Consider the following 70,521-nt stretch of genomic DNA (forward strand, 5'->3'; position numbering starts at 1 on the left):
GGGAAGGAGGGATGAAGGGTAGGAGGGATGAAGGGAAGGAGGGATGAAGGGAAGAAGGGCTGAAGGGAAGGAGGTGTTAAGGGATGAAGGGCTGAAGGGAAGGAGGGTTAAGGGAAGGAGGGATGAAGGGAAGGAGGGATGAAGGGAAGAAGGGATGAAGGGAAGAAGGGATGAAGGGAAGGAGGGATGAAGGGTAGGAGGGATGAAGGGAAGAAGGGCTGAAGGGAAGGAGGTGTTAAGGGATGAAGGGCTGAAGGGAAGGAGGTGTTAAGGGAAGGAGGGATGAAGGGTAGGAGGGATGAAGGGAAGAAGGGCTGAAGGGAAGGAGGTGTTAAGGGAAGGAGGGATGAAGGGCAGGAGGGATGAAGGGAAGGAGGTGTTGAGGGAAGGAGGGCTGAAGGGCAGGAGGGATGAAGGGAAGGAGGTGTTGAGGGAAGGAGGGATGAAGGGCAGGAGGGATGAGGGGAAGGAGGTGTTGAGGGAAGGAGAGATGAAGGGCAGGAGGTGTTGAGGGAAGGAGGGATGAAGGGCAGGAGGGATAAAAGGAAGGAGTTAGTGAGGACCTAACTTCCTTTGTTTTGGTAAACATTTGGAAAACGGTCCCAAAGCTTTTTTTTTGTCGTTGGAGAAACGAAGATCGATCCCTATGGAGCCATGAGCAACGAACCACAAACACACCCTTCTGATGATACTCTCAGGCTGGGGCCACACGGAGACGATAACGAACCGAATTCGATATAAAAAAAGCCTTCAGTCAGTGGTCAGCACGGTCAGTAGCAGTAGCTACTGGACACGGAGCCGTTTGGCCCCCCAGAGCGTTGCGTCCACAGATCTATCCACCTTGGGACCCGTTATCGTTATTTGCGTTTCCCTGTCGGCCTCGTGTGGCCGAACCGTATAAGATAGAGAACTGTAGCGGATACGACCCGTTTCGACTCCGTGTGGCTGCAGCCTCAGATGTTTGTGACCAGCGTGTGTGTGTGTGTGTGTTCAGGTGATGCTGGCGGAGCTGAAAGGCAGCGATGAGGTCTACGCGGTGAAGGTCTTGAAGAAAGACGTGATCCTGCAGGACGACGACGTGGACTGCACTCTGACGGAGAAACGCATCCTGGCCCTCGCTCGGAAACACCCGTGCCTTACCCAGCTGTTCTGCTGCTTCCAGACCAAGGTACACACACACACACACACACACACACACACACACACACACACACACACACACACACACACACACACACACACACCATGTATACATCACTTCAGGGGACATTACATTAACTTACATGCATTTCCTGGAGACTTATCCTAACCTTAACCAGAACCAACACATGCCTAACCCTAAACCTTACCCTAACCCAAACCAAGTCTTCACCCTAAAATTAATGATTCCCCTTATGGGGACCTCCAATTTGTCCCCATAAGGGAGGCGAGTCCCCACACGTGACTGTGTAAACAGATGTAGGTCCCCACAAGGATAGTAATGCTAGGCCACGCACACACACACACACACACACACACACACACACACACACACACACACACACACACACACATGCTTTAAACCACCAGAGGGCACCATCGGACTTTTAAAGCCTCCATTGATGATGTATTTATAATTTAAAAGGGTGTGTTCGGTCCCATGATAAATATAAAGGGTCACCAGAGAATAAAAGTGATAACAGGGAGTTCAAAACATCTTTACCCTCTGAAACACCAGAACATTAAACATCCTCAGGCCTCAACAATCTTTAGTATATAAGAAGAAGAAGAAAAACATGTCACACCTGATTCCACACTAAGATGTAGGACCGGTAGACTATACATCTAATTAAATCAAAAAGGAAAATAAGTGTTTTTTAAGTTCTTGAGTAAATGTACTTTAAAGCTACTTTCCACCACTGCCCTTCAAATGTCAAATATGCCACAGTTACTGGTCCATTTGATTCTTGTTTTTCGTCATAATAAATTATTACCTGTCAATTAAATAGCTTTAGCTTTTGCATTTATAAAGGCAAAAGGAGTGAATCAGTAGAAACACTTTAGACAAAGTTTACAAGTTGTGAACCATTTCTCCCAGTGACGTCCAAATCCCACTCTGAATGTTGGATTGCAAATTTTACCTATCTTAAAAATACGCAACACGACGTGCAGTGAAACAGTTACAGCAGATCTTCTGATTTTCTCCGTCATAACTTAAAACATCTTTCTATTTTATAATTGTATTATATTTCTATTTTTGGTCCTTGTCTTACAATAACATTTATTTATGTATGAATCACACACATCTTGTTCTCAAGTGAGGGAACAATGGAGCGTGAGATGGGCCGGAGAATCGGAGTAGCGGGAGCGGTACTGCAGTCGCTTTACCGCACCGTTGTGACGAAAAGGGAGCTGAGCCAGAAGGCAAAGCTCTTTGTCTACCGGGCCATTTCCGTTCCTACCCTCACCTATGGTCATGAAGGATGGGTCATGACCCAAAGAACGAGATCGCGGATACAAGCGGCCGAGATGGGTTTTCTCCGCAGGGTGGCTGGTGTCTCCCTTAGGGATAAGGTGGGAAGTTCAGTCATCAGGGAGGGACTCGGAGTTGAGCCGCTCCTCCTTCGCGTCGAAAGGAGCCAGTTGAGGTGGTTCGGGCACCTAGTTAGGATGCCACCTGGGCGCCTCCCTAGGGAGGTGTTCCAGGCACGTCCAGCTGGGAAGAGACCAAGGGTTAGACGTAGGACCAGGTGGAGGGATTATAGCTCTTCGCTGGCCTGGGAGCGCCTTGGGATCCCCCAGTCAGAGCTGGTTGATGAGGGGAAAAGAACATTTGGGGCTCTCTGCTGGAACTGATACCCCAGAGACCCGACCACGGATAAGCGGGAGAAGATGGATGGATGCATCACACACACCAAAGAAAATTCCTCGTATTTCTGAACCTACTTTGCCTGTTTCTGATTACGATTAGAACTACTATATGAGATGCAATTACCAAATGATATTACTAGCTATAGCTGATAAATGTTCAACCATAAACAGATAAATAAGATATTAGGATTATGTTAGATATGTTTGTATGTTGAGTTTTATAGCTGTTCTTTGTTTGATACGGATTACTTCTAGCTGTGCAAGATACGATTTAAGAGCTAAAGACTTTATTACGTTATTGTTACCTCCGTTACTCCTCTCAAAGGTAACCCTCAAAGTATTGTTGTGTTCACACCTGTGCAGCGCTCAGCACATCGTGTACCCGCTGCTTCAGAAACTCATCAAACTGGAAACGGTACACACAGACACACACACACACAGACACACACAGACACACACACACACACACGCCTCAGGAACACTTATGTAACGTACGATAGACAAAACAAGAAGCGCCCGATTAGCTGCCGGGCGTTTAAAGCTCCTCTTTGTGTGGCGGTCTGTCATCGTCCTCTTAATGTACGAAGGGACAAATTAGCCGAGGAGGGGAGATTAGTGTGAATGAAGAGAAGGGAAATAAAGCTCAAGGCCTTCAGAGTTAGAGAACGCTCTCTGGAAACTGCTCCCAGTCTCAAAACAACACAAATTACATCAATTCATCAACAGGTATATCGTCCATTTCAAGAGAACCGACAGTATTCTGCTTCTGGGGGTGTTCCCTCTCCTGGAGTGTGTTCTCTAGGTGCTAGTGCATGTGAATGGTCTGCAAAGGCTAACATCCCAAAGTTCCAGACCAGGCTAAGGGGCGGGACATCTCTAAGCAGGTTGACTAATCACAATAGAGTCGGCCAGCTAACCAATCAGAGCAGACTGGGCTCTGGTTTCAGACAGAGGGTGAAAAGAGGTGCTGCAGCACAGGCAGTATGAGAACAAGAAAGAGCTTACACTGTAGTCCTCTTACTCTAACACGTGTTTAGTGGCATATTTGACATCTAAAGTGCAATTTAGTACAAGGTTAAGTTACTGCTTTCTTCATCTACTTATCAACAACTGCACAATTGTCTTATGCATTACATATTTGGACGTAACAACGTAACAGGCAGTATGAGAAAAAGAGCTTTCCGAAAATTAATATCCTGTTTAGCATAATGAGACGTTTTGATTCGCTCTGAGAAGTGACTATAAATGAGTTCTCTCTTATTCTAATAACAGTTGAATGGAGTTGCATCCATAGGTGACAGTAAAGCAAACTGAAGAGACTTAACACTCAGTAGAAGTTATTGTGCTCATTCGGAGTTGATGAAGGGCTGAGAAATGGGTGCATCCCATAATGACCGCTATGAAAGTTACACAGAAGCCTTCAGACGGATGTTTTTCAGTGAGAGTCAAACAGTGAGGGCAGGACGCTTTGTTTATTTTCTCAGACCGCTCGAGTCTAATGATGGCGTCTCCTGTTCAATTTATTTATTCCTGTTATTTTCCTCCGAACAACACACACACAAATATGTGCAGAGGGGGGGGGGGGGGTGAGAGTGAGAGAGAGACAATGTTTTCAGATCACATTTTTACACACACACACACACATACCATGTATACATCACTTCAGGGGACATTACATTGACTTACATGCATTTCCTGGAGACTTATCCTAACCTTAACCATAACCAACACATGCCTAACCCTAACCCTAACCCTAACCAAGTCTTCACCCTAAAATTAATGATCCCCCTCATGGGGACCTCCAATTTGTCCCCATAAGGGAAGCCAGTCCCCACACGTGACTGTGTAAACAGATGTAGGTCCCCACAAGGATGGTAATGCTAGTTCACACAGACACGCACACACACACACTCACACACTGATTGGGAGTGTGTTCTTGGACCAAACAAAGGCATTGTGCCTCTTATATAACGGCTTCGATGGTTATCAGGGATGTGATGTGTATTCCATATGCCGTGTAACCCCCCCCCCCACCTTTTCACTTCCACACACACACACATAAGACTCAATATGATTACGGTAAACAAACCCCCATTTACATTTTGTTTACGGAATATGATCTCTGTCTCTCTCTCTCACACACACACACGCACACTTCTCTTATGGCGCGTTTCCACTGCAGCACGTACCACGTTTTTTTTTCTAGGGGTAGTTCCGGCTCAGGGCTACTCTTTCACCTTTTTTCTGGCCCTCCAAAATCGAGGTTCTTACCGGGCCAACAACCGGGCTGAATACGCTAAACTAGTGACGTAAACACTCTCGACTGCTGAATGGTCTGAGAGAATCGCTGGCAAGGGAGCTACAACAACTACAACAAGATGAACATATTTGACCGTGATTTAATTGCAAAACACGTTTCTAAATGATGCCGAAGTAACAACATACTGATACCGGTTAGTAAAAACCATGAATTAATTGACAAGTCTGCAGACAGACGGCAGGCGAAAAACCTTTTTAAAATGCGTGTTTTCTAAATGGAGATCGGCTAAGCTAACGTTATATATGCTCCGTCCACACTCACAACAACGGCCTATACAGACATAAATAAAGCAGCGACTGTATTCGCCATGACACAGGCAGTCTGTGGTTTGTACTTGTTTAACTTCTGTCTAGTTTCTGAACAGATATGAGGAGCTGTGAGCTCTGAGTGCTAAGAGCTAACGGCTGATGTTATGGTTTTGTGGTTCGCATTGAAGATGACGTATTAGCGTGATCATGAATTTCTGCGTTTACCACTGTTATACAACATAAAACTGGCCGATACACGGCTTAGTGGAATGCTCCATTCTGATTGGTCAATGAGTACATCACAGAGGTTGTTAATTTTCGCTAACCGGACCATAACAATGTATAGGGCTGAGCAGAAAACACAGAAATAGAGATTGTCTCGAAGGCATTTGCAGTGTTTTTTTGTCTTTTTATCTCATGGATTAGTATAATACTCAATGCTGATTTGTCAATTTCTAATATTACGCAGTCTGCTAATGCTCGCTAGCAGACCGTTGCTAAGGAGAGCAGACCGTTACTAAGGAGAGCAAACTGTTGCTAAGGAGAGCAGACTGTTGCTAATGATAGCAGACTGTTGCTAAGGAGGATCGAGGGACTGTGTGCAGTCATATTAATCATATCAAAAGAAAGAAGTTCCGGTTACTTTAAAGTCAGCTGTGGACAACACACATCAGTTTATATCCATCAAAAAAACACAGAGGAATACTTTTTGAATATGTATTTCTTATTCTTCAGGAACTTGTCAATATTCCAATTACTTGTGTATAGACTATTCCACACTATTTATATTATATTTTATTTTATTTACTTGCACTATTATCTGTTTTATTGTGTTGCACTTTTCGAGGAGCCTGCGACCTCAGATTTTCATTGTCATAAGTACACTGTAGCTACAGTATGCACACATGACAATAAAAGCCTTGAATCTTGAATCGTGATGTAAACACTTAATCAGTTCTCCTTATTAAATCAAAATTGTGAGTCAAGTAATTGGTTTTATAGTCTCAAGCCATGTAGTACGCAGGAAAAGTGCAGCGAGGCGGTCATTATTGAAAAAGAACACCAACAGTGTGAGCAACATGGTTGTTATACTTGTTCTTTTTTTTTACAACTACCTGTATCCTATAAGAACACTCTAAAGTCTTTGTACTTTGGGTGACCTATGTCCTACCCCCGCCCTCCCTGCTGTTCTTCTTAATCGACTGTGGGATCGCAGTCGTTCCCCTATCGGCCTAATTACCGCCAAGAAATGTAAATAACATTATACAACAGTAGCGCCGGCCTCATTCTGCTCGGCACACAGAGGCAGGAAGGAGAACGAGCAAATGGAGAGAGGAGAAAGAAGCAGATGTATGTAACCTTTTTTTTGTCATATAAGATTCTCTTTTATTGGCAGCAGGTAAAGATAAGACATGATTGAGGATAATATGTTATATCTAGCAAGAGAAACACTGAAGCCGTTCTTTTTTTGGTTTGTAAAAATGTAATTAGCGATGTCGGCAGGTTTCTCAAATCAAAGTTGAAGATATAACTTTTTGACTGGGAAAATACTGACAGACCTTTACGGTAAAGGATTAGGGCCATATGTGATTTCATTTTTTAGACCTGGTCAAAAGTGCATTTCTTTTTTGAGTTCTGAGATAAAAGTCATAATTCTGACATTTGTTTAAACAATTCTGACTAATTCTCAGTGCCTTTTTCTGTATAATAAATAAAGGTTTTAAAGGGGACCTATCATGCAAAATGCACTTTCTGATGTCTTTTGTACATCAACATGTGTCCCCGGTGTGTCAGGGAACTCACGCAGCGTCAGGAAATAAAACCCTCTCTCTTTTCCTCCATACCCAAATCTCTAATCCAGATTTGCGTCCGATATGACGTAATATCTGAAATGTGGACCCACGGCCCAATCAGAAACGTTGCTATCAGAAACAACGCCCAACTGTTTTGGACGTCATATGGTCGGTGTTTACATTATTATCGCTAACACTCAGAGCTAACCTGTACTGGAGAGCATGTGTGTGAAGAAGCAGGAAGTAGACAAGGAACTCACCTTGTGGTATAACCGGCAAGAGAGAAAGCCTTTGAGCTCCAAACTGTTTCAGAGAGAATCCTTGATAATCCATGATATGGCGTTTCATCACGGCAGCATTTAGTTTAGACGGTAGCTGCCGGGTCCCGCATGAGCTCAGACCCCTCCTCTTTAAAGCTTTATACCCCAATCAGCACTTTTGAAACAGGAAGTGAAATAGAGGGATATGAGGCATGGCTAGAATGATCTGTTTGGTATTTTGAGCAAAACACTTCAAAGACATGTTTTTTATATATTTTATATATCTGAGACCTATGCTATAAAAATAGCACGATAGGTCCACTTTAAGTCGAAGTCCAACATGGAAAAAATAAGCTAATTATTATTCAAACTACATGAGCTCAAGGAATCACATAAATAGATAACAAGTTAATAATAAACACTTGCATTTGGGTATACACAGGGCAGGGGTTTAATGGCTTTCTACTAATTTGAGGGTCAGTGGTTTGATCCCTAGACCCTGCAGTTTGCATTCAATTAATAGTATTTGTGTGTTCTAGTGGATGTGCATTATGACTAATTCTCACTGCCTTTTTCTGTCAAATAAATAAAGGTTTTAAATTACTAATATACTGTATGTGTTGCCCCACACTTCAACACAGTTAGGCATTACGCTGCTATCTCCTGGTTTACTGGATTATCACTAACACTATACATGTAAAGTTAACCCACAAACTTTAACATAACACAAATTAGGAATTATTCTTATTTAGATGCAATCAATCAAGGAAAAACAGGGTCGGCTTGTCAGGGATGATGATGATGACAATGATAAAAGGTGAGGAAGAAGAGGAGAGGTTTTGACAGGACAGATGAGAGAGGAGGTATTTTTAATGGATCTGTAATTGGTGAACATCAAAGGAAGCAGACACAAGACTGGTGCATTAATGCTGCTTTGTTCTTTAGTGCTGAGACAGGAAGACAGATGTGTGGACAGAGGAAGACAGACGGCTAGAGAAACAGAAATCAAATGACAGCTGACAGAAAGCAGAGGTGCTACTCCCCCTTTCAGAGCACCATGGATCCTGTGTAGCATTAACACACATGGGACATTTAATATGTGTTTTCAGTGGTGCAGAAAAAGCCTTTAAGCTCTTCAGGTTTGTTTGTCTATTTGTGTTGATGGCTCTTCTTTGACAAACTTTCAAAGAAGCACACCGTACGGTCTGACTGCAGACTAAAGCACATTTTTAATTGACAGGTTTTAATAACTCTCACTGCCAGAAGGGGAGACAAAGGTCCACAGTGTTGACATTTAGAAACACAAGTTAACATAAAAAACAAATTATTCAGTGAATAACAAGCTAACTAGCGAACGTGAGGTCTATCAATCTCACTGGCTAACGTTAGCTATCTACTTAACAACCTAACTAACAAACGTGAGCTATCTATCTATCTATCTATCAATCTTACTAGCCAACGTTAGCTATCTACTCAACAAGCTAACTACCAAACGTTTGCTATCTATCAATCTTACTAGCTAGCTAACGTTAGCTATCTACTTAACAAGCTAACTAGTGAACCTGGCTAATGTTAAGTATACTTAACACAGGGCTGCCAACCCTTGAGTTCAATTTGGAGTGAGATTTTGTTTTGGGTGAACCGAAAAAAGAAACGTTCATGTGTACAGTGTTACAAATGTACAAACTAGGGTTTCCCATTAATGTACCGGGCGCTCCAGTGGAATACGCACATACACAGTGTACCCGCGACTACAATGAAGGCTTGACAATCAGCTCACAGCATATAAAAAGGCATATAGGTGTAAGCACAGGTAACGGGATATTTTATGGGGGGGGGGGGGGGTTCAATTCAAGTTAAATTCATCAATCTGGTGCATTTGAGAGCAAAATTAAGAGATCTATGGATTCACCTCTCAACACCATATGAAACAGAACTGTACACAGATTTTCTTTTTCTTTATGGATATTTTACAAAACACTCCCCGTTTAAACTGTATTCTTGTTTTACTGTCATAATCACACACACACACACACACACACTTCACTTGATCATGGCTTCCCTGACCTTCCTGGCAATGTGTTTCTCATTAAACTGATCAGGACAAACGACTCACTTACTCTGGTTTTCTTTCTTTATTTCTTTGACGGAGGAAATTTGAGTGTTTTGCTCATTGGTTTTTATGGGAACGAAGAGTAAGAAGATATTCTGTGGGAGGACAAGCCGCTCACTGAACACTCTTAACAAGCGTCAGAAATCATGAAGAACGACAGAGAGGGCACATTTAACACACACACACACACACACACAGTGTAGGCACATGCGCATTGTGAAGCCCAAGTATGTGGCAGTGAAGTGAGTTTCTCTTTACAAAACTACCCTGATTGGTGGTTTCTTGGGATGTTATTCAGGCATATACACACATGCACACACAAACACACGTACACACACATATACTGAACATTGAACACCCACACTCATTTGTTTGCTTACTAAAACCTTTTTTCTGCAGTAACCACATGCATTAGCTGCATTAGCTGCACTTCTACACTACCTTGTGCTTGATGTACCGCTGCTGTCTTTTCTGAAGAAGTCCAGAGTTTCCCTTTCACACATGTAGCTTAAAAACAGGAGATTGTGTGTGAGAAGGGTTTTCACTTTCTGGATATACTCAGGCCGTTTCTCAATGTCGAGTACACATGCTGCAGAGCCACTATTTCAAGTATACTACGTCATCGAGTGGCACCAAAGGACTGTTTAAATGCATGTTAAATGCCCAGCATTCTGCGACACTCGATGATGTAGTATACTTGAAATAGTGGCTTTGCAGCAGGTATACTCGATACCCGTTGCTAAGGAGAACAGACCGTTGCTAAGGAGAACAGACCGTTGCTAAGGAGAACACAACGTTGCTAAGGAGAACACAACGTTGCTAAGGAGAACAAACCATTGCTAAGGAGGATCAGGGAAGTCATATCAATCCGCAGCAAGAAGTCCGATCAATTTAACGTCAGCTGTGGACATCAGACATTAGTTTTCTCCATCAGAAAACACTGTGGAATACTTTTTAATATACATTTTTATATTTGTGGAGAGCAGCAAACTTTGGACTTACACACGATCCATTTTAAATTACTTAAATCATTTTCTAAATACATGAGTCAAGTCTTTGGTTTCTTTAGTATGTAGCCTTGTAACGAGTGGCGGTCATTCATTCTCTCATAAGCAAAATAAAGGAAGTTTTTCCTTTTGCACATTCTGTAAAACATACAGCTTCATATACAGAGCGATTGCTGCTCAGTGTGAGACACCAGCTTCATTTACCTGCACTGTTTTTTTGTTTTTTATAAGGACAAGCATTCTTGATCTGGTTCCAGGGCCACACACACACACACACACACACACACACACACACACACACACACACACACACACACACACACACACACACACACACACACACACACACACACACACCACACACTCACAATACACTCTGTTCCCCAATTACAATCATTTCCTGCTGCCATCATCAGAGAGAAAAGAGATAGAGCTGCCCTCCTCTTAAAGCTACAGTCCACCAAATACATGTGTAACTCTCAAACACTGATTCACATATCAGGACAGTTATTACAGCAGTATGTACAAGAGGAGCAATACCGTTTGATTAGACTCAGCACAAACCAAAGTTGAATGAAATCTCAGATCTTCACTGTGTGGTAATGACTCGCAGCCAAACGCTAATGGCTCCTAATCTTCTGAGAAAAATAAGGCACTAATTCACCTTTTTTTTTGCTTTTGTACTAGTACAAAAGTTCAAACCCCACTTGTTGTTTTGTGTTCCCGGCTTCGACTGATTTTGATGAATGTGTTTACTGCAGAATCATGACGGCATGTCAGCGAGATTTCAGATTTCTTCTTACAGATTGCATGTGAATCACTTTTAAGTAGATTTATATAACCTGTGTCTCACTTTCAGGGAGACATGATAACAAGATACCACTGTACACTAACATACAGTATGACACACATGTGTACTTTGTATATGTAGTACATTGTGTTCATTTAGCTACCAATACAGCGTGGTTCATGTCAGCAATGTAATAGATGTGTATATGACTTTACCTCCGTCCTTTTCTTTGTGTTGTTGTTGTTGTTGTTGTTTTCTCTTGTGTTCAGCAAATGTAAATGATCCTCTTCCATAGAAAACATGCTCTTTCACTTTAGATACTGCAGCCAGTTATTCAACTGGTGCTCCCTTCACTTGTAAGTTATAAAGGGAATTCAGCAGACACATTTAGATATATATTTCTTACCTTTGTTTTCATCCTTGCTTGTGTTGGACAACAAAGAAAGGGAAAGCACGAGTTAATGGCTTTTTGGGTTACATAAGATGCAAGTTGAGACATGCACTTAAAATAATACAGCAGGGTGGCATAGAGATCACACACACACACACACACACACACACACTCCTGCACACACACAATGGTGAGATAACCATCAGGACGTTTTTGTTGATCTCCGGGATCATATGGGTGTGTACCTATAGAACATTGGAGTGTGTGTGTGTGTGTGTGTGTGTGTGTGTGTGTGTGTGTGTGTGTGTGTGTGTGTGTGTGTGTGTGTGTGTGTGTGTGTGTGTGTGTGTGTGTGTGTGTGTGTGGTGTGTGTGTGTGTGTGTGTGTGTGTGTGTGTGTGTGTGTGTGTGTGTGTGTGTGTTGGTGTGCCAGTATCTGTACATTTGTAATTACACTCAGGAAATGTTTATTCATGTTTGATTGGGTGGGATCAGCCGGGACTCTGGGTACATTTAAACAAACTATTTCGACATCCTGTTTAAAGTATTTGAGAGAGAGAGAGAGAGAGAGAGAGAGAGAGAGAGAGAGAGAGAGAGAGAGAGAGAGAGAGAGAGAGAGAGAGAGAGAGAGAGAGAGAGAGAGAGAGAGAGAGAGAGAGAGAGAGAGAGAGAGAGAGAGAGGTGGATTTGTGGCCACTTATTTAAGCCGGCCCTTTCAAACGAGGGAAAGAGAGGAAATAAAGAGCCTCAGGTCAGCTTTAGAAACACAGAGGCTGCATTCCAATAGTCCATTTAGCTCAGGAACCTTCCTCACCGAGTGAAATGACCCGGAAGTCCCTCAGTGGCAGCCATGATAAGTGCCGTTCCAATTCTCTAAATGAAAGGAAAGGAGGTTTCAAAGCTTCCTTTATAACCTCCTTTAGCTTAGGAACCACTGGACCTCCCTCACCGAGAGGAGAGGAGAAAATGCTGCCCCACAATGCATTGCAGCCGCAGCATTTGCCATCACTCAACAGTCGGCCGTTCACGGAAACAACCGATTATGACGGAGAAATGATATCATGAAAGTTACGGTGCTTATTAAGCTAAACGTATGTGGTAAGTTGCCAAAGTGCTTTGTTCTGAACGTTCATCAGTATTATAATCAAAAGAGAGAAATATGAACGTTAGTTTTTACTGAAATGATCAAATAAAGTCAACATCTCACAGTCTTTACTGAGCTGTGGGGTTTGTTCAACTTTTAAAAGATGTTTGAATGGTGATATACACAGTGATAGATGTTAAGGACTAACGTTTATAATAAATACATCTGTATTGATTTAAGATCTTCATCAATCATACGTATTGGGATCATTTGTATTAATGTGGACCGGAGGGAGAGGGGGACGAGCAGAAGTTTCACTTTCCTTTTTTGTTTCAATTCCAGCTTTGGTCCTGAAGAATCTGTTTCTCTGTTGTCCACGTTCATAAAGCATAAAGCAGCAGCGTCAGAGCACAGAGTCTCTAGATGAGTTCACAGGAGTCCCTCGTTCTTATTGAACATCCATGTTGTAGTCCGCTGTATAGAGAACTGTAGTCTCCATAGTTTACCCCACAGCAGCAGACGCACATTCAGGACGTCCGCTGGCGCATCAGAAACACGTCGGATAGCGAAAGTGCAGTTGATTCTCTAAAGTACCGCGGTCTCTTCTCCTAAGTCCTTTTGAATTCTCCTATCCACTATCCCTTAACCCTGTGACCTTTCACTCAGAGGTCAAGGGATAGACGATAGGAATATAATATAGGGATAGACGATAGGAGCTGACTTTTGGACTATTCGACTGCAGCCAGTCTGCATTTAGCCTCTCTGGCCTCCAGCTGATCAATTCAGGTGAAACAATCAATAAGGAGCAACGTGTCGATACATGTAGAGCAGATTAAAAGCTAGACACTGCTGTGGTCTCACGTCACCTTACAGACAGAGGATCCTCACTTTAATGCAGTGGTGCAGTGATTATGTATTTGTGTTTAAGTAATGCTTTTAATGTGTATTGTAATTGTTGTAAAGCACTTTGGGTTAAACTAGCCTTACCTTGGTTGATTTCCTCAGAGAAAAAGCATGAATTATGATCAGGATTACAGAAATATTACCCTCTTAAAGATACTGGATGATTGTATTATATATTATATACATTTGACAGCTTGAGTGTAAATGTGACTGGGAAGAAAACAGACTGAGGTAGTAGATGTTGAGAGTGAATGCTTGTGAGAAAGGTGCATACAATGGCTCCAAGGGCATGCTCCTGGCTTCTTAAATAGGGAGCTGTTTATAACACACACACAGACACACACACACACACACACACACATACACACACACACACCACACACACACACACACACACACACCACACACACACACACTCGCTCTGTCTTATTTCCTATATGAAGAAAGAGAGCTGGAATTCAGGAAGGGGGCTATTTTCCCCCGGAGCCAATTTTTAATACCAAGAGAATAGAGTCCGGAGGGCGCGGTATAAAGTGTGTGTGTGTGTGTGTGTGTGTGTGTGTGTGTGTGTGTGTGTGTGTGTGTGTGTGTGTGTGTGTGTGGGTGTGTGTGTGTGTGTGTGTGTGTGTGTGTGGTGTGTGTGTGTGTGTGTGTGTGTGTGTGTGTGTGTATGTGTTTCACAGGAAGTTGGGACAATCATAGTGTGCCGCAGAGCTGTGTATTCTGTGTGTTTTCTACCCAGAGGGCAGTCTGTGGGACATAACATCCTGAGGGTTTTATGTTTTAAAATACACACTTAAAATGTGGAATCTCTATATTGACACCATTATCTTACATCATTCATAACGTAGTACAAAACTCAAGATACACTTCAATGAGTGTCAATTAAGTTTTTCCAAAAATCTGACAGATTTCACAGGAATAGTTTTGATATGATTCAGCTTCGGGATTTATCAATAAGGTTTGACATTTTTTGATTTTGTTTTATAGAAAATCACAATTTACTATAAACATGTTTTACAATTTCAAGTAAAGACTTCCTAATATTTCCATCGATTTTTTTGTTATAGAATATTTCCAAACTGAAACTTGTAATGTAAATATTTATTTAACAATTTGTCTCTTTGATATATTGAGAGGTTAATGATTTATTATCTCCTGTTGTGGTTTAGACTAGAGCTAAACTCTGTCATTAAAGAGGCCTTATCATGCTGTTTGGGGTGTTCCCTTTCTCCTGCAGTGTGCTATGTAGTTCCCGAACATAGTGACATCACTATGGAACACTGACGCTCCTATTGGCTCGCGCTCCAACACATTGTACGTGTTAAGAGGTGGTACATCTCTAATCGGTTGACCAATCACAACAGAGCCGGCCAGCTTACTAATCAGAGCAGACTGGGCTCTGGTTTCAGACAGAGGGTGAAAAGAGGTGCTTAAGCACAGGCAGTATGAGAAGAATAAAGAGCTTTTTGAACATTAAAGCATGGAGACATGTAGAGACACTACATACTGATATACACCTGAACATCAGCAGGAGAGGACTCTTTAAAGTAGAGACACTACATACTGATATACACCTGAACATCAGCAGGAGAGGACTCTTTAAAGTAGAGACACTACATACTGATATACACCTGAACATCAGCAGGAGAGGACTCTTTAAAGTAGAGACACTCCATACTGATATACACCTGAACATCAGCAGGAGAGGACTCTTTAAAGTAGAGACACTACATACTGATATACACCTGAACATCAGCAGGAGAGGACTCTTTAAAGTAGAGATACTACATACTGATATACACCTGAACATCAGCAGGAGAGGACTCTTTAAAGTAGAGACACTACATACTGATATACACCTGAACATCAGCAGGAGAGGACTCTTTAAAGTAGAGACACTCCATACTGATATACACCTGAACATCAGCAGGAGAGGACTCTTTAAAGTAGAAACACTACATACTGATATACACCTGAACATCAGCAGGAGAGGACTCTTTAAAGTAGAGACACTACATACTGATATACACCTGAACATCAGCAGGAGAGGACTCTTTAAAGTAGAGACACTACATACTGATATACACCTGAACATCAGCAGGAGAGGACTCTTTAAAGTAGAGATACTACATACTGATATACACCTGAACATCAGCAAGAGAGGACTCTTTAAAGTAGAGACACTACATACTGATATACACCTGAACATCAGCAGGAGAGGACTCTTTAAAGTAGAGACACTGCATACTGATATACACCTGAACATCAGCAGGAGAGGACTCTTTAAAGTAGAGACACTACATACTGATATACACCTGAACATCAGCAGGAGAGGACTCTTTAAAGTAGAGACACTACATACTGATATACACCTGAACATCAGCAGGAGAGGACTCTTTAAAGTAGAGACACTACATACTGATATACACCTGAACATCAGCAGGAGAGGACTCTTTAAAGTAGAGACTCTACATACTGATATACACCTGAACATCAGCAGGAGAGGACTCTTTAAAGTAGAGACACTACATACTGATATACACCTGAACATCAGCAGGAGAGGACTCTTTAAAGTAGAGACACTACATACTGATATACACCTGAACATCAGCAGGAGAGGACTCTTTAAAGTAGAGACACTACATACTGATATACACCACACCTGAACATCAGAGGAGAGGACTCTTTAAAGTAGAGACACTACATACCAATATGAATCTGGAAAAGAGCAGAATGTGTTCATTTCTCACATGTGTCTCCCCCTCCTCTCTGCAGGACCGCCTGTTCTTCGTGATGGAATACGTGAACGGAGGCGACCTGATGTTTCAGATCCAGAGATCGAGGAAGTTCGACGAGGCCAGATCTCGTTTCTACGCCGCCGAGGTCACGTCCGCTCTGATGTTCCTGCACCGGCACGGAGTCATATACAGGTAACCGTGCTAACCGGTAACCATGCCCACAGGTAACCGTGCCCACAGGTATAACCGTGCTAACCGGTAAACGTGCTAACAGGTAACCATGCCAACAGTGCTAGCATCCAGGTCGCTCAGTAAGAAATACGATGGGTTTCATCATTTTGCACCGTTTTTCTCATTACCATTGAAAAATATATTCAAATTCAAATTTTTAAGAGAATGTGTTCCAAACAAACGTGTTTTCTTAGGTATATTTATATAATATGGAATATCGGATGTAACTTGTGGGCCGGGATATCACTGCAGCTCTACTAAACTTTATAAAATGTGTATTTCAACACATTTTAACACTTAAACACATACTAACAGTACACTACAATAGTCCATATTGTGATTTCGGTAACATTTTGACATCACCCCTTATACAGACATTCATTCAGGCCTCTATTTATTACTTTTCCACGTGTCTTAATGTGATTTTGATGCTTTTGAGCTGCCACATTATACTTGGTGCGACAATACTTTGCTTCACTTTTCAATTCTTTGCATATTTGAGCAGAAGCAGGAGTCCAACCTCAGACTCAGATCCGTTAATCCTTCGTTCACTGTGCCGCGTGGACCTTCTGCTTATTTGATTTAGTGCCTCCAACTGAGATATGCATCTCCATGACCAGACCTATACATTCCTGGGAAACAGACAAAATAAACATTAAGTGAAACTCCCAGCTTTAATAAAGAGGAATATTCTACAGTAACGTATCACTAAAGTGCACTTTACAGGACTTGAACTCAATCTTAATCTTTGCATGAATGTGCTGTTTATTCAGCTAAGAAACATATCTGTGCAACGTTAAATTATCTCTACATTTTACGAAAGAAGCTCTCATTGGTCTTGCTCTTATTCTCTTCAGTCCTGAGACTTAATATGGTTTTCAAATGTCATGATGTCTTAAACTGGGTTAATACTGTGGACAGGTACTAGGTCTAGCACCAGGCTGCAAAAAACGAAATGATTCTGCAAACAAACCAGAGTGCAGACTTTTGCAATCCCAGGCTTTATCTTGCAATGATAACAACACTGCAAAATAATGAGTGTGTCTGCCCTGTAAATTGGATGTCTTCCGTAATACTATTCATACTTTAATTTTGTATAGGTCATTATTTTGCCAAGTTTCGTGAAAGTCGGCCCGGTGGTATTTCTGTAATCGTGCTGTCAGACAAACCAACGATACCAAAAACATGACCTTCCTCGTAACAATGACATGTTTTATTGGCTATTGTATGATATGTTTGGGGTAATCTAATGGGGCAGGGAAAAAGTATTATTGTTACGCAGCGTCCACACGGCAGCGTGCGTTGAAGCTTGCCGGTGGGCGTGTCTGAAACTCGACTAACAACCAATCAAATGAATCTCCCGCTCCGGACACACAAGCACGCGGTTCGATTGGCTAGAGATTGTACTCGCATATGATTTGATTGGCTGACGCTTCCGTCGAAGCTTCAAAAGTTGAGCATTGCTGACGTCACCCCATTCAAAGTGAATGGGCAGAACCGTTGAAGCTTCAACGCACGCCGCCGTGTGGACGGGCCGTTAGCATCCCAAAGGCTTCTTGACAAAAAGCCAGTGGGATTTCTTCAATTTGATTTTGGAAAATTGCAGAAAATTATATCTGTGGCAAACAAACATTTACGATGCGAACACATTTAATTTCATTGAACTAAACGGTTAAAATCTCTTCAGCTTGTGTTCACCACAGACCTTATTTCAGGATAACAGCCAAAAACACATTCAGAAAACCATTGATTTATAGACGAGGGGACAGGAAGTAATAATAATAATAGTGAGGTTATGGATGGCCTAACCTCACTCCTCTGTACCTCTCCGACCTCCTGCACATCAACACACCCATCCGCACACTCAGATCTTCTGCTTCCCTCAGCCTCACTGCACCCCCCTTCCGTTTAACCACCATGGGGTCTAGAGCCTTCAGCCGCTCTGCACCCCGCCTCTGGAACTCCCTCCCACCTGACATCCGCAACACTGACTCTCTCCCCATTTTCAAATCACGCCTCAAAACACATCTCTTCACACTCGCACATCCACCCTGATCATTAGTGGTGAAATGCTGATGGTGAAATGCTGATGGTGAAATGCTGATGGTGAAATGCTGATTCATTTTGGGGTTTCAGGACTCAATACGGCACCCCTTCTATGAATCTAAACTAGGTGCAATTTTAGGGATTGACATGTCCTGTAAATTCCCCCAATGTTTTGTTTTCTACATTGACTGATATTTGGATAGGTTGCCATCTTGGCTTGACAATTTGATCTTGATTTAAATATCTCAGGAAATATATGTAAAATGTTTCGCTTTGTTTGGATCAAATCTTTCAGTAAACGGACCTTTGAACGTAAAGCCATGTTTGTTGAGTGCTACTGTGTTCAATCATACTGAAAAAACTCAAACCCTCTGAGCCATGAAGTGCTGCGTGTTGGTCTGCAGGTCCAGATTACCTCAGGTTCTGTTATCAGTGTGTGTGTGTGTGTGTGTGTGTGTGTGTGTGTGTGTGTGTGTGTGTGTGTGTGTGTGTGTGTGTGTGTGTGTGTGTGTGTGTGTGGTCTAGCATTACTATACTTGTGGGGACCTAAATCTGTTTACACAGTCACGTGTGGGGACTGGCTTCCCTTATGGGGACAAATTGGAGGTCCCCATAAGAGGAATCATTAATTTTAGGGTGAAGACTTGGTTAGGTTTAGGATTAGGGTAAGGTTAAGGGTTAGTGTAAGGGTTAGGTTAAGGGTTAGGGTTAGGGTAAGGTTAAGGGTTAGGGTAAGGGTTAGGTTAAGGGTTAGGTTAAGGGTTAGGTTAAGGGTTAGGGTAAGGTTAAGGGTAAGGTTAAGGGTTAGGGTAAGGGTTAGGTTAAGGGTTAGGGGTTAGGGTAAGGGTAAGGTTAAGGGTTAGGGTAAGGTTAAGGGTAAGGGTTAGGGTAAGGGTTAGGTTAAGGGTTAGGGTTAGGCGTGTGTTGGTTATGGTTAGGGTTAGGATAAGTCTCCAGGAAATGCATGTAACTCAATGTAATGTCCCCTGAAGTGATGTATACATGGTATGTGTGTGTGTGGACTCCTCAGCCATAATATCATTGTGGACAGATACACACATCTGGTTCCAAACTGGGAACCATAACACCATTGTGAGAGCTGATGTTCCCATAAATAACTCTGATGGAAGGAGAGCGAGGAATCGTGTTGAGATGATCTCGTCATGCAACCTGTGTGTGTGTGTGTGTGTGTGTGTGTGTGTGTGTGTGTGTGTGTGTGTGTGTGTGTGTGCGTGTGTGTGTGTGTGTGTCCGTGTGTGTGTAGACATGTGTATTAATGCTGCACCATCTGTCCCATGTTAGCGAGGCCTGTTTTTGTGATTTTTTAACATTTTGGTTTCACATTCAGCGACGTAACTTAACATTACATTTCCCTTAGCAACGGTCTGGTATCCTTAGCAACGGAAGGTTCCAAACAGACCAATCAACATTGAGTATTCAACTAAGCTGTATAATAACATAGAATAAAAAAATACATAAAATGTATGCTCCCTTATTTTGTGAACGGCATCTTTGTTGCAGCACATGTTGCTTCAACTAAAAGCTACAGTGTGTGAGATGTGGTTGTATCGTCTCCGTTTACTCCTGATGCAGTTTTGTGTGTTTTACAGTGTGTGTTGTGTGTGTGTGTGTGTGTGTGTGTGTGTGTGTGTGTGTGTGTGTGTGTGTGTGTGTGTGTGTGTGTGTGTGTGTGTGTGTGTGTGTGTGTGTGTGTGTGTGTGTGTGTGTGTGTGTGTGTGTGTGTGTGTGTGTGCCCTTCATTGTCCGTGTACCTGGCCTCAAAGAGTCATGAATATACAAAACGTTGGCATATAAACACAGACACGATGTCCCCAGAATGAGGAAGCAGGCGGGGAACATGAATCTGTGAGAGTATTGTTTGGTGTTCGGGAAAGAGAGGTCAGTTAAACTCCACAGAAGATGGTTTCATGTACAGTCCCCATTAATTTACTGGTACAAAAACCTTACATTTGGCAGCTTTAACATGGCAAATCTCCAGCTGTTGTCCTCGGCTAGATGATAATAGACACCGTAAAAGCACAATACATCACAAGGGTTAATTAAGAAGAAAGGAGGAAAGATAGAGGAGATAGGATTTTACATTAAATTGTAAAACCACAGGTAATGCGGGACATACCGATAATAATAATACATTTGGTTTGTAAAGCAACTCTCATTACTAAAAGCAATCCCAAAGTGCTACAAGGGGCATACAAGTCAATGTAGTTTACATAACAATAAAGTGTGGCACAGAAGCAACACATAACATACACACACGTTACTACATACAGAATATGTCACGTACAACAATCACATAGGGGAAGTGAACAGAAACACGGGGCAACATCCATGATCGTTACATACAGAGGTGGGAAGTATTGGAGTACAAATACTTTGTTACTGCACTTAAGTACATGTTTCTGGTATCAGTACTTTACTCCACTACTTATTTTTTCTGATGACTTTTTACTTTTACTTCTTACATTCTGAAAACAAATACCTGTACTTTCTACTTCTCACATGTTGAACTCAAATACCTGTACTTTCTACTTCTTACATGTTGAACTCAAATACCTGTACTTTCTACTTCTTACATGTTGAACTCAAATACCTGTACTTTCTACTTCTTACATGTTGAACTCAAATACCTGTACTTTCTACTTCTTACATGTTGAAACTCAAATACCTGTACTTTCTACTTCTTACATGTGAACCCAAATACCTGTACTTTCTAACTTCTTACATGTTGAACTCAAATACCTGTACTTTCTACTTCTTACATGTTGAACTCAAATACCTGTACTTTCTACTTCTTACATGTTGAACTCAAATACCTGTACTTTCTACTTCTTACATGTTGAACTCAAATACCTGTACTTTCTACTTCTTACATGTTTGAACCCAAATACCTGTACTTTCTACTTCTTACATGTTGAACTCAAATACCTGTACTTTCTACTTCTTACATGTTGAACACAAATACCTGTACTTTCTACTTCTCACATGTTGAACTCAAATACCTGTACTTTCTACTTCTTACATGTTGAACTCAAATACCTGTACTTTCTACTTCTTACATGTTGAACTCAAATACCTGTACTTTCTACTTCTTACATGTTGAACTCAAATACCTGTACTTTCTACTTCTTACATGTTGAACCCAAATACCTGTACTTTCTACTTCTTACATGTTGAACCCAAATACCTGTACTTTCTACTTCTTACATGTTGAACCCAAATACCTGTACTTTCCTACTTCTTACATGTTGAACTCAAATACCTGTACTTTCTACTTCTTACATGTTGAACTCAAATACATTTACTTTCTACTTCTTACATGTTGAACTCAAATACCTGTACTTTCTACTTCTTACATGTTGAACTCAAATACCTGTACTTTCTACTTCTTACATGTTGAACCAAATACCTGTACTTTCTACTTCTCAATGTTGAACTCAAATACCTGTACTTTCTACTTCTTACATTGTTGAACTCAAATACCTGTACTTTCTACTTCTTACACATTGAACACAAATACCTGTACTTTCTACTTCTCACATGTTGAACTCAAATACCTGTACTTTCTACTTCTTACATGTTGAACTCAAATACCTGTACTTTCTACTTCTTACATGTTGAACTCAAATACCTGTACTTTCTACTCTTACATGTTGAACTCAAATACCTGTACTTTCTACTTCTTACATGTTGAACTCAAATACCTGTACTTTCTACTTCTACATGTTGAACTCAAATACCTGTACTTTCTACTTCTTACATGTTGAACTCAAATACCTGTACTTTCTACTTCTTACATGTTGAACACAAATACCTGTACTTTCTACTTCTTACATGTTGAACCCAAATACCTGTTACTTTCTACTTCTTACATGTTGAACCCAAATACCTGTACTTTCTACTTCTTACATGTTGAACCCAAATACCTGTACTTTCTACTTCTTACATGTTGAACCCAAATACCTGTACTTTCTACTTCTTACATGTTGAACACAAATACCTGTACTTTCTACTTCTTACATGTTGAACACAAATACCTGTACTTTCTACTAGGGATGCACCGAATATTCGGCCACCGAAAATTATCGGCCGAAAATGGTTAAAAAGGCACTTTCGGCCGAAAGGGTTTTAGCACCGAAAAAATATCACCGAATGTCAGAACAGGCTTACGTTGGTAACCTAACGTGTTGTTGTGATGACGTAATAAAGACGCGGCGACCATGCTCGCGGCTGGCTCACAGGGGGGGGGGGGGGGGGGGGGCATTGACCTTTGTCATCGAGATTGCCCTGACCCTTTAACAAATCGTATTAAATAATCTGATGACAGACTGTAAACAGAATAGCTGAAATGTTAACAAACTAAATAACTCAGTTTCCTCTAATCATTAACCCATGTTTGTATCATGTAGTTAACTCCGTGTGTTGCTGCTAGGCTAGCATACATAACACCTGACGTGGAAACGTTACTCGTGATGGAGCTACAGAGCTGCTAGAAAGACGGTCGAACCCGGTACATTCCTCCGTCTGCATGCGGTGCACTTTTGCTAAATGTTTAGACAAATTGCTCGTGCTTACATGCTAAACTCTTATTGCACTTATGGTAACAAGTATTCTCCACATCGAGACGGGTAAAGTTGAACCACACCTCGGAGCGCGTTCTCTCCGCCATCTCCGCAGTGTGCTCCGCTGCATGTAGCAGCTGCGTGTGTGTAAACTGCCCCGCCCCCTCGCACACAGACGGGAGAGAGATCTCGTCTGATCGAAAATACATCATAGACGCATTTGTTGTCTTTGCATATTAGAAACGAGTTGGCGACACTAAGACTGCGATATAATGTTTTTTAGCAATAATACATGACATATATAAATGTACTGTATGCGTTCAAAAGTGCTGAATAAATGTTTTATGGACCCATAATAGTGATTATTATTTAAGTTAAGTTTTGCCATAATCATGTCTATTTCCATAATCAGGTAGCTGAACAACATTGGTAAAAAATGTATACATTATATATATATATATTTCTATTAATCATTTTCGGCCTTTCGGCATTCGGTTTTCGGCCAACTGTTTCCTATTTTCGGTATCGGTTTCGGCCAAGAATTTCCCATTCGGTGCACCCCTACTTTCTACTTCTTACATGTTGAACACAAATACCTGTACTTTCTACTTCTCTCATTTCCCAAACAGCTGGTTCCTTTAGTCTGAATGTGTGTTTGATGCGTGATCATTATTCTTTAGAGTCATTGCGTGCCTATTGATTTGAACACGATCCGTGAATCCATCATTTCCTGGTCTTCTCTAAAGAAGAGGGACCAATGGAAACGTTGTCATGTTGCCGTTGTTCAGCATGGAAACATTCATTAGCTAACAATGACATTATTGTTCTATTAATATAAAGGGAGGTCAGGTACTCTTTAAAGCAGCTGCTAGTTATGGGTACTTTCTACTGAAGTACATTTCAAAGCCTCTTTACTTTTACTTGAGTAAAGAAGTTTAGTCAGTACTTCTACTTTCACCAGAGTATTTTTAAACACGAGTATCTGTACTTCTACTTGAGTAAAGGATGTGTGGACTTTTGCCATCTCTGATCACATATCACTCACATGTATTTAATCAGATGGCAATGTATCATGTGTGTATCATCAATGTACTTATTTGACCTTCAAAAAACTTGCAATGTGTCTGTTAAACTAAGAAATACTTAAATTAAACAAACTAAATCACTCCTACAAAAACAGGCAATGTTAGGACAAACATTAATTCCTGGTTTTCACTAATCGGTGTCACTATGTAGTTATTTCGGCAGTGTATGACATTGAATCATGGTGAAATATGTTAATTGTGTTGTTGTTGGTGTCTACGTGGAGATAAGCCCCGCCTCCTTGCAAGCGCACATAGTTTGATTGACGCGAGTAAACACACATCTTCCCTTGGTAACCAGTGTGAACGCACCTTAAGAAAATGTGGAAGAAAAACGCCCCAAATCACCCATTTTATATCAATTTTCGACACACATAATAATAATAATAATAATAATAATAATAATAGATACATGTGTTTAGCGCCTTTCAAGGGACCCAAGGTCGCTTTACATGGTGAACAAACAAACAAAAGGGGCAAATAATAAATTATTGAACATTTAATCACAAAAAAGATCCATAAACCTGACAGGATTAAAGGTGGGGTAGGTAAGTTTGAGAAATCGGCTCGAGATACACTTTTTGTTATATTCCATGGAATGCTCTCAACATCCCGATAGCAATGAATATCTGAAGTACTTTGACAAAAAATCCATAAATAATCTGTGGAAGCCGTGGCGCTGTAAAAAGCTCGACCAATCATCTGAGCCGGCTAAAGTAACTGGATGGCCTACCTGCCTGTCAGCCTTCCATCTGGGCACAAACTTATCCTGTCCCCTCATTGGTCATGTGCGCGTTCGTGTGTGTTGGAGGAGGGGCTCTGTGAGGAAGTGGCATATTTTCTCCGGCTGTGTATTTTCAAATTCTAGCGCACTCGAGCTGGTTTCTCCAGAATTACCGACCCCACCTTTAAGTCCGAAAGTGTTATCGTCTTCTCGTCTTGTTATTCAGACTTTTCAGCGCCGTGCTCTCCGTCTGCCGACCAGCTCTCATTGTTTCACACTGTTTCTGTAACATTGATGATAATAAGCACCATACATTTTAACGGTGTGTGTGTGTGTGTGTTTCTTCAGGTTGGCACAATTGAATCCATATCAGCCATCAAGGTCAGAGCCAAAAGGTCGCAGCATTACTGTTTTTTGTGTCGTTTTTTATTAGTTTTGGCTGAAAAACCAGGTTTTAAAGTGAGACTCCACCCAAAGTCTGTCCCTGAGTATCACACGCTGCATTAGGCAACACAAGCGTGTTATTACCCGAAATAAAACAGACCCTGAGGCTGGATTCATGCCACCTGGAACACATTCCAATTATTTTCAAAGAAATACGAATAATATATATATTTTTACTTAGAAAATCCCAAATGTGTTTGCCATAGAGATTATTTATTATAAGTGTGAGGTTTACATCCGGGATAAATTACTACTTTATAAAAAAAAAATCTTATTACTGCTTTTTTCTTTCAACACTGTGTTCTCACTATGTTGTTTTGATCGTGAATATGACTGTCACACACACACAGAGAGAGAGAGAGACACACAGAGACACACACACAGAGACACACACACACAGAGAGAGAGAGAGACACACAGAGACACACACACAGAGACACACACACACAGAGACCCACACACACAGAGAGAGAGAGAGACACACAGAGACACACACACAGAGACACACACACACAGAGAGAGAGAGAGACACACACAGAGACACACACTGAGAGAGACACACATACACCCACAGACACATACACACACACACACACACACACACAGAGAGAGAGAGAGACACACAGAGACCCACACACACAGAGACACACACACACAGAGACACACACACACACACACACATACACAGAGATACACACACTGAGAGAGACACACATACACCCAGACACACACACACACACACACACACACACACACACACACACACACACACACACACAGAGACACACAAAGAGAGACACACACACAGAGATAGACACACAGAGACACACACACACAGACACACACACATACAGACACACACACAGAGACACACATACACACACACACACACACACACATTAACATCAATTTCTGTCTGTGTGTGTGTGTGTGTATGTGTGTGTGTATGTGTGTCTCTCTGTGTGGGTGTGTGTGTGTATGTGTGTGTGTGTGTGTGTGTGTGTGTGTGTGTGTGTGTGTGTGTGTGGGGTGTGTGTGTGTGTGTGTGTATGTGTGTCTCTCTGTGTGGGTGTGTGTGTGTATGTGTTGACCAGAGGAGGATGAACAACAAGTGTTTCGGGAACATTTTGTCCCGACTCTCCCTCCTTGTTTCCGCCTCCCTCTCCTCACCCCTCCTCCCTCTGATGTTCATCTTTTCTCACATCAGCCCCTCGTCGATGAACTCTCTGATTTATTAACGAAGAGAGCTCACTTTGAGACGCATTTTCTGTGCTTTTTGAACTTCACTGAGGTCTATGAGAGTTTGATGTTTGGATGTTTAGGTCTGGATGTGTGTGTGTGTGTGTGTGTGTGTGTGTGTGTGTGTGTGTGTGTGTGTGTGTGTGTGTGTGTGTGTGTGTGTGTGTGTGTGTGTGTGTGTGTGTTGACAACAGGGTGAGGGAGTTTAGAGAGAGAGGTTAGCTGTCAGAGCACAGGGGTTGCCGCTGAGGACGTAATGGAAAAATCACTCAAGATTAACATGAAACACAGGAAATGCTCTCAATTGAGCCTGATTGCTGTGTGTGTGTGTGTGTGTGTGTGTGTGTGTGTGTGTGTGTGTGTGTGTGTGTGTGTGTGTGTGTGTGTGTGTGTGTGTGTGTGTGTGTGTGTGTGTGTGTGTGTGTGTGAGAACTCCCTCTGAGCAGCTCCTATTGACAGGATGTCTTGAGCAATATTAAAGTTAATTTACTGACAGTGTGACGACTCTCACTGAAGTACCAAAAGTGTAGATAGATTTTAAATTAACATTTTATTTTCTGCACAAAAAGCATGTACTTAATGTTTTCAAATGTAGGCTTTTGATCCTAAATAATTGAATTTAATACAACTTAAAGTGGACCTATGCTATATTGGAAAATATATATTGTAGGGCCATAATACAAAACATGTCTGTGATAACAAGCCACACACCAAGAAACAAGTAAACGATCGCTTCCACATCCTCCATTGTTGTGTGTGTTTTGTGAGTTGTGTCGCATTGAAGATGACGCCAGTGCAGTTTTACCCAGCGTCGCTCCGCCCAAAAAGCCCGCCAAAAAGCCCGCCAAAAAGCCGATCGCCCCGCCTACACTGCGTTGCTAGCCCAGGTCCTAAACTGTAATGGAAATGTGTTACGGCCTGGGCCGGCCAGCGAGGCAGCCCGAGGCCAGAGCGAGGACGCTTAGGGACGCTTAAACGGGGCTACCCGCGCTGCAGTGGAAACGCGCCATTTGTCTCCTTCATCAGCCAGCATCCTTGGTATCTGTTGTTCACTGAGTTGATTCTCGCTAAGTAGCCAATATAAGGCTTAGTCATCTTGCCAAATAGTGAGCCTTTGTTGATGTATGTTATGTTCTATGTTAGAACTAGTTTATAAATGGTTCTTAATGATTAATAAAGTGTTTACAACCTAATTCATAACCTAATTAGAAACCCTTTATGAATTCTTTATAAGGGTAGTCTCATTCTAAAGTCGTACCATACATCTTAAGTACATCCTAATTATATCTAATAAATGTGAAATGACAAAGTGATATCATTTAAAGAAATACTGATCATTCGATTTGAACTTTACATGTTTTTAAAGGGTAATAAATTAAGTATTATTATTGTATTTCAAAGTGATATTCTGTACAAGCTGTGAAGTCCACTAAGACACATGTAACATTTGCGATATTGGGCTATATAAATAAACATTGATTGATTGATTGATTTTAACCTCCAGATGTAAAGCGTCACTAATACCTCATTCACACCAACGGTGTTTCAGGGCCGGTTCGGAGCTGGAGCTTGAAAAGCACCGGGTTTTCCTCTTCACACCGCAGCGGAGCAGCCTCTTAGCTCCGGAATCCGGTTCGTTTCAAGCACCAAAAAATTGTCCGGCCAGAGCAAAAGCACCACATACTTCACGCTTACGTCGAGGCGGGGGCAGAGACAGATCAACTCCTGAACTACAACAAAAAGGCCGCGTTTTATCCAGTTTGTACAACGATGGAGAAACTTAACAAGAGTTTCAGAGTTTCAGTGTTTCTGCCATAGACTGTATAAAGGTTTCTGCTCATGGTTGATCACCTCTCATTATAACTCATTATAAAACTATAAATATTAAACTGTACTTCACGTGTTCATTTGAGAACAGCTGTTACATACCTGGGTGAAGGTTACAGTTCATTTAAATGAAAGATACAACGTTACTCCACACTCATGGTTCAGTCCACCTTAAGAAATAAGACCGACCTCGGAAGCAGTTGTGTTTTAAAAAAACCTTTATTGACACGAGTACACTTTTTTATAATAATATAACTAAACCACAGAAATGACTCTGGAAAAGCTGCAGATAGAGCCATAAGAAATGAATGCCACTGATTTCATCCGCGCAGTTTGGCTTTATGAAGCAGGCACGCAAACGGTTACGTCATGACGCAAACGATGACGCAACGATGCATTACCAGTCGGACTCTGGGCGGTGTGAAAAGAGCCAGAGCTAAACCGAAGAACTGGTTCTGAACCTCAAAAGCTCTAGCACGGATCTTGAACCGGAGTTGCGTTGGTGTGAATGAGGTATATGTACCTTTGAACAAATGGTTTAAAATGAAAGAATATGTATTTTTATATTATTATTTTTATTGGTATTATTATTAAACCAGGCAAATACGAAACCTATTTTAATCCTAATTTTCAGTACACATTATTTACACTGTCTTCTTCTTCTTCTTTCGTGTAACGTTAGAGGTCCAACTCGGTGTCGTGTAGCCATGCCCGCATCTCTGGTTCTAGGTCGAAGAGGCTGGCTTCCGAGGGTGGTCTATATCAGTAGCGTGGCGTGGGGAAAAAATTAGGGGAAGCCAATAATACGTCCTTTCTTTTGGGTTGGGGGTGTGATGGTCAATGTAATAACGTAACCAGATGAGTGATTACAGCACCCGGTATCATTTTACACACATTTGTATCAGATGCAGGACATACACACGCCTGTTATCTAACCGACAGGTCTGCACGCACTCTCCAGCCGAAACTCTAATAAGCATTCATTCACAAACTAAATCAGGAGACCTTTAACGTTTTACGTCCGATTCGCTCCTTTGTTCCTCGCTGTACACAGCTCCAGTTTGGGCATCGGCCTGTCATCAGATTGTATTTTAGTTGCTGCTGGAGCGGAAGTTTAGTACAATTATTTTTGATGAAATACTCCAAATCTCCACCCTCCATAATTGCACTTGCTTCAGTTGCTTGCTACTTTCTAATGGCGGTGAGAGTGGTGCTGTGATGCCCCTGTGGGTTCATCAGTGGAGAGGGTGTGGCTGTCCTGTCTTGGCTGCATTGATTGCAGTGATTGCATTAACTCAGGGCAGTGACGCTATCTATCTTCTATCGATTCGATTTATGATTCCAAAATTATAAAAGTAGGGTAGACATGTGGATATTATCCGACTGAACAAAACGTGCATTTATCTAACAGGTTCGTTTTCCACTGACCTTATTTCGAGCTATTTTCCTAAATCCTATGGAGAAATCCCATTGCTTTCTGTCGAGGGAAACCGAGCGCAGCTTACTTCCGGATTTTAGGACGCGTCACTGCAACACTAAGTTGATGCGATTTGATTGCATTGTGAGGCAAGGGAAGCCAGCCGCCTCTGACTTCCCTTGGCATGGCCCTGACCAATCACAGGTTGGCATGGGCATCACGTGAGCCTCATCTGATTGGTCAATCCCTCCACTTTTTTTCACCTCGGCTGGCCTCCTCTCGCAACAGAGAGTGCAATCTACTGTTTCACCATAACATCTAGAGGGGCGCTGTTTGTTTCACTCTTTGTAAAATACTCAATGAGAATGGGGGAGAGACGGGCCGGCAGCAACACACAGCAAAGGAGAATGATCGAAACAAAACAAAGTGTTTTTATTTATTTATATAAATTATAACTAGCCTACAATCCGAAAAAACAGGGGAAGCCTGGCTTCCCTTGGCCTCCGGGAGAAAACGCCACTGGTCTATATAAGGGGCAGATGGTGATTATATGGACAGCGGGCTGCTCAGGGTCACCGCACTCGCATGCCGCACTGTCCGCCAAGCCCCACGTCTTCATCGATGTTTTAAAGCGACCGACCCCAGTTCGTAGACAGTTCGTAGACGGTCTTTTACACTGTGTTAATACACTAAGCAATGCTATGAATACAATGACTATACGACATATTAAATGTAACAGAATGAACCTTTCTTGTAGATAAACAAAGCAAGAAGATAACAGATGAACTATAAGCAATACATTTGATTTGACTTGTTTCAAATGTGTAAAACAATAATACAACAAAATAATAATGAAATGAAACATGAGACGTTTTCTACTATACAAACTTGAGCCGTGTCAAATCGATGCAACACAGATGAATCCTTCTCATCTTGCGTTACTCCAACAAGACGTCTTCACATAAATGAATACAATGACTATACAACATATTAAATGCAATATAAGAAACCTTTCCTGTGGATAAACAAAGCATGAAGAGAGCAGATGAAATAGAGAATAAATGAAAGCTGATCGATGCAACACAGATGAATAAATCTGCATTACAGCAACAAGACGTCTTCACATAAATGAATATCTTTCCATTAGCGCGGCTCGCCACCTGCAGCCACTTCATATCTGATCTCCCTGCAGCTTATTGGACGAGGGTGATGTGTAAAACCAATATTTAGCAGCCGTGTGAATTCAATCACAAAGGCATTATATTCTCAGGCGGTTTCTCCGTCCCGCTGCAATTCAGATGTAATGACCAGCGAGTCGCCCGGAGGTGAGAGATGCAAACAGGCAGCCGGGTTATTCTTTAATCCTGAGAGAAAAACACAGACCCAGTGCGTCTCTCTGCGGCCTCGACATGAGGACACGGCCTTCAGCGAGGATTATTCCGTCTAAAGAACAACATCAGGGTTGGTTTTAAGGCGCTTAGGGTGATGAACGTCTGCGTTTCATGTTCACTCACCAAGCGGACACCAAAGAACTGACACAGACGGACCCCCGACTGTTATGTCGCCTCTCGTCTCTGCGTCTTGGCCATGAGTCGCACTGGAACACACCGCAAAGACTTCAGCCGACGGCCAAGTAGCACGTACGAACTGCGCATGCGTGAGTGGCAATAACTCTCCTTACCAGCAGGCGGCGGTAGTGTGTATTCGCCATTCAAAAGAGGAACCGGAAGACAGACTGCGTGATATAAACAAACAACACATAGCGTTCCATCTTCCCTCTACAGCGAGAAGCTCACGGGGCTTTCCTGAACCTGTGTCGAGAGCTGGAGTTCAATGAAACCTCACATTTGCCTTCTTAATCGTTTGTTTGGGTCCCTCACTTCCGCTTCTCTTCTCATGCACTGATTCGCTAGCTGAACAGCCAATCGGAGTGATTTCTTTAGCCGACAGCCTTTGGCCGAAAAGGCATCGGCACGGCTGACGGTGCGGGACACAGCAATCTGAGTAGGGCGTGTCGACGCTCATCGTCGGCCTGACGCCCACCGTCGGCTCGGTGTGTCCGGGCCTTTAAACAAACTGCTTCTGCAAACAAAGCTCTCATCACGGTTAGACGAACGATGGGAGGAGATTTCTTAGAAGAAAGTTCAATGAATGTTTCAAAACCTGCTGCATTTGTATGGGGGTTATTCCCTATCTTTATTCAAGAGCGTGGTATTTAAATTTGAGAGCATACGTTATGTATTTATTTGCCTCAAACCCTGTCCTCGCACTCAAATAGTGCCTGCTTGCACTTTGCTCTGCTTGTGCTCAAACTCTAGCTTGCACTCAGATATATTGCTGCTTACAGATTTGTTCTGCTCTCAGATTTATTCTGTGCGCGCTCGAAACTTTTGTGCAACAATCCTGTCAAAATCCCTCAACCAATAGGAGGCCAGGTGTCCTTGCGGGTGCGTTCGCTTTACTTATTACAGCGTCCCGTAAGGGCGGTTACTCTTTGGGTTATAAACTCCCGCCCTCCACGGCTTTATAACATAGCATGTACTTCACTTGTTTGATTCGAGCGCGCACAGAATAAATCTGTAAACACTAAACAGCAATATATCTGAGTGCAAGCGTACAGTTTGAGCAGAAGCAGAGCAGATCTAACGGCCCGTCCACACAGCAGCTTTAGACGATTCTTCCACCGCTTCCAACGCTTCTCTGCCCATTGACTTTGAATGGGGATGACGTCACTTTTCCTCGCTTGTCGCTGAACTGCATTGTGGGGGAGCGAAGCGAAGATTTCCAGGATTTCCAGGATGTTCAGGATTCAAAAGTTGAGCAATGTTCAACTTTTGAAGCTGAGCTGGAAGCGTCAGCCAATCAAACCGCGTGTAAGCAGGGAGAGCCAGACCGCAGTTCATTTCCTCATATTCCAAACGAGAAATTACGGTAGCAAATCACCCGGTTCTTTACGACCAGAACTATTAACGGGATACAACCCGGAGGAACCAGGCATGGAGGGAGGTGGCAGAGACAGTGGGTGAAACTGGTAGGTTTTCGCCTGTTTGGGGAGTTTATATATATATATATATTGCTCGCATAAAATCCCCGGGGTTTTTTGCTTTGTATGTCGGGGGCGGGAGATTCATGTGATTGTGATTTTTTACGAACAACGCGACCAACAACCAATCACATGAATGTCCCGCCCCGGACATACAAAGCAAAGCATTCATGCTACATCCATGCTGGCTAAATATACTGTCTATGCTTGCTAGCTGTCCATTCAAACGAAGTACACTGGATATAAACTCCCCAAACAGGCGAACACCTACCAGTTTCACCCACTGTCTCTGCCACCTCCCCCCATGCCTGGCTCCTCCGGTTTGTATCCCTGTATGTAAAGAGGGACTGGTCATATAGTACCGCCACGATCATTTTCTCCTCCATTTTTTGACATGGGAAATAACTGCGGTCTGGCTCTCCCAACATACACGCGGTTTGATTGGCTAGCGCTTGTAATGTCAGATATGCATACGCGGGATTTGATTGGCTGACGCCTCCGTCGAGGCGGCAAAAGTAGAACATTGCTCTACTTTTGCAGCGAGCACCGCGAGAGAAGCTACGCTTTGCTCCCACAATGCAGTTCGGCGAATCGTGACGTCACCCCATTCAAAGTGAATGGGCAGAAGCGTTGAAGCGGCAACGCACGCCGCCGTGTGTAGGGGCCGTAAGTGCAAGCAGGCACTATTTGAGTGCGAGGACAGGGTTTGAGGGAAATAAATACATAAAGTATATGCTCTCAAATTTAAATACCACGCTCTTGAATAAATATAGGGAATAACCCCCATACATTTGCTCCTGCTTTTCAATGTTTAGCTTTCTTATTTGGTCTTAGTTGTTATTTCCCTTCATCACTTTACATTAGTAACTTATTAACCCTTTAGAGTCCTGGGCTCATTTGGCTGTGTTCGCATACTTGTGATTTGTCTTACTAAACCCCGTTGAGAAATGTTTAGCATGTCAATGTTTGGTATCTGTTTCGTAAAGACAGCCTCACCTATACAACCTGATAGTTACTTTTTACATTTTGACTTTCTATGTGAACATTTTGGACCCAAAATCGCGCAGAAAACGTAAAAACAGATTTTGAAAATGATATTATTTGTACTTTGGGTAACACGAACGTACACAACTAAACATTTTGAAAACTGGAAATATATACCTTCATCATGTCTTCATCATGAGTCTGAGTTTTCATCATGTCTTCATCATGAGCCTGAGTCTTCATCATGAGCCTGAGTCTTCATCATGTCTTCATCATGAGTCTGAGTCTTCATCATGTCTTCATCATGAGCCTGAGTCTTCATCATGTCTTCATCATGAGCCGGAGTCTTCATCATGAGCCTGAGTCTTCATCATGTCTTCATCATGAGTCTGAGTCTTCATCATGAGTCTGAGTCTTCATCATGAGCCTGAGTCTTCATCATGTCTTCATCATGAGTCTGAGTCTTCATCATGAGCCTGAGTCTTCATCATGAGCCTGAGTCTTCATCATGAGCCTGAGTCTTCATCATGTATTCATCATGAGTCTGAGTCTTCATCATGAGTCTGAGTCTTCATCATGAGGCTGAGTCTTCATCATGAGCCTGAGTCTTCATCATGTCTTCATCATGAGCCTGAGTCTTCATCATGTCTTCATTATGAGTCTGAGTCTTCATCATGTCTTCATCATGAGCCTGAGTCTTCATCATGAGCCTGAGTCTTCATCATGAGCCTGAGTCTTCATCATGAGCCTGAGTCTTCATCATGTATTCATCATGAGTCTGAGTCTTCATCATGAGCCTGAGTCTTCATCATGAGCCTGAGTCTTCATCATGTCTTCATCATGAGCCTGAGTCTTCATCATGAGCCTGAGTCTTCATCATGAGCCTGAGTCTTCATCATGTCTTCATCATGAGCCTGAGTCTTCATCATGTCTTCATCATGAGTCTGAGTCTTCATCATGTCTTCACCATGAGCCTGAGTCTTCATCATGAGCCTGAGTCTTCATCATGAGCCTGAGTCTTCATCATGAGCCTGAGTCTTCATCATGAGCCTGAGTCTTCATCATGTATTCATCATGAGTCTGAGTCTTCATCATGAGCCTGAGTCTTCATCATGAGCCTGAGTCTTCATCATGTCTTCATCATGAGCCTGAGTCTTCATCATGAGCCTGAGTCTTCATCATGAGCCTGAGTCTTCATCATGTCTTCATCATGAGCCTGAGTCTTCATCATGTCTTCATCATGAGCCTGAGTCTTCATCATGAGCCTGAGTCTTCATCATGAGCCTGAGTCTTCATCATGAGCCTGAGTCTTCATCATGAGCCTGAGTCTTCATCATGTCTTCATCATGAGCCTGAGTATTCATCATGTCTTCACCATGAGCCGGAGTCTTCATCATTTCTTCATCATGAGTCTGAGTCTTCATCATGTCTTCATCATGAGCCTGAGTCTTCATCATGTCTTCATCATGAGCCTGAGTCTTCATCATGTCTTCATCATGAGTCTGAGTCTTCATCATGAGCCTGAGTCTTCGTCATGTCTTCATTATGAGTCTGAGTCTTCATCATTTCTTCATCATGAGCCAGAGTCTTCATCATGAGTCTGAGTCTTCATCATGAGCCTGAGTCTTCATCATGAGCCTGAGTCTTCATCATGTCTTCATCATGAGTCTGAGTCTTCATCATGAGTCTGAGTCTTCGTCATGTCTTCATTATGAGTCTGAGTCTTCATCATGTCTTCATCATGAGTCTGAGTCTTCATCATGTCTTCATCGTGAGCCTGAGTCTTCATCATGAGTCTGAGTCTTCATCATGAGTCTGAGTCTTCATCATGAGCCTGAGTCTTCATCATGTCTTCATCATGATCCTGAGTCTTCATCATGTCTTCATCATGAGTCTGAGTCTTCATCATGTCTTCATCATGAGCCTGAGTCTTCACCATGAGCCTGAGTCTTCATCATGTCTTTATCATGAGCCTGAGTCTTCATCATGTCTTCATCATGAGTCTGAGTCTTCATCATGAGCCTGAGTCTTCGTCATGTCTTCATTATGAGTCTGAGTCTTCATCATTTCTTCATCATTTGCCAGAGTCTTCATCATGAGCCTGAGTCTTCATCATGAGCCTGAGTCTTCATCATGAGTCTGAGTCTTCATTATGAGTCTGAGTCTTCGTCATGTCTTCATTATGAGTCGGAGTCTTCATCATGTCTTCATCATGAGCCTGAGTCTTCATCATGAGTCTGAGTCTTCATCATGTCTTCATCATGAGCCTGAGTCTTCATCATGTCTTCATCATGAGCCTGAGTCTTCATCATGTCTTCATCATGTGTCTGAGTCTTCATCATGAGTCTGAGTCTTCATCATGTCTTCATCATGAGCCTGAGTCTTCATCATGAGTCTGAGTCTTCATCATGAGCCTGAGTCTTCATCATGTCTTCATCATGAGCCTGAGTCTTCATCATGTCTTCATCATGAGCCTGAGTCTTCATCATGTCTTCATCATGAGTTGACTCTTCATCATGTCTTCATCATGAGCCTGAGTCTTCATCATGAGCCTGAGTCTTCATCATGTCTTCATCATGAGCCTGAGTCTTCATCATGTCTTCATCATGAGTTGACTCTTCATCATGTCTTCATCATGAGCCTGAGTCTTCATCATGAGTCTGAGTCTTTCATCATGAGCCTGAGTCTTCATCATGTCTTCATCATGAGTCTGAGTCTTCATCATGTCTTCATCATGAGCCTGAGTCTTCATCGTGTCTTCATCATGAGCCTGAGTCTTCATCATGAGCCTGAGTCTTCATCATGTCTTCATCATGAGTCTGAGTCTTCATCATGTCTTGATCATGAGCCTGAGTCTTCATCGTGTCTTCATCATGAGCCTGAGTCTTCATCATGAGCCTGAGTCTTCATCATGTCTTCATCATGAGCCTGAGTCTTCATCATGAGCCTGAGTCTTCATCATGAGCCTGAGTCTTCATCATGTCTTCATCATGAGCCTGAGTCTTCATCATGAGTCTGAGTCTTCATCATGAGCCTGAGTCTTCATCATGTCTTCATCATGAGCCTGAGTCTTCATCATGTCTTCATCATGAGCCTGAGTCTTCATCATGTCTTCATCATGAGTTGACTCTTCATCATGTCTTCATCATGAGCCTGAGTCTTCATCATGAGCCTGAGTCTTCATCATGTCTTCATCATGAGCCTGAGTCTTCATCATGTCTTCACTTCTCATCATGTCTTCATCATGAGCCTGAGTCTTCATCATGAGTCTGAGTCTTCATCATGAGCCTGAGTCTTCATCATGAGCCTGAGTCTTCATCATGTCTTGATCATGAGCCTGAGTCTTCATCATGAGCCTGAGTCTTCATCATGTCTTCATCATGAGCCTGAGTCTTCATCATGTCTTCATCATGAGTCTGAGTCTTCATCATGTCTTGATCATGAGCCTGAGTCTTCATCGTGTCTTCATCATGAGCCTGAGTCTTCATCATGAGCCTGAGTCTTCATCATGTCTTCATCATGAGTCTGAGTCTTCATCATGTCTTGATCATGAGCCTGAGTCTTCATCATGTCTTCATCATGAGCCTGAGTCTTCATCATGAGCCTGAGTCTTCATCATGAGTCTGAGTCTTCATTATGAGTCTGAGTCTTCGTCATGTCTTCATTATGAGTCGGAGTCTTCATCATGTCTTCATCATGAGCCTGAGTCTTCATCATGAGTCTGAGTCTTCATCATGTCTTCATCATGAGCCTGAGTCTTCATCATGTCTTCATCATGAGCCTGAGTCTTCATCATGTCTTCATCATGTGTCTGAGTCTTCATCATGAGTCTGAGTCTTCATCATGTCTTCATCATGAGCCTGAGTCTTCATCATGAGTCTGAGTCTTCATCATGAGCCTGAGTCTTCATCATGTCTTCATCATGAGCCTGAGTCTTCATCATGTCTTCATCATGAGCCTGAGTCTTCATCATGTCTTCATCATGAGTTGACTCTTCATCATGTCTTCATCATGAGCCTGAGTCTTCATCATGAGCCTGAGTCTTCATCATGTCTTCATCATGAGCCTGAGTCTTCATCATGTCTTCATCATGAGTTGACTCTTCATCATGTCTTCATCATGAGCCTGAGTCTTCATCATGAGTCTGAGTCTTCATCATGAGCCTGAGTCTTCATCATGTCTTCATCATGAGTCTGAGTCTTCATCATGTCTTGATCATGAGCCTGAGTCTTCATCGTGTCTTCATCATGAGCCTGAGTCTTCATCATGAGCCTGAGTCTTCATCATGTCTTCATCATGAGTCTGAGTCTTCATCATGTCTTGATCATGAGCCTGAGTCTTCATCGTGTCTTCATCATGAGCCTGAGTCTTCATCATGAGCCTGAGTCTTCATCATGTCTTCATCATGAGCCTGAGTCTTCATCATGAGCCTGAGTCTTCATCATGAGCCTGAGTCTTCATCATGTCTTCATCATGAGCCTGAGTCTTCATCATGAGTCTGAGTCTTCATCATGAGCCTGAGTCTTCATCATGTCTTCATCATGAGCCTGAGTCTTCATCATGTCTTCATCATGAGCCTGAGTCTTCATCATGTCTTCATCATGAGTTGACTCTTCATCATGTCTTCATCATGAGCCTGAGTCTTCATCATGAGCCTGAGTCTTCATCATGTCTTCATCATGAGCCTGAGTCTTCATCATGTCTTCATCATGAGTTGACTCTTCATCATGTCTTCATCATGAGCCTGAGTCTTCATCATGAGTCTGAGTCTTCATCATGAGCCTGAGTCTTCATCATGAGCCTGAGTCTTCATCATGTCTTGATCATGAGCCTGAGTCTTCATCATGAGCCTGAGTCTTCATCATGTCTTCATCATGAGCCTGAGTCTTCATCATGTCTTCATCATGAGTCTGAGTCTTCATCATGTCTTGATCATGAGCCTGAGTCTTCATCGTGTCTTCATCATGAGCCTGAGTCTTCATCATGAGCCTGAGTCTTCATCATGTCTTCATCATGAGTCTGAGTCTTCATCATGTCTTGATCATGAGCCTGAGTCTTCATCGTGTCTTCATCATGAGCCTGAGTCTTCATCATGAGCCTGAGTCTTCATCATGTCTTCATCATGAGCCTGAGTCTTCATCATGAGCCTGAGTCTTCATCGTGTACCTACTAGGACTTTTATTGCACATTTTTACCTCAACGTTATGTATTATAAGTATTCTGATTGTGAATCGATGTGAAAACACTTCCCTGTAAACTGCACTGGAAGCAGAGTGAAGGTTTAGTGAGCTCACACACACACACACACACACACACACACACACACACACACACACACACACACACACACACACACACACACACACACACACACACACATACTAAATCTCAGGGTTGTTCATTATGACCCAAACTTGAACCATTCAGTAAGATCTTGGATCTGAGCCAGCTGTCGAGCTTCACTGACGTGTCAGGAGCAGTGAAGCTCGAGACATATTAGCATACCATTCAGAGCTTAACTTTGCACGGGATCCAGATACCTGCCACATCTGCAGATAACTCCTCTCGCTCATATCGGTTTATGGTCTGTCTTCCAAACTGTTGCATGGCAATAAAAAAGCACCTCATCCAATGTTCATTTCAGGTGATATTCATAATGTGTCCGATTCTGTTTCAATGTAATTACTGCTATATTTGACTATATTTCTTAATCTTTTTGAATGGTTTCTTAAAATAGTTTTCAATCTGTGTTTTACATTTTAGTTTTAGTAACACCAAGTCAAATTCATCGTACGTGTTAACCTACCTGGTAATACAACTGTTTCGGGGATTCACAGGCAGGGTTTCCACGGCAAGTTAAGGAAAATCACTTGGTTTAGTACGGTGCGCCGCAGAGGAAAACGTGCTGCCTCTCACCTCTGCAGCTTCAGAAACAATGCACATATATATGTTTCTGCTAATGGAGATGTTTTGGGCTCCAAACCGTAGTAAAAAACACTAATATACTTAGCCAGAAAGATGAACAGTGGAAACTAATCAGCCGCGTTTACTGTCCTTTTTCAAACACAACCCTTTAAAGTGCAATAAATACACTTTCAAAGCAAGGCATGATGGGACAGAAACTTTCCAAAAGCAAATCAACGACTGGATAAGCTCTGTCTTTTTATTTCAGAGCTTGCTGAAACAGAACAGTTTCATAAGCTCTCGACTTCACACACACACACACACACACACACACACACACACACACACACACGCACACACACACACACACAGACTCCATGTCCTCCCCTGGCTTGTCAGGGCGGCTGTATTTTGTGAAAACACCTTCGGGCTGAATGGCTGCGTCGGCTACATCGAGGAGATGTTGACATTTTTGTGGCGATCAACCATCAAACTCAGAGCGGCTGCATTCATGACCAACATCTCGTCTCTCAACACGACTTCTCTTATCTCTCACCCTCACTCTCTCTCTCTCTCTCTCTCTCCCCCTCTCCCCTTTCTCTCTCTCTCCCATTCAACCCTTTAACGTTCTCTCTGTTCCCAGGTCGGTTTCCCTTCATGCCCTCCTCTTATAATTCCCCCGACAACCGGCTCAATACATCTTAAAATGCTAAAAACAAGTGTGGATAAGGATTTGTGTGATTCTAAACTTTTCTCAAATGGCCAATGTCAAGATTCAAAGGTTTTATTGTCATTAAGCTACAGTGTAGAAATGGCAATGAAATTCTTCTGACCTGAGCTCCTCCAACGATACAAAATAAAAAGTAGTGCAAGAAGTCTATATACATGTAAATCCAAGGATCCAATGTGTTTTTAAACGGAGCAGAAATAGAACTAGTCTCCCACTTCAAGTATCTTGGAGTCAAAATGGACTCGAACTTGACTTTTAAGAAACATATTAAGAAAGTATCAAATACCATTAAATTCAACTTGCAACATGTTGAACAAATGAGACCTTTCTTAAGTGTCAAAGCTGCAGAGTCAGACCTCCACTGTGTGATTCTATCCCACATTGAATACTGTTTGACAAACTGGTCGTTTGCTTGAGCCACAAACCTGAAACCCAGAGAACAGCTGTTCAAGAGAGCTATCCAGGTGTTTGACAGAAAGCCTCATTCATACCACCACTGCACCATCCTGGAGAAACACCATTTATTAAGTTTTGACCATTTTAAGTCTTTTAAAAGTATGTGTTTTATTTATAAATGTCTACATGGACTGCCCCCCCCCTTCATCCACAGAAAACACACTGGACGCTGCACTAGGTCAGGAACCAGAGGAGACTGTGAGGTCCACCGCAGACGGACCACTTTTGGACAAAATGTCCTTCTTTGTGGAACAGCCTCCCAACTGAGATACGGGAACGTCCCACTCTCAATAGCTTCAAAGGTCAACTCAAAGAATGGTTGAGAAACAAACAGACATGCAATCGCCGCTAAATGCACTTTAGCACAGGGGTATCTCCTCTTGCACTTTAGGTAGCTCAATGTGCATTGTCCCTCTTCAAATAAACGATTTAATGAAAATGAAAAGGTTCTGTATATATCTGAGACCTATAATATTTTGATGAAAAACAGTATAATAGGGGACCTTTAAGTCCTTTTTGCCAAATATCCTCTCACCTGTAACCCTTCCCTCTCTTCAGAGACCTGAAGCTGGACAACATCCTGCTGGACGCCGAGGGTCACTGCAAGCTGGCTGACTTTGGGATGTGTAAAGAGGGAATCCTGGAGGGAGTCACCACCACCACCTTCTGTGGGACGCCTGATTACATCGCTCCTGAGGTGACCAGACACACACACACACCCACACACACACACACACACACACACACACACACACACACACACACACACACACACATGTTTCTAGTATCAGAATTTTACTCCACTACTTATTTTTCTGACGACTTTTTACTTTGACTTCTTACACTTTGAACACAAATACCTGTACTTTCTACTTCTTACATGTTGAACACAAATACCTGTACTTTCTACTTCTCACATGTTGAACACAAATACCTGTACTTTCTACTTCTTACATGTTGAACTCAAATACCTGTACTTTCTACTTCTTACATGTTGAACACAAATACCTGTACTTTCTACTTCTTACATGTTGAACACAAACACCTGTACTTTCTACTTCTTACATGTTGAACTCAAATACCTGTACTTTCTACTTCTTACATGTTGAACACAAATACCTGTACTTTCTACTTCTTACATGTTGAACACAAATACCTGTACTTTCTACTTCTTACATGTTGAACACAAATACCTGTACTTTCTACTTCTTACATGTTGAACACAAATACCTGTACTTTCTACTTCTTACATGTTGAACTCAAATACCTGTACTTTCTACTTCTTACATGTTGAACTCAAATACCTGTACTTTCTACTTCTTACATGTTGAACTCAAATACCTGTACTTTCTACTTCTTACATGTTGAACACAAATACCTGTACTTTCTACTTCTTACATGTTGAACACAAATACCTGTACTTTCTACTTCTCACATGTTGAACTCAAATACCTGTACTTTCTACTTCTTACATGTTGAACTCAAATACCTGTACTTTCTACTTCTTACATGTTGAACTCAAATACCTGTACTTTCTACTTCTCTCATGTTGAACACAAATACCTGTACTTTCTACTTCTTACATGTTGAACACAAATACCTGTACTTTCTACTTCTTACATGTTGAACACAAATACCTGTACTTTCTACTTCTTACATGTTGAACACAAATACCTGTACTTTCTACTTCTTACATGTTGAACACAAATACCTGTACTTTCTACTTCTCACATGTTGAACACAAATACCTGTACTTTCTACTTCTTACATGTTGAACACAAATACCTGTACTTTCTACTTCTTACATGTTGAACACAAATACCTGTACTTTCTACTTCTTACATGTTGAACACAAATACCTGTACTTTCTACTTCTTACATGTTGAACACAAATACCTGTACTTTCTACTTCTCACATGTTGAACACAAATACCTGTACTTTCTACTTCTTACATGTTGAACCCAAATACCTGTACTTTCTACTTCTTACATGTTGAACACAAATACCTGTACTTTCTACTTCTTACATGTTGAACACAAATACCTGTACTTTCTACTTCTCACATGTTGAACACAAATACCTGTACTTTCTACTTCTTACATGTTGAACCCAAATACCTGTACTTTCTACTTCTTACATGTTGAACACAAATACCTGTACTTTCTACTTCTTACATGTTGAACACAAATACCTGTACTTTCTACTTCTTACATGTTGAACACAAATACCTGTACTTTCTACTTCTTACATGTTGAACCCAAATACCTGTACTTTCTACTTCTTACATGTTGAACACAAATACCTGTACTTTCTACTTCTTACATGTTGAACACAAATACCTGTACTTTCTACTTCTCACATGTTGAACACAAATACCTGTACTTTCTACTTCTCACATGTTGAACACAAATACCTGTACTTTCTACTTCTTACATGTTGAACACAAATACCTGTACTTTCTACTTCTTCCATGTTGAACTCAAATACCTGTACTTTCTACTTCTTACATGTTGAACTCAAATACCTGTACTTTCTACTTCTCACATGTTGAACCCAAATACCTGTACTTTCTACTTCTTACATGTAGAACTCAAATACCTGTACTTTCTACTTCTTACATGTTGAACACAAATACCTGTACTTTCTACTTCTTCCATGTTGAACACAAATACCTGTACTTTCTACTTCTTACATGTTGAACTCAAATACCTGTACTTTCTACTTCTCACATGTTGAACACAAATACCTGTACTTTCTACTTCTCTCATGTTGAACACAAATACTTGTACTTTCTACTTCTCTCATTTTCCAAACAGCTGGTTCCTTTAGTCTGAATGTGTGTTTGATGCGTGATCATTATTCTTTAGAGTCATTGCGTGCCTATTGATTTGAACACGATCCGTGTATCCATCATTTCCTGGTCTTCTCTAAAGAAGAGGGACCAATGGAAACGTTGTCATGTTGCCGTTGTTCAGCATGGAAACATTCATTAGCTAACAATGACATTATTGTTCTATTAATATAAAGGGAGGTCAGGTACTCTTTAAAACAGCTGCTAGTTATGGGTACTTTTTACTGAAGTACACTTCAAAGCCTCTTTACTTTGACTTGAGGAAAGAAGTTTAGTCAGTACTTCTACTTTTACCAGAGTATTTTTAAACACGAGTATCTGTACTTCTACTTGAGTAACGGATGTGTATGGTGTGTTTAGATCCTCCAGGAGCTGGACTACGGGCCCTCGGTGGACTGGTGGGCTCTCGGGGTCCTGATGTACGAGATGATGGCGGGCCAGCCTCCGTTTGAAGCCGATAACGAGGACGACCTGTTCGAGTCCATCCTCCATGACGACGTCCTGTACCCCGTGTGGCTCAGCAAGGAGGCCGTGTCCATCCTCAAAGCGGTCAGTCACTAAAACACTTGTTAGTCCACTTCCTGTTGTGTCTATGTCAGCGGTTCCCAACTTTTTTCAACTCATGGTCCCCTTAAGAATCTAAAAAACGTTGACGCCCCACATTCAACCATAAACAATACGGAGGCTAAATAACGTTCTGAGAGTACTTTTTATTTTAATTCTCATGATCCATCCTCTTCGTTTTTATCTCAAAGTGCGTCATATTGTATTTAACTTAAGAAAGCCACATTTTGATAACTGTTAATATTCCTATAATTGTTATACATTGCAATACAAAATACAAACAGTTAAAAGTAGGTTGAATTGCTATCTCCGTTTTTCCTAAAACAAGCCGTGCTCTGTTTATTTCAATGTGAAAGTGCGATAAAAATAGTTTGCCACTTATCATGTTGTCAATATTGATGAAAATAATAACAGCACCAATCGTTGGAAAGGAGACTTTAACATTGAACCTTTCAAAAAATGTACTGCAGCTCTTAAAATAGACCGGGATTCTCGGACCCATTTTGTTCAACCATCTCTCGATCTGATTCCTCTTGTTCTTGCATTTCATATTTGCTCCACAACACACACATCAATCTAAACCTCCATTTAGCACAATCAAGCTGAGCCTCGCTCTGCCAACATGTCGTCAAAGTTGTGTTGTTTTCTCCTTTGTTTTGCTTCTCCATCATGCTTTCTAAGATACATTAAGCTTTCTTATAAGCATTTAAAGTCACACATTATGAAGAATTCAGGCCCTAATGGACGATACAGGTACGGATCTATAATCATAAGGACTTGTGTTCCTTCTTTGTCTCTTTATCCGCTCTCCTCTGTGTCTCAGGGTCACATGTGTGTGTGAGGAAGCTGCTTTTTTCTTTGTGTCATATGTTGATCCATGTTTCCTCCGGAGAAGGAACATTGGAACATTTCCTCTATGTTTTAATCCCTGTGTGTGTGTGTGTGTGTGTGTGTGTGTGTGTGTGTGTGTGTGTGTGTGTGTGTGTGTGTGTGTGTGTGTGTGTGTGTGTGTGTGTGTGTGTGTGGGTGTGTGTGTGTGTGTGTGTGTGTGTGTGTGTGTGTGTGTGTGTGTGTGTGTGTGTGTGTGTGTGTGTGTGTGTGTGGTCTATCATTACTATACTTGTGGGGACCTAAATCTGTTTACACAGTCACGTGTGGGGACTGGCTTCCCTTATGGGGACAAATTGGAGGTCCCCATGAGGGGAATCATTAATTTTAGGGTGAAGACTTGGTTAGGATTAGGGTAAGGGTTAGGGTAAGGGTTAGGGTTAGGCATGTGTTGGTTATGGTTAAGGTTAGGATAAGTCTCCAGGAAATGCATGTAAGTCAATGTAATGTCCCCTGAAGTGATGTATACATGGTATGTGTGTGTGTGTGTGTGTGTGTGTGTGTGTGTGTGTGTGTGTGTGTGGTGTGTGTGTGTGTGTGTGTGTGTGTGTGTGTGTGTGTGTGTGTGTGTGTGTGTGTGTGTGTGTGTGTGTGTGTGTGTGTGTGTGTGTGTGTGTGTGTGTGTTGTGTGTGTGTGTGTGTGTGTGTGTGTGTGTGTGTGTGTGTGTGTGTGTGAGAGAGACTCCATTTGGTCCGTTGGTTTATTTGTTTGTCCAGTTTTTTCCATTACAAGTCTTGGTTTACCTTGGCTACTCAATGCAAAGCTTTGTGGGAAAGTGTGTGTGTTTATGTTGGACAGTGTCTTGGACTCTGACCAGTCACTTGACCGGTCTCTCTGCGCTCTGATTGGACATGGCATGCAGCTGAAGTCACGTGACCAACTCTCTGAGCTCTCTACATGAAATTCAGTAAATCCTGCAGAAATGTGTTGAGATATAAAATAATTAGCATACAGGAGGAGTCAGAATATACAAGACAGGGATTCCTATGAATTACATATCTGAGCATAAGATACGATACGATAAGAAGTACTTTATTGATCCCAAATTGGGAAATGTTTGCGTTGCAGCAGCATAAAAAGACAAGGCATTGTAGATCAGTAGAAATTAAAAGACTAGAAATAAACAGTCCAAAATGTAAACATCTCAAAAAGAAATAAAATAGCATTAAAAAAGTAAAAAATATGCATGAGGAAAATATACATGTGGAAATACAAATGTACAGTACCAATATATAAATCAGGATATTATACATTAATAGCACAAGGAATGGATTATTAAATATTAGGTTTCTGGGAGTTTGTTCCAGATGTTTGGAGCATAATAATTGAACTTCTCCAGGTTTAGTTCTGACTCTGGGGACAGGAAGCTGACCAGTCCCTGAAGACCTGAGAGATCTGGATGGTTCATCATTTAGCAGGAGGTCAGAAATGTGTTTTGGGCCTAAACCATTCAAAGCTTTATAAACCAGCAGCAGTATTTAGAAATCAGTTATTTGACACACAGGAAGCCAGTGTAAAGACTTCAGAACAGGACTGATCCACTTTCTTAGTGTTAGTGAGGAACCAGTGTAAAAACTTCAGAACTGGACTGATCCACTTTCTTAGTGTCGGTGAGGAACCAGTGTAAAGACTTCAGAACTGGACTGATCCTCTTTCTTAGTGTCAGTGAGGAACCAGTGTAAAGACTTCAGAACTGGACTGATCCACTTTCTTAGTGTTAGTGAGGAACCAGTGTAAAGACTTCAGAACTGGACTGATCCACTTTCTTAGTGTCAGTGAGGAACCAGTGTAAAGACTTCAGAACTGGACTGATCCACTTTCTTAGTGTTAGTGAGGAACCAGTGTAAAGACTTCAGAACTGGACTGATCCTCTTTCTTAGTGTTAGTGAGGAACCAGTGTAAAGACTTCAGAACTGGACTGATCCTCTTTCTTAGTGTTAGTGAGGAACCAGTGTAAAGACTTCAGAACTGGACTGATCCACTTTCTTAGTGTCAGTGAGGAACCAGTGTAAAGACTTCAGAACTGGACTGATCCTCTTTCTTAGTGTTAGTGAGGAACCAGTGTAAAGACTTCAGAACTGGACTGATCCACTTTCTTTGTGTTAGTGAGGAACCAGTGTAAAGACCTCAGAACAGGACTGATCCACTTTCTTAGTGTCAGTGAGGAACCAGTGTAAAGACTTCAGAACTGGACTGATCCTCTTTCTTAGTGTTAGTAAGGAACCAGTGTAAAGACCTCAGAACAGGACTGATCCACTTTCTTAGTGTTAGTGAGGAACAAGTGTAAAGACCTCAGAACAGGACTGATCCACTTTCTTAGTGTCAGTGAGGAACCAGTGTAAAGACCTCAGAACAGGACTGATCCACTTTCTTAGTGTCAGTGAGGAACCAGTGTAAAGACCTCAGAACAGGACTGATCCACTTTCTTAGTGTCAGTGAGGAACCAGTGTAAAGACTTCAGAACTGGACTGATCCTCTTTCTCAGTGTTAGTGAGGAACCAGTGTAAAGACTTCAGAACTGGACTGATCCACTTTCTTAGTGTCAGTGAGGAACCAGTGTAAAGACTTCAGAACTGGACTGATCCACTTTCTTAGTGTCAGTGAGGAACCAGTGTAAAGACCTCAGAACTGGACTGATCCACTTTCTTAGTGTCAGTGAGGAACCAGTGTAAAGACTTCAGAACAGGACTGATCCACTTTCTTAGTGTCAGTGAGGAACCAGTGTAAAGACCTCAGAACAGGACTGATCCACTTTCTCAGTGTCAGAGAGGAACCAGTGTAAAGACTTCAGAACTGGACTGATCCACTTTCTTAGTGTCAGTGAGGAAGCCAGTTTAAAGACTTCAGAACTGGACTGATCCACTTTCTTAGTGTTAGAGAGGAACCAGTGTAAAGACTTCAGAACTGGACTGATCCACTTTCTTAGTGTCAGTGAGGAACCAATGTAAAGACCTCAGAACTGGACTGATCCACTTTCTTAGTGTCAGTGAGGAACCAGTGTAAAGACCTCAGAACTGGACTGATCCACTTTCTTAGTGTCAGTGAGGACTCATTTTGAAATAAAGTATTTACATTATATATATTGTTATTGTTTCTCTGTCCTTTCTCAGTTCATGACGAAGAGTCCTACTAAGCGTCTGGGCTGCGTCCCGGCTCAGGGTCTGGAGGAGGCCATCAAGATCCACGTGTTCTTCAGAGAGATCGACTGGACGCTGCTGGAGCAGAGGAAGATCAGACCTCCGTTCAAACCTCGCATCGTGAGTGCGCACACACACACACACACACACCATGTATACATCACTTCAGGGGACATTACATTGACTTACATGCATTTCCTGGAGACTTATCCTAACCTTAACCATAACCAACACATGCCTAACCCTAACCAAGTCTTCACCCTAAAATTAATGATTCCCCTTATGGGGACCTCCAATTTGTCCCCATAAGGGAGGCGAGTCCCCACACTTGACTGTGTAAACAGATTTAGGTCCCCACAAGTATAGTAATGCTAGGCCACGCACACACACACAAACACACACACACACACACACACACACACACACACACACACACACACACACCAAAAAGCTGTGCAACTGCGGAAAATGTGACTTTAAATGTGGCGAAGACTGCGAGCTAGTTCAGGCAGTCAACTCGAGCACTTATGCTGCATTCATACATAACGCCCCCTTGCCACTCTACAACCAACCAACCAGAGTCTCCTTAATACGCCGCTCTATTGAACCTGCCAGATCTCTCTCCATGCATTGCTTGCTGCTGCTATTGCTGCAGCTACCTCTACGTCGCTGCTGCTTGCTGCCCCACCACCACCCCAGCTTCCACCCCAGCTTCCACCTGTAGGCTCGGGGTTAGTTATTTAATCATCACTCATCGTGCTATGTATATCTATGGAGTGATGAGGCCCGAGCCTAGACGCCAAACTCAACTATATGCTGCTTCTAATAAACATGTTAAAGGAGCACTGAGTTGTCTGACTGAACTGCAGATAAAAAGGCAGAAAAAGGTTTGAAATCAAGCTTACAGTATACGTTGTATTTTCCTTCAAGGTGTTACAGTCAAAGAGGGCCTGTTATGCTTTTTGGGGTTCCCTGTAGTTCTATAGATTTGAGTGCATGTAAATGGTCTGCAAAGGCTAACATCCCTGTGTTCCCTCCAGAGGGAGTTTCTCAGCAGGAAAGGACTCTTTAAAGTAGACACTACTTACTAATATGACCCTGAAAATGATCGGAATATGTCCTCTTGAATTTGAAAACACTACCTCAAGACACGAAACCTGTCTCTTGTGTTCCTTCATTTCCAGAAAACCAAAAGGGATGTGAATAACTTTGACCAGGACTTTACTCGCGAGGAACCCAACCTGACGCCGACGGAAGAAAACATCATCAAGCAGATCAACCAAGATGAGTTCAAAGGGTTCTCCTACTTTGGAGACAAAACTGTGGACTAGACACACACACACACACACACACACACACACACACACACACACACACACACACACACACACACACACACACACACACACACACACTTCTCTCTTATCTCTTAAGATATCATATTTAAAGAAACACAGCCTCCTGAACTTTTCCAGATAATGAAGTCTCCAGGAATTATACTAGACCATCTGTATCTCTTAAAGGTTACTTGTTGTTTGTCTATTCGTGCAACTATATGCTCACGCAGCATGTGAGTGCAGACAGAAAGTAAATACGTGTGTGTGTGTGTGTGTGTGTGTGTGTGTGTGTGTGTGTGTGTGTGTGTGTGTGTGTGTGTGTGTGTGTGTGTGAGAGAGAGAGAGCAATAATGTGAGTGTAAAGGTGCATGCATGCATAGTTGCATACCTGTAGAAAGACGTTCTTGTCCTGTGTCTCCGTGTTTTAAAAGAATGTTTTTGTTCCTTCAACTTGTATGTGAATAAAAAAAAAATGGAACCAATGATTGTATTTAAAGAAAGAAAGGAAGGAGATGTCAAAATGAGTTGTAAGATGTTTTTTCCCCGGGTGAAATCACGATTGAATTCAAAGTTTTATAAATGTTTTTATTTTGAAATGTAGTATTAAAACTGTTAGGTAAAGAAGACGCACCACGAAGCGACTTCCTGACGCATTTAGAATTCTTAGTTTGGTTTTATCTCATCAAGGTTATGTGCACTGTTTTCCTTCTGTCTTCAAATGTTAGCTTGTTCCCATTCTTCACAAGCCAAATGCTACACTTAGCCGTCAGCTAAAGGACCTTTAAGACCAGATGACAGGAAGTGTTCAAATGCTCACTCATTTCTGGGTTTTAGGACTCGTTCCTGCACCACTCTGCGAACAAGCCCCTTTAACGTGTGTCTTGATGTTTGACGGGGGGACATTTTATCCAATGAAGCCAAAAACAATGAACTGAAACCTAAACATGTCAAAGGAGCCCTTTAAAATGTTTTACTGAAACTCTCTCTTCAGCAAAATGTCTCCAGATCCCTACAACCCTTCATGACCACTAACTCATTGAAATGCCCTCGTGTGTGTGTGTGTGTGTGTGTGTGTGTGTGTGTGTGTGTGTGTGTGTGTGTGTGTGTGTGTGTGTGTGTGTGTGTGTGTGTGTGTGTGTGTGTGTGTGTGTGTGTGTGTGTGTGTGTGTGTGTGTGTGTGTGTGTGTGTGTGTGTGTGTGTGTGTGTGTGTGTGTGTGTGTGTGTGTCACTGTGTTTATGGTTGGACCTACAGTCTCTGATTCCACATGAGTGTTGAGATGTACATTACACAGAGGTCAGTGTGAACACATGTGACCGTGTGTGTTCAACTGAATGCTTGTTTGCGTGTGTGTGTGTGTGTGTGTGTGTGTGTGTGTGTGTGTGTGTGTGTGTGTGTGTGTGTGTGTGTGTGTGTGTGTGTGTGTGTGTGTGTGTGTGTGTGAGAGCTCTCTTCATGTTGTCATCATGTTGTATTTTTTATTTAAATCATATTTTTGTCGTGTTGTTTTTTATTCAATTGTCTAGTTCTTGTGTTAGAAATGTTTATGAGACTCAAGTCTTTGTTAAAACACTGATATGGAGGTTAAATAAACTGTGTGTTGATGCATGTTGCAGGTCATGTTAAGAACTTATTAAACAATACAAACATCGTAAAGAAAACTTCATGTACAATACTCTAAAATACTTCTTCTCTTACGTTCTCTTTCGCCTCATCCATGCAACAGGTACACAAAAGAATACTGTAACAATAGTACATCAAGTCATAAATATTGCACACGGTTCCTTTAAAGTGCAAGTAATGGGATTACAAAAATAAATACTAGATGCGGTAGCTGTAATAAAACACACTCATGGTGGCGGCGCAGATTTAAAGAGGCCCTTTAGTGCTTGGTAAGTGGTCGACAAAACCACTCGCGCTCCTATTGGCTATCGCTCCAACACATTGTACGTGATAGTACGGTGGCCCTGAAGTGCAAGACACCACAGCATTTCACAAAACACCACAGCATTTCAGAAAACGCCGCAGCATTTCAGAAAACGCCGCAGCATTTCACAAAGTAGCATTTCACAAAACGCCACAGCATTTCACAAAACGCTACAGCATTTCACAAAACGCCACAGCATTTCAGAAAACGCCACAGCATTTCACAAAACGCCACAGCATTTCACAAAACGCTACAGCATTTCACAAAACTCAACAGCATTTCAGAAAACACCACAGCATTTCACATTGGACGGAAAGGGTATTCCTTAGGGAGAACACTTCTTGTTTGTGAATGGACAGAGCCAGCCATAGAAGCACTGCTGTGATTGGTTGTTTTTGCTGCCAGTCAAGAAATGACGCCCAACACATCAGCTGTTAGCTGTTAGCACACACTCAGAGCTCACAGCTCCTCATATCTGTTCAGAAACTGGACAAAAGTTAAACATATACAAAACACAGACTGTCTATGTCATGGCGAATACAGTCGCTGCTTTATTTATGTCTGTATGTATGACGTTGTTGTGAGTGTGGACGGAGCAGCTACAGGTTAGTTTAGCCTGATCGATCCGATTCCGATAGGATTTACATGGAGATACGCCCCGTCCCCTCTCCAGCGTCTTGTTTGAATGACAGGAGTAAACACAGAATTAATGCTTTATTAATTCATGGTTTTTAAGGGGCTTATCTCCACGTAAATACTATGGTAGACCACCCAATATTCGCATCGCTCTAATCGCTCGAGTTTCACCGCGGCTGTCAGCTGTGTTTGCTCCTGTCATTCAAACAAGAGGCGCTGGAGAGGGGGCGGGGCGTATCTCCATGTAAATTCTATGGGAGATACCAACTACAACAAAATGAACATATTTGACCGTGATTTAATTGTAATACACGTTTCAAAGTGGTGCCGAAGTAACTACATACTGATAACGGTTAGTAAAAAACATGAATTAACGCTTTGACAAATCTGCAGATAAGCTTTTAAAATGCGTGTTTTCTGAATGGAATCGGATCCATCAGGCTAAACTAACCTGTTGCTGCTCCGTCCACACTCACAACAACGTCATACAGACATAAATAAAGCAGCGACTGTATTCGCCATGACACAGACAGTCTGTGGTTTGTACATGTTTAACTTGTGTCCAGTTTCTGAACAGATATGAGGAGCTGTGAGCTCTGAGTGTGTGCTAACGGCTGATGTGTTGGGAGATATTTCGCTGTCGGGTGTTGACCAATCACGAAGCGTCATTTCTTGACTGGCAGCAAAAACAACCAATCAAAGCAGTGCTTCTCTGGCTGGCTCTGTCCAATCACAAACAAGAAGTGTTCTCCCTAAAGGAATACCCTTTCCGTCCAATGTGAAATGCTGTGGTGTTTTCTGAAATACTGTGGTGTTTTCTGAAATACTGTGGTGTTTTCTGAAATACTGTGGTGTCTTGTGAAATGCTGTGGTGTTTTCTGAAATGCTGTGGTGTTTTCTGAAATACTGTGGTGTTTTCTGAAATACTGTGGTGTTTTCTGAAATACTGTGGTGTCTTGTGAAATGCTGTGGTGTCTTGTGAAATGCTGTAGTGTTTTGTGAAATGCTGTGGTGTTTTGTGAAATGCTGTGGTGTTTTGTGAAATACTGTTGTGTTTTGTGAAATGCTGTGGTGTTTTGTGAAATGCTGTGGTGTTTTGTGAAATGCTGTGGTGTTTTGTGAAATACTGTTGTGTTTTGTGAAATGCTGTGGTGTTTTGTGAAATACTGTTGTGTTTTGTGAAATGCTGTAGCGTTTTGTGAAATGCTGTAGTGTTTTCTGAAATACTGTGGTGTCTTGCACTTCAGGGCCACCGTATGATAGGCTAAGGGGTGGGACATTTCTAAGCTGGTTGACCAATCACAACAGAGCCGGCCAGCTAACCAATCAGAGCAGACTGGGCTCTGGTTTCAGACAGAGGGTGAAAAGAGGTGCTGCAGCACAGACAGTATGAGAAGAATAAAGAGCTTGTTGAACATTAAAGCGTGGAGACATGAAGAGACACTACATACTGATATACACCTGAACATCAGCAGGAGAGGACTCTTTAAAGTAGAGACACTACATACTGATATACACCTGAACATCAGCAGGAGAGGACTCTTTAAAGTAGAGACACTACATACTGATATACACCTGACCATCAGCAGGAGAGGACTCTTTAAAGTAGAGACACTACATACTGATATACACCTGAACATCAGCAGGAGAGGACTCTTTAAAGTAGAGACACTACATACTGATACACACCTGAACATCAGCAGGAGAGGACTCTTTAAAGTAGAGACACTACATACTGATATATACCTGAACATCAGCAGGAGAGGACTCTTTAAAGTAGAGACACTACATACTGATATATACCTGAACATCAGCAGGAGAGGACTCTTTAAAGTAGAGACACTACATACTGATATACACCTGAACATCAGCAGGAGAGGACTCTTTAAAGTAGAGACACTACATACTGATATACACCTGAGCATCAGCAGGAGAGGACTCTTTAAAGTAGAGACACTACATACTGATATACACCTGAGCATCAGCAGGAGAGGACTCTTTAAAGTAGAGACACTACATACTGATATACACCTGAACATCAGCAGGAGAGGACTCTTTAAAGTAGAGACACTACATACTGATATACACCTGAACATCAGCAGGAGAGGACTCTTTAAAGTAGAGACACTACATACTGATATACACCTGAACATCAGCAGGAGAGGACTCTTTAAAGTAGAGACACTACATACTGATATGATCCTAATATTTGCATAAAGGGCCTCTTCAATTTAGTTCTTCCAAAACTCCACGTTTCCGCTCTCTATCACGTCTTTTCTCTTAATGTGTTTCCTCCTTTGTCGTTTATTTTAAAATGTTTGTCCGTCTTCGACCCACAAAGGATTTTCTCTCCTTGCTAAAATGCCAAATGCTATTTCCAAACGCCACGCCCACATTCCCTTCAGATCAATGTTTATTTAAGAGCAGACAGAAAGTCCTGTCAGAGTTTATATTTATTGGAGGTTCCTCTGAATCCTTGGAAGAAGTATTATGATTTTCATTTTCCTCGGGTCAGCAGAATGTTTGTACATGTTGTTGTTGTTGTTGTTGTTGTTGTTGTTTTTATGTATTTGTGAAGCTTTGTATGTACATGTTGCCACCTGACGTGTGTATTTTGTTGTGTTCATATGTTTTTATGTGTCGCTGCGTACTGTATTTTAAAGGATGTGTGTTTTCATTTTGGACATTAAATATCATGTCACAACGAAATGTTTATGTATTTATACTTTTCCTCTTGGGGTTTTAAAACTAAATGAACTTAAAACATTGTTTTTATTAATGTCTTGTTAACTCCTTATTAATAAACTAAGTTTGGCCATTCAATTAAGATATAGATAAGATATAGAGATTTAAAGTGCACCTATCATGCTATTTGTAGGCATATATTATGGGTCTCAGATATATACAAATATACAAAAACATGTCGATGATGTGTTTTACTCAAAATACTAACAGATCATGCATTTTAGAAATCCCTCATATCCCTCTCATAACGCGGATTGTGGAAAAGAAAGTAGAAGTACTCAGATATTGAGTAAAAGTAGAAGTACTCAGATATTGAGTAAAAGTAGAAGTACTCAGATCTTGTACTTGAGTAAAAGTAGAAGTACTCAGATGTTGTACTTGAGTAAAAGTGGAAGTACTCAGATGTTGTACTTGAGTAAAAGTAGAAGTACTCAGATGTTGTACTTGAGTAAAAGTAGAAGTACTCAGATCTTGTACTTGAGTAAAAGTAGAAGTACTCAGATGTTGTACTTGAGTAAAAGTAGAAGTACTCAGATGTTGTACTTGAGTAAAAGTAGAAGTACTCAGATCTTGTACTTGAGTAAAAGTAGAAGTACTCAGATGTTGTACTTGAGTAAAAGTAGAAGTACTCAGATCTTGTACTTGAGTAAAAGTAGAAGTACTCAGATGTTGTACTTGAGTAAAAGTAGAAGTACTCAGATCTTGTACTTGAGTAAAAGTGGAAGTACTCAGATGTTGTACTTGAGTAAAAGTAGAAGTACTCAGATCTTGTACTTGAGTAAAAGTAGAAGTACTCAGATATTGAGTAAAAGCAGAAGTACTCAGGTCTTGTACTTGAGTAAAAGTGGAAGTACTCAGATATTGTATTGAGTAAAAGTAGAAGTACTCAGATATTGTATTGAGTAAAAGTAGAAGTATTCAGATATTGAGTAAAAGCAGAAGTACTCAGGTCTTGTACTTGAGTAAAAGTGGAAGTACTCAGATATTGTATTGAGTAAAAGTAGAAGTACTCAGATATTGTATTGAGTAAAAGTAGAAGTATTCAGATATTGAGTAAAAGCAGAAGTACTCAGGTCTTGTACTTGAGTAAAAGTGGAAGTACTCAGATATTGTATTGAGTAAAAGTAGAAGTACTCAGATATTGTACTTGAGTAAACGTAGAAGTACTCAGATATTGTACTTGAGTAAAAGCAGAAGTATACAGATATTGTATTTGTGTAAAATTAGAAGTACTCAGTTATTGTACTTGACTAAAAGTAGAAGTACTCAGATCTTGTACTTGAGTAAAAGTAGAAGTACTCAGATATTGTACTTGAGTAAACGTAGAAGTACTCAGATATTGTACTTGAGTAAAAGCAGAAGTATACAGATATTGTATTTGTGTAAAATTAGAAGTACTCAGTTATTGTACTTGACTAAAAGTAGAAGTACTCAGATCTTGTACTTGAGTAAAAGTAGAAGTACTCAGATATTGAGTAAAAACGGAAGTACTCAGATATTGTACTTGACTAAAAGTGGAAGTACTCAGATCTTGTACTTGAGTAAAAGTAGAAGTACTCAGATCTTGTACTTGAGTAAAAGTGGAAGTACTCAGATGTTGTACTTGAGTAAAAGTAGAAGTACTCAGATCTTGTACTTGAGTAAAAGTAGAAGTACTCAGATATTGAGTAAAAGCAGAAGTATTCAGATATTGAGTAAAAGCAGAAGTACTCAGTTATTGTACTTGAGTAAAAGTAGAAGTACTCAGATCTTGTACTTGAGTAAAAGTAGAAGTACTCAGATATTGTACTTGAGTAAACGTAGAAGTACTCAGATATTGTACTTGAGTAAAAGCAGAAGTACTCATCGTTACTCATACTTATACACTTTCACATTAAAAGGTATCAGTATATTCATTATTAATAAGTAATAAGTAATATTGTACGTTTTTCAGTAAGAAGTAGAAAAACTCAGGTGTAAAAATATTCTGTTACAAAGTCCTGCATCCAAGTACAAAAGTTTCAGAATCAAATTTTACTTCAGGTACCAAAAGTAAAAGTACTCATTATCACTTTCAGTATTTTTTTAGTTAAAAAGTGTATCACGTGTTTTATAATACAAAAGTATTTGTATTTTATTTATTGGTACCTTTATTTAACCAGGATAGGTCTCATTGAGATTCAAAATAGTATAAAATAGTAAAGTATAAAATAACAGTAAATGAAAATACTCAAGTATGTCAAAAAAAGTACTTCGTTGCTTTCCACCTCCACACTGATTTCCGCCTCAGCTCACACCTGTTTGAGCGCAGCAGCAGGTAAGCAGCGCTCATTGGTTGACATGTGAAGGGGGCGGGACTTATCAAGGGGGGCGTCTTCCTGGGCTGTGTTTCCAGCCAATCAGCGTGCCGGGTTCAGGGCAGCAGCTCGGAGCCAGCTGAGCTGCGGGTCAGAGAGCGAGCAGATCTGCGAGTTCACACACCGGAGAGAAAGAGGAAAGTTAGCGGCAAAAACAGCCTCTAATACCCGGCCTGAGAGAGGCTTTCTGCGGGGAGAGGCGGTACAATCCTCGGCAGTGTTCTGAGACTGTACGCCCCCAATCCTCCAATAACTGTCACTTCATGGACTAATAAAACTCCTGTCACTTCAAAAACTAACTAAAGTTGGACCTACTTTTGTCTGCGGAGGGATTTACTGCACCAACATGACTGCTGATAAGGAGAAAAAGAGGTAAGAAGTCATTATTAAATGCTGTGGTGTGTGTTTAGATTCGGCCTATCTCAGACCTGTTGCTGCATGTGACTGCTGCTCCACTATTGTTGCTATAAATCACAACCACAGCCTTAAACTCACACTGGTGATGCGTTTTTAATGCACTTTGACAGGGGTTACATTCATGAGAGATGAGAGTGACAGGAGGCTTAGTTTGCAGAGTGAAATCAGGTTTTTGCAGCATTTAAAACTTACTTTAATAGCTCTTTTAAGCATTATATGTGTTGCTCATTGTGTGGTACACAGTTCAGGTTTTAGTCAGATTTGTAAGAAAAGCTGTGGTTTCTCAACATGAAGCTCTCAGTTTCCTGCAAAGCCACAAAGACCTTCACAGAGGATGCTCAGCAGACAGCAGATAATCCACAACAGGCATCGCTTTGCATTTTTCTAAACATAAATATAACTAAAAATAGAAGTATTTTCATGTAGAGTTACAAGCCTTATGTATGTAAAGCAACTCGTACAGCAATCAGTCATAAAGCAGATGAGATGAGTCAGGAAACTTCTAGAAGTGCAGTTATCTTTGAAAAGTGTGCTTTCCCGTAGAGCTGAGCTACACAGGAAAATAATCAGCAATCATTCTGAGAATCGGTTTGTCTTAAAAGTGATTTTTCTTGCAGAACAAGCAGCTTTCAGCCGATGGATTATGGGGGTTGTGTTCTTTTCTCTGTTTTATATCATATTAAAGTGATCTCTCTGGGTTCTTAGACTGATTTAAGACATCACTTTGGACATTGTTCATGTTATTTGACGTTTAATACACCAGCCACAAACCTATAGCTGCACAGGAAACTAATGAGCATTTCTTTTAACCAGCGTTAAAGTAATTTACCATGGCAGGGATAGCTATTCTCCAGTTTACATCATATTAAAGTGATTACTTTGGGTTTTTGATTAAAGACATCACCCTGTACTTTGAGTTTCCATAACGGACACTTATAGTTTTCAGTCATTTTTCTTGCAATAATTGCAGAAAAAGCAGTTTTTTTGCGTATGAATAACAGAGATGTTGTGCTCTTCTCTGTTAAATATCATATTAAAGTGATATCTATGAGTGTCAGATTGTCAAAAGGACATCTTCTTGGACTTTAAGTGGACATTTGTTCTTATTCTTTGACGTTTTATACACCAGCAAACAACCAAGAGCTGCCCCGGAAAAATAATCTGCAATTATTTTGAGTATCGGCCTTTTTTCAAAGTAATTTTTCTTACAAAAAATGGCAGAAAAGGCTGTTTTTATCCACGTAATATGGAGATGTTGGTTTATTGTATGTATCACGTGATATCCTTGGGTTTTAGACTGATTTAAGACGCATCTCCTTGGACTTCGAGTGGACATTATTTCTTATTTTCTGACATTTTATTCACCAAGCAATTGCCGTCCGTAATTTTTCATGCTTATGAAAAACAGAGACGTCGTGCTATTCTCTGTTTTCTAATATATTAAAGTGATATTTTGGGGTTTTAGACTGCCGTAAAATACATTTAAGACATCACCTTGGACTTTGAGTAACTGTAATGGACATTATTTATTATTTTCAGTCATTTTTCTTGCATAAAGCGCTGTTTCCACCCTATCAAATATGGAGGTTTTGTGCTATTTTATGTTTTTCTACCATAAAGAAGTGATATATTTAGGTTTAAGACTGACAACAGAGACATTTTAGACATAACCTTGGACTTTGAATAACTTTAATGGACATTTTTTAAACATTATTTCTGCCCGTTTTATGCAACCCTTCAGTATTGGCTGTTACATATTTGGTCATTTAATCACGAAGCCATGATATGTGTCTGCTGACGCACCAGATGATGTTTTGGTTCTGAAACCAGTTTGTCACACATTTTCAAAATGTTTAAGACACCTGGAAAAAAGAGAGTCCCTCTAGAGCAGGGGTGTCAAACTCAATTCCATCCCGGGCCACATCAGCATTATGGTTGCACTCAACGGGCCGGTTGCTCTGTGTTGCTAATGAGTGAGACACACCGGAGATCTGTGGGGTTTCTTCTCCCAGCAGACGCCTCATTCCAAAGCGATTTACAACTACGACTTTCTCCCTGGAGGAACCGAGGGCTAAGTGCCTTACTCAAGGGCACACTAGTAGTGGTGTTCCAGGCAAGATTTGAACTCGCAACCTTCCGATCATCAGCCCACCTCACTATCCATTAGACCACCAAAAACAAAAAACAAACAAAAACAAAGAAAGAAATGAGATCCATTTGTGGCGGACGATATTTAATTGTGGCGACCCGCCACCAATAAATCAATGTATGGGAAACAGTGATATTACACTGTTGGCCCCGCATTGGATTATTATCAGATCTGGAATATCTTCCTAAATAACTACGTCTGAAAGAAGAAGTCTAGGGCAAATAATTGAAAGTAAATATTCAACAATTACACCAATTGTATTGTATATTATATTCTTTGCAAGCTCTTGCGGGCCACATACAATTAGGTCGCCGGCCGGATTTGAGTTTGACACCCCTGCTCTAGAGGGAACACAGGGATGTTTCGCGTTTGAGACCATTTACATGCATTAAAACCTATATAACCCACAAAAAGCATAACGGTGCCTCTTTTAAGACACAGAAAGGTACGATAAGATAAGAAGTATATTGATCCCAATTTGGGAAATGCTTGTGTTGCAGCAGCATACAAAGACATGCTATTCAATGAAAAGAAATAAACAAGAAAGTAGAAAATATACATGTTGAATTACAAGTTTACAGTAACAAGATATAAGGCAAGTTATTATACATAAGTATGTGAGGCATGGAATATTAACGGTGATCTAACCTGTGGAAAATCCTTAATTTCATTAATCAGATGTTTAGGAAACACAGAAGGGGCTCAACATCAGGAGGAGACTCTGAGTCTGACATAACAATTCACTTTCACACCACAGTCATCTGAGTCAGCAGAGTCTCTGACGCCTGCGTGTCTGTCCAAGCCTTCAGCTATCTGTGTGTGTGTGTGTGTGTGTGTGTGTGTGTGTGTGTGTGTGTGTGTGGTGTGTGTGTGTGTGTGTGGTGTGTGTGTGTGTGTGTGTGTGTGTGTGTGTGTGTGTGTGTGTGTGTGTGTGTGTGTGTGTGTGTGTGTGTGTGTGTGGTGTGTGTGTGTGTGTGTGTGTGTGTGTGTGTGTGTGTGTGTGTGTGTGTGTGTGTGTGTGTGTGTGTGTGTGTGTGTGTGTTGTGTGTGTGTGTGTGTGTGTGTGTGTGTGTGTGTGTGTGTGTGTGGTGTGTGTGTGTGTGTGTGTGTGTGTGTGTGTGTGTGTGTGTGTGTGTGTGTGTAGATGACAAGATGAAAGAGACAAAATAAAATTGAGAGTCAAAAAGCAGCGTTTCCTCCAGCCTCGGTGCGAGCTAATCGGCCATTTTAGGAAAACCTGCAAAGTGTGTCAGGCTGCACATGAAAAGCGTCTCTGTGTGTGTGTGTGTGTGTGTGTGTGTGTGTGTGTGTGTGTGTGTGTGTGTGTGTGTGACGTGTGTGTGTGTGACTAGTTTCTGTGTCCTCATTGATGTGTTTTCTGTCAGTGTGTTTGGATTACACAGTAGCACATTGTCGCTGCTGCTGCCGCCTGGAAGTCATAATTGCTCTGATAACTTGTATGATTAATGATAGCTGCCTGACACACACGCACACACACGCACGCACACACACACGCACGCACACACACGCACACACACACGCACACACACACACACACACACGCACGCACGCACACGCACACACACACACACAGACCGTGTTTATTTGAGATGCTGCGCTTTAGATGTATTAATATAGCTCATGTTGATATAAGTTGATTAATTCGAAGGAATGTCTTTGTTTGATTGTCCTGTTTACTTTTAAAGATATTATTGGCCTGTGAGGGTTTATAAATCTATTATTAAAAACAGAGTCATAACAGCAGGAGAGCCGGCTGCCAAAACCACGAGAGAGACAGCAGAAAGGGAGGACGAGTGATAAGCATTTGGAGGTGATATCGATGAACATAAATGACTCCCGTCATCGCAGCTCTGCAGAAAACCTGTTGACTCCTTCCTGCTCTCTCACCGCGAGCCAACCCGAGACCCCAACATGTACCCAACATCCAAACACTGCAGCTACCCCTGGGGCCAAATTGTCGGGTTTGCTCCTCGCTAACCGAGGGAAATGACCCAGAAGAGCTGATTAGATTCTCTATGAGAGGAAAGGAGCTTCAATACTTCCTTTGTAATCTCCTCTAGGATACAGTGGACCATCCTTAAGGAAAGGAAAAGAAGATAATATTGTCCCACAATACCTTGCGGTCGCAACCCTGTCGTGACTCAACATTTGGCCGATTGTTTTCCAACAAGTGCAGATCTTGTAGGATACGGTGCTTATTCAGCATTTCACAACTTATGCTGAGCTTGCCTGGAAGTGCTTTTACGTTTTCAACCCTTTTTTTATGTCGTAGAACAAAACGTTAAAATGTGTGTGTCTCCATGGAGAGAGAAGTGGTCTCAGTGTGTCCAAAAGCATACACTTGTGTCATATTAAACTCGAGGTGTCTGGGAAACCTCTCTGTTATTTGTGTCTCACTCCTCATATCACATGTTCTGACCCTCGCCTCCCCACTGTGCTGTCCCCCCTCTCCCCCCTCCTCTCTTTTTGCCTCCATGTTTGAGGTCAGTACTGTACACTCCCCCTCTCTCCCCTCCTTCAGAACACTGTCTCCTCGCCACTTCCTGTTTCCTGTCGGCCAGCTCCCCTTCTTCCTCTTCCTCTTCCTCTGCTACTGTCACCTGGCGGAGATCCAGACCCCTCCCAGAATCCTTCAGGGCGACCATAAAGAGTTTGTAGCTCCCTAAAGCAAGGTCAAGTTGACTGAGGGATGCACGATGTACCTTTTTGCACCCTGGGTTGTTAGGAGTGAGTGAAAAACAGAGCATCGTTAGAAAACAGCACTTTAATTGTACCTTTAAGTCGTGTTCCATTATTCGTGCAATGGTTTTAGGTTCATTTTCCAATTCACTTTATGCATACATTTGTTCCTTTTTTTCCACACATAATATCAAATAATAATGCAACGAAAACGTATAATTCTCAACAGAAAACGAAATAAATGTCAATAAGAAATCCACAAAATGAACAGGACAGATGGAATGTGCACGATGTGTCGTAGGGCTGAACGATTCATCGATTTGAAATGGAAATCGCGATTTTAAATTATGCGATTATCAAATTTACATTTCATGTTTCTTGTGCGTCAGTCCTCCGCACCAATCAGAAGCCCTGTGCTCCACATGTACCAGCCATTGTTAACCAATCAGAAGTGGCCCATGACAGAAGGTGATAGACAGATTGATCCAATCACCTGCCAAGTGCTTTTGAAATACTTTTCCAAATGGCTTCCAATGGAGCTCTAGATGGTTTCAGAGTCAGGTCAGTAACGCTCCATCACGTGTTTCTATCACAGGGTGAATCTCAAACTGAAGCTTGACTTTAAAGCAACCCAACGGAAGTTTCATGTAACTTTAGTTCTTTCACTCGTAGCTCGGCTGCTAGAGACGGGAGCACGTTGATACGACCTTCCTAGCCGGAGAGGGTCGCTTAAAAACAAATATCGCAAATCGCAATATTTGTCAGAAAACCAGGTATCTCAAATATGACGAGGAGCGATTACATCACATTGCACTAGAATCTCAATCATGTCTAATACCTACAATGAGTTTGAAAGGAAGTCTAAAGCCAGTCTTCCCTTGTGTTGCACCTGGGGTATAAAAGCTTGTGCCTCATTATCATCTCCAAAATGAATATATTGACTGTTAAAATCACCGTATCAGAGTGCGTTTTCATGTAAAAATACACTGTAATAATGTCCCGAAACACACAGTAGAGACACCATTTAAATTCTTCATGTCACTTGAACTTGGTGTTTCTTTTATAACACAAAGAGAGGTCGTGTTTTTGGACCCCTTCATGTCAAACTTGAGTATCAAGTACTTTTCTTTGGCTGCAGTGCAGACTGGTATAGGTTTCGTGAGAGTGGTGACAAAGTGAAAACCGGCACGAGACTTGCATTCCTTTCTCTTTAAGTCTCTGTAATCCTTTTACACTTCGATCAGATTACACGTCATACCTGTTTTCAGGACATTGAAACTTATTTAAAATATACAGCTCCCTCAATCTCTCTGTTTCACCTCTGATCGAAAACACAAGAACAGTAGAGGGGGATTTTAGATGTATATCAGTATGTAGTGTCTCTTCTTTAAAGAGTCCTCTCCTGCTGATGTTCAGGTGTATATCAGTGTGTAGTGTCTCTACTTTAAAGAGTCCTCTCCTGCTGATGTTCAGGTGTATATCAGTATGTAGTGTCTCTACTTTAAAGAGTCCTCTCCTGCTGATGTTCAGGTGTATATCAGTGTGTAGTGTCTCTACTTTAAAGAGTCCTCTCCTGCTGATGTTCAGGTGTATATCAGTGTGTAGTGTCTCTACTTTAAAGAGTCCTCTCCTGCTGATGTTCAGGTGTATATCAGTATGTAGTGTCTCTACTTTAAAGAGTCCTCTCCTGCTGATGTTCAGGTGTATATCAGTATGTAGTGTCTCTACTTTAAAGAGTCCTCTCCTGCTGATGTTCATGTGTATATCAGTATGTAGTGTCTCTACTTTAAAGAGTCCTCTCCTGCTGATGTTCAGGTGTATATCAGTATGTAGTGTCTCTACTTTAAAGAGTCCTCTCCTGCTGATGTTCAGGTGTATATCAGTATGTAGAGTCTATACTTTAAAGAGTCCTCTCCTGCTGATGTTCAGGTGTATATCAGTATGTAGTGTCTCTACTTTAAAGAGTCCTCTCCTGCTGATGTTCAGGTGTATATCAGTATGTAGTGTCTCTACTTTAAAGAGTCCTCTCCTGCTGATGTTCAGGTGTATATCAGTATGTAGTGTCTCTACTTTAAAGAGTCCTCTCCTGCTGATGTTCAGGTGTATATCAGTATGTAGTGTCTCTACTTTAAAGAGTCCTCTCCTGCTGATGTTCAGGTGTATATCAGTATGTAGTGTCTCTACTTTAAAGAGTCCTCTCCTGCTGATGTTCAGGTGTATATCAGTATGTAGTGTCTCTACTTTAAAGAGTCCTCTCCTGCTGATGTTCAGGTGTATATCAGTATGTAGTGTCTCTACTTTAAAGAGTCCTCTCCTGCTGATGTTCAGGTGTATATCAGTATGTAGTGTCTCTACTTTAAAGAGTCCTCTCCTGCTGATGTTCAGGTGTATATCAGTATGTAGTGTCTCTACTTTAAAGAGTCCTCTCCTGCTGATGTTCAGGTGTATATCAGTATGTAGTGTCTCTACTTTAAAGAGTCCTCTCCTGCTGATGTTCAGGTGTATATCAGTATGTAGTGTCTCTACTTTAAAGAGTCCTCTCCTGCTGATGTTCAGGTGTATATCAGTATGTAGTGTCTCTACTTTAAAGAGTCCTCTCCTGCTGATGTTCAGGTGTATATCAGTATGTAGTGTCTCTACTTTAAAGAGTCCTCTCCTGCTGATGTTCAGGTGTATATCAGTATGTAGTGTCTCTACTTTAAAGAGTCCTCTCCTGCTGATGTTCAGGTGTATATCAGTATGTAGTGTCTCTACTTTAAAGAGTCCTCTCCTGCTGATGTTCAGGTGTATATCAGTATGTAGTGTCTCTACTTTAAAGAGTCCTCTCCTGCTGATGTTCAGGTGTATATCAGTATGTAGTGCCTCTACTTTAAAAGAGTCCTCTCCTGCTGATGTTCAGGTGTATATCAGTATGTAGTGTCTCTACTTTAAAGAGTCCTCTCCTGCTGATGTTCAGGTGTATATCAGTGTGTAGTGTCTCTACTTTAAAGAGTCCTCTCCTGCTGATGCTCAGGTGTATATCAGTATGTAGTGCCTCTACTTTAAAGAGTCCTCTCCTGATGATGCTCAGGTGTATATCAGTATGTAGTGCCTCTACTTTAAAGAGTCCTCTCCTGCTGATGTTCAGGTGTATATCAGTGTGTAGTGTCTCTACTTTAAAGAGTCCTCTCCTGCTGATGCTCAGGTGTATATCAGTATGTAGTGCCTCTACTTTAAAGAGTCCTCTCCTGATGATGTTCAGGTGTATATCAGTATGTAGTGCCTCTACTTTAAAGAGTCCTCTCCTGATGATGTTCAGGTGTATATCAGTATGTAGTGTCTCTACTTTAAAGAGTCCTCTCCTGCTGATGTTCAGGTGTATATCAGTGTGTAGTGTCTCTACTTTAAAGAGTCCTCTCCTGCTGATGCTCAGGTGTATATCAGTATGTAGTGTCTCTACTTTAAAGAGTCCTCTCCTGCTGATGTTCAGGTGTATATCAGTATGTAGTGTCTCTACTTTAAAGAGTCCTCTCCTGCTGATGTTCAGGTGTATATCAGTATGTAGTGTCTCTACTTTAAAAGAGTCCTCTCCTGCTGATGTTCAGGTGTATATCAGTATGTAGTGTCTCTACTTTAAAGAGTCCTCTCCTGCTGATGTTCAGGTATATATCAGTATGTAGTGTCTCTACTTTAAAGAGTCCTCTCCTGCTGATGTTCAGGTATATATCAGTATGTAGTGTCTCTACTTTAAAGAGTCCTCTCCTGCTGATGTTCAGGTATATATCAGTATGTAGTGTCTCTACTTTAAAGAGTCCTCTCCTGCTGATGTTCAGGTGTGTATCAGTATGTAGTGCCTCTACTTTAAAAGAGTCCTCTCCTGCTGATGTTCAGGGTGTGTATCAGTATGTAGTGTCTCTACTTTAAAGAGTCCTCTCCTGCTGATGTTCAGGTGTATATCAGTATGTAGTGTCTCTACTTTAAAGAGTCCTCTCCTGCTGATGTTCAGGTGTATATCAGTATGTAGTGTCTCTACTTTAAAGAGTCCTCTCCTGCTGATGTTCAGGTGTATATCAGTATGTAGTGCCTCTACTTTAAAGAGTCCTCTCCTGCTGATGTTCAGGTGTATATCAGTATGTAATGTCTCTACTTTAAGAGTCCTCTCCTGCTGATGTTCAGGTGTATATCAGTATGTAGTGCCTCTACTTTAAGAGTCCTCTCCTGCTGATGTTCAGGTGTATATCAGTATGTAGTGGTCTCTACTTTAAAGAGTCCTCTCCTGCTGATGTTCAGGTGTATATCAGTGTGTAGTGTCTCTACTTAAAGAGTCCTCTCCTGCTGATGCTCAGGTGTATATCAGTATGTAGTGCCTCTACTTTAAAGAGTCCTCTCCTGATGATGCTCAGGTGTATATCAGTATGTAGTGCCTCTACTTTAAAGAGTCCTCTCCTGCTGATGTTCAGGTGTATATCAGTGTGTAGTGTCTCTACTTTAAAGAGTCCTCTCCTGCTGATGCTCAGGTGTATATCAGTATGTAGTGCCTCTACTTTAAAGAGTCCTCTCCTGATGATGTTCAGGTGTATATCAGTATGTAGTGCCTCTACTTTAAAGAGTCCTCTCCTGATGATGTTCAGGTGTATATCAGTATGTAGTGTCTCTACTTTAAAGAGTCCTCTCCTGCTGATGCTCAGGTGTATATCAGTATGTAGTGTCTCTACTTTAAAGAGTCCTCTCCTGCTGATGTTCAGGTGTATATCAGTATGTAGTGTCTCTACTTTAAAGAGTCCTCTCCTGCTGATGTTCAGGTGTATATCAGTATGTAGTGTCTCTACTTTAAAGAGTCCTCTCCTGCTGATGTTCAGGTGTATATCAGTATGTAGTGTCTCTACTTCAAAGAGTCCTCTCCTGCTGATGTTCAGGTATATATCAGTATGTAGTGTCTCTACTTTAAAGAGTCCTCTCCTGCTGATGTTCAGGTGTATATCAGTGTGTAGTGTCTCTACTTTAAAGAGTCCTCTCCTGCTGATGTTCAGGTGTATATCAGTATGTAGTGTCTCTACTTTAAAGAGTCCTCTCCTGCTGATGCTCAGGTGTATATCAGTATGTAGTGTCCTCTACTTTAAAGAGTCCTCTCCTGCTGATGTTCAGGTGTATATCAGTATGTAGTGTCTCTACTTTAAAGAGTCCTCTCCTGCTGATGTTCAGGTGTATAACAGTATGTAGTGTCTCTACTTTAAAGAGTCCTCTCCTGCTGATGTTCAGGTGTATATCAGTATGTAGTGGTCTCTACTTTAAAGAGTCCTCTCCTGCTGATGTTCAGGTGTATATCAGTATGTAGTGTCTCTACTTTAAAGAGTCCTCTCCTGCTGATGCTCAGGTGTATATCAGTATGTAGTGTCTCTACTTTAAAGAGTCCTCTCCTGCTGATGCTCAGGTGTATATCAGTATGTAGTGTCTCTACTTTAAAGAGTCCTCTCCTGCTGATGTTCAGGTGTATATCAGTATGTAGTGTCTCTACTTTAAAGAGTCTTCTCCTGCTGATGTTCAGGTGTATATCAGTATGTAGTGTCTCTACTTTAAAGAGTCCTCTCCTGCTGATGCTCAGGTGTATATCAGTATGTAGTGTCTCTACTTTAAAGAGTCCTCTCCTGCTGATGTTCAGGTGTATATCAGTATGTAGTGTCTCTACTTTAAAGAGTCTTCTCCTGCTGATGTTCAGGTGTATATCAGTATGTAGTGTCTCTACTTTAAAGAGTCCTCTCCTGCTGATGTTCAGGTGTAATATCAGTATGTAGTGTCTCTACTTTAAAGAGTCTTCTCCTGCTGATGTTCAGGTGTATATCAGTATGTAGTGTCTCTACTTTAAAGAGTCCTCTCCTGATGATGTTCAGGTGTATATCAGTATGTAGTGCCTCTACTTTAAAGAGTCCTCTCCTGATGATGTTCAGGTGTATATCAGTATGTAGTGTCTCTACTTTAAAGAGTCCTCTCCTGCTGATGTTCAGGTGTATATCAGTGTGTAGTGTCTCTACTTTAAAGAGTCCTCTCCTGCTGATGCTCAGGTGTATATCAGTATGTAGTGTCTCTACTTTAAAGAGTCCTCTCCTGCTGATGTTCAGGTGTATATCAGTATGTAGTATCTCTACTTTAAAGAGTCCTCTCCTGCTGATGTTCAGGTGTATATCAGTATGTAGTGTCTCTACTTTAAAGAGTCCTCTCCTGCTGATGTTCAGGTGTATATCAGTATGTAGTGTCTCTACTTTAAAGAGTTCAAACTAATAGAACTTAGTACAGGGAAGGGAAAACCATCAAATAACCTCTTTTAAAACCTCACTAATGTTCAGTGCTTCGAGGTTATGACACAGAAGTAGCTTCATGATTGGAGAGATTAATCAAAAGCCACATATTTTTCACAGATACATACTACTGATTATAGAGTGAACAGAGAATGAACTCGTACTTTACCCCACTTCATTATTTCTCCTCTTCTTCCCACGGCTGCTTCTCACCTTTTCATCTTCACCTGTGAATCTGAAACTAACACTTTGGTCAGAAGCTAAGACTGCCAACATTTTCCACATTAAAATTGCTTATTGTATTTCATATCAACACTTGAGGATTTGACTTAATGGAATAAACTCATGTAATGTTCCTTTGTTGGATACTTCATGATGTTATAATACATTATGAGCAGTTCTGCTACAACTTTGATATATTTTGTTCGTAGATATCAGGGGAAATGATGACGTTGAAGCCGCATCTTTTGGCTTCATTTAAGTAGATAGTTTTAATTGTTATGTGTTGTGGTCATATTTCAGAGGTTTATATGGGTTCATTCTCCTAATTCTGGTCCTGTCTCCATTCCTGTTTCAAGGGTCAGTTAACCCAACATCGATACTGATAACATCGATAAGAACGACAGTAGACTTCATGATATGAAAACACGATGATGAAAATAGAGCACGAGATAAACTGGGAAATCTCTAAGTTACATTAAAGTTAAGATGGACCTTTATTAATCCCTCGAGGGGAAATTGTTTCTCTGCAATTGACCCATCCTGTGTTAGGAGAAGTGTGCTGCCATTTTGAATGGCACCCGGGGAGCAGTGTGGGGAACGGTGCCTTGCTCAGGGACACCTCGTAGCACTTGGTCTTGCCGGAACTGGTGACCTTCCAGTTGCCAAGCCAAGTCCCTATCGACTTCGCCACCACAAGGTTTCTAATTAACATTTCTTCAGCTTGTGTTAACCACAGTCCTTATTTCAGGCTAACAAGCACAAAACGCATTCAGAAAACCATTGACCTCCACACCAGGGAAGCAGAAGTGTTAAAATGGTGACTCATGTCTGGGTTTTACGTGTGTGTGTGTGTGTGTGTGTGTTGTGTGTGTGTGTGTGTGTGTGTGTTGTGTGTGTGTGTGTGTGTGTGTGTGTGTGGTGTGTGTGTGGTGTGTGTGTGTGTGTTGTGTGTTGTGTGTGTGTGTGTGTGTGAGTGTGTGTGTGTGTGTGTGGGGCGTGTGTGAGTGTGTGTGGTGTGTGGTGGTGTGTGTGTGTGTGTGTGTGTGTGTGAGTGGTGTGTGTGTGTGAGAATCTGCAACTTGTTTGTTATTCAGAGTGGTCAGCTGACCTCACACCACCTGTCTCTTTCTCTC

At 41.5% G+C, this 70,521-nt stretch overlaps 2 protein-coding genes across 4 annotated transcripts in view; both read left to right on the plus strand.

The window, feature by feature from the left end:
- Positions 1 to 1,042: 1,042 nt before the first annotated feature.
- On the plus strand, positions 1,043 to 51,640 carry LOC117541597 (protein kinase C epsilon type-like; the record flags this gene model as incomplete). 2 transcript variants are annotated; one of them, XM_034208810.1, is given in 7 exon segments in its annotated part: positions 1,043 to 1,168; positions 16,537 to 16,691; positions 41,765 to 41,903; positions 44,419 to 44,607; positions 48,622 to 48,768; positions 49,833 to 49,972; positions 50,244 to 51,640. In XM_034208810.1, coding segments are annotated over 7 exon segments (972 nt in total), but the record flags the coding sequence as incomplete, so codon positions are not given.
- Positions 51,641 to 57,693: 6,053 nt separating this feature from the next.
- Positions 57,694 to 70,521, plus strand: part of epas1b (endothelial PAS domain protein 1b) — a 79,749-nt gene continuing 66,921 nt past the window's right edge. For both annotated transcript variants that reach the window (XM_034208806.1, XM_034208807.1), the window contains exon 1: positions 57,694 to 58,000. In XM_034208806.1, coding sequence (XP_034064697.1) covers positions 57,975 to 58,000 — 26 coding nt within the window. In that variant the 5' untranslated portion in view covers positions 57,694 to 57,974. The remainder of the gene's footprint in view (positions 58,001 to 70,521) is intronic.

This window comes from Gymnodraco acuticeps, unplaced genomic scaffold (genome assembly GCF_902827175.1).
Source record: "Gymnodraco acuticeps unplaced genomic scaffold, fGymAcu1.1, whole genome shotgun sequence".
Taxonomy (NCBI): Eukaryota; Metazoa; Chordata; class Actinopteri; order Perciformes; family Bathydraconidae; genus Gymnodraco; species Gymnodraco acuticeps.